This window comes from Rhinoraja longicauda, chromosome 16, assembly GCF_053455715.1.
Source record: "Rhinoraja longicauda isolate Sanriku21f chromosome 16, sRhiLon1.1, whole genome shotgun sequence".
In the NCBI taxonomy this organism is placed as follows: Eukaryota; Metazoa; Chordata; class Chondrichthyes; order Rajiformes; family Arhynchobatidae; genus Rhinoraja; species Rhinoraja longicauda.
In genome coordinates, this window is record NC_135968.1 from 5,938,577 (window position 1) to 5,999,862 (window position 61,286).

The 61,286-nt window shown below is 46.9% G+C and overlaps 3 protein-coding genes across 3 annotated transcripts; all 3 read right to left on the reverse strand.

Moving 5' to 3' along the window:
- Window positions 1-18,298: 18,298 nt before the first annotated feature.
- Window positions 18,299-21,335, reverse strand: LOC144600793 (uncharacterized). Its single transcript, XM_078412684.1, has 2 exons — window positions 21,249-21,335; window positions 18,299-20,642 (listed from the first exon to the last, which is right to left on the reverse strand). The coding sequence occupies exons 1-2, from the start codon at window positions 21,333-21,335 to the stop codon at window positions 19,416-19,418; spliced, it is 1,314 nt and encodes a 437-aa protein (XP_078268810.1). The 3' UTR covers window positions 18,299-19,415.
- Window positions 21,336-44,740: 23,405 nt separating this feature from the next.
- LOC144601141 (putative G-protein coupled receptor 139) lies at window positions 44,741-45,646 on the reverse strand (the record flags this gene model as incomplete). The annotated part of the gene is made up of 1 exon (XM_078413096.1): window positions 44,741-45,646. A coding segment is annotated over one exon (906 nt), but the record flags the coding sequence as incomplete, so codon positions are not given.
- Window positions 45,647-52,718: 7,072 nt separating this feature from the next.
- Window positions 52,719-53,642, reverse strand: LOC144600794 (putative G-protein coupled receptor 139; the record flags this gene model as incomplete). The annotated part of the gene is made up of 1 exon (XM_078412685.1): window positions 52,719-53,642. A coding segment is annotated over one exon (924 nt), but the record flags the coding sequence as incomplete, so codon positions are not given.
- Between the last annotated feature and the right edge of the window lie 7,644 nt (window positions 53,643-61,286).

Here is a 61,286-nt window from a genome sequence, read left to right on the forward strand (position 1 = left end):
AATATTCAATTTCCCAACTGATAAAGGCAAGTTTACCGCATGCCTGCTTCACCACCCCATCTACTTGTGTTGCCACTTTCAGGGAGCTGTGAACATGCACCTGAAGATCTCACTGGACATCAACGATGCCAGTGGTTCTACCATTTATAGTAACCGTTCCTGTAAATTTAATCTCCAAAGCTCAACACATCAAACGTGTCTAGATTAAACGCCTTTTGCCATATCTCTGTCCATATTTTCATCTAAGATAGACATAAAATGCTTGGGTAACTCAGCGGGACAGGTGGCATCACTGGAAAGAAGGAATGAGTGACGTTTCGGGTGGAGACCCTTTTTCGGACTGGGATTCAGGGGAGAGCGAGACACGGAAAGTTTTTCACCTAGAGATTTCATATTTTCATCTAGTTTACACACTACTGTACCCTTTGACAATATCCCACACTATCTGCATCTCTGCCATTTTCGGATCCTCTGCAAACCTACTCATCAGCCCGCCTGCAGTTTTGTAGTATATGTATATGTCGTACAAACTGTGGAGGCTCCAGAATTGATTCCCGTGGAACACCAGTGGTAACAGAACTCCGATCACAATACGCCCCCCCCACCCCCACCTTCCTCCCATCGCTAAACTCAGACTGGCAAGGCCAGGCCAATCTTGAATTCAATCTACCAAATCACAATGGATCCTACGTACTTCAATCATGTAGATCGGTCTACCGTGACAGATCTTGATTTACATTCCAGTAAAGTCCACGTAGAAAACATGCACTGGGTTCCCCTCATCAAACATTTTCGTCACCACCACAAATCCATTATCAAGCTTGTAGGACCCGATCTCCTCAACACAAAGCCTTTCAGGTAAAGTCAAATCCGACTTATTACCATATGCACAAGTACGGTGAGATGCAGGTACAATGAAACTATTGCTTGCCGTGGCATGATAGGCACATGGGCTCACACAACAACCAAAGCATAAATTATTATTTTATTACATATAAGTATCGACAGACAGTGAAGAGAAATCGACCCTGCAAAAAAAGCAAGAGATCAGTGCAAAGCACAATTAGAAAACCGGCGTATGTTAGTGCAAGGGATGGTCTCTTGTGCTGCGTTACCGATTGTGTTTGTGTAGGTCGACGCAAAAACTTGATGCTTGTAGGAAAATAACTGTTCATGAACCTGTTGGTGTGGAACTTCTGGTTTATGGGACTTCTGGTTTATGAGCCTTCTATCCAACGGTAGCAGCGAGAAGGCTGCATGGTCCAGATGATGGAACCATTGATGATGGAAAGCTCCTTCTTGAGGCAACCGATGGTGAGAAAGGATGTACCCGTGATGGACTGGGCCGCCTGATCACTCTCTGCGGCCTCTTGCTTTTACGTGCGTTGGAATTACATCCGAGGCCATGATGCCGTCAAATTACTTTCGAGAGTTCATTTGTAGAAGATTGTGAGAGGATTCGGTGTCATGTCAAATCTTTTAAAACTTCAGAAATAATGGATTATCGATTCCCGATTATGTCTATATGGTGGCCACGAATAACTCCATGCTGTTCAATATGTATGTTAATATAATGGCTAATCATTCTGCCTAATATTTGCCCTACAGCTAACGCAAGGCCCATCGGCTAATATTTTCCTGGCTTTCTTCTGTTACCTTTAAGAAAGGAACAACCTGGCTGTTCTCCGTTCCCCGTGGGTTCTTGCGTGTGGATAAAGAGAATACGAAGAATGACAGAAGGTTTTCTAATTTATATTAGGATCCACAATGAGACCTGGGCCACAATGTTAGCTCAACAGCTTCAGACCACGATTTGAAGGACGCCGTTTTGTCGTGTGTGTGCGTGTGTTTGTCTGTGTTGGGGGGGGGGGGGGGGGGGGGATAATAGTTTCTCTCAGGATCTAATGATATTGTTCACTGCCTTGTATTGGCTCCATCGGTCACTATCGCTAGGTAAACATCGTAGGATCCATGTATTGACTAACCGATCTCGATACGATACGATAGAACTTTGTTTACCCCACGTGGGAAATTGATCTGCCAACAGTTACAAAAAACACAGAATACATGAAGCCTGAAATTAAAGTGACGAGTGGAAAGGCTTGGGGGATGTTCAAAGATTGGAGAGGAGGGGAGGGGGAGGGCAGCCAGTCTCAGTCACCACGACAGAAAGGGGAGGAGTTGTAAAGTTTGATAGCCACAGGGAACTAGGGTCTCCGGTGGCGTTCTGTTCTGCATCGCTCTATTGCTTGCTGCAGCCGAGACATTTGCGGAGCTGACTTCAGCATCTAATGCTGAAACTCGCGAACCCCTTTCGTGTGCTCGGCCGCCCGAGATGCTGGTCAAAGATCGGGTTTCCTGAACACGCTTGTTGCTACCCAGCATGCATTTGGACAGAGAAGATTGCCTATCTGGGACAACTGAGGGGGCAGGGACGATGTCTGTCCGCAGCTCCTCGCCGCCGTTACGCAGGCGCAGAGCAGGGTGCCGACAGGGACCGCGGCGGTGACGGACAGGGGAGGAATGGGCGGCGCCAGCGCCGGTGGGAGACTGGTGGCACGGTTGGAGGAATTGAACATATGGGTGGGCCGGGAAGCTTAAAATTTCATCAGACCTTTGCAAAGAAAACGGTCCTAACCTCTCCAATCCGCACCGAGAATAATTCTCGATGGCATTTCCTGGACCTTTTTTTTATGACTTCGCATATTTTCTGTAATGCGACGACCAGAATTTAACACACTACTCCACGTGGCCATTTCAACATAACGTTCCTCATTTTATACTGTATCTCGGTCTTGATAAATGCTAGCCCATTACACAGAGGGCTAGCTTGTGAATACCTCATAAATTGCCTTCTCTACCTGTCCTGCTATTTTCAATGATTCGTGGGCACTTTCTGCCCCGTCGCCCCCGTTACGCTCTTTTCAGAACCTATATCCTTTATTCGATTTTGGCTCCTTTCTTCCTCTCAAAGTGCAGTACCTTGCATTTTTCCGTTAAAATACCAATTTGCCTACGTAGCAGATAAGAGAAGATCGCAATAAATAGTTGTTTTTATAGACTAGTGAGGTGAAAAGTAATGATCATCTGGGATTCGTGTGGAGCCATAACTTGATTCCGGTGTATATTAATGATCTAGATTTGAGGGTTCATTGAACAATTTCCGTTTGAAGATATAGGGTCATGCATGCAGAATTTAGGATTAAAATTAAGCAGTTGCATTGACTTTAGAGTTTCAATGCTGGATTTACTATCATTAATATGGAAATATTTCTGGAGAAAGCTTTTCCCCTTACCTGTTTAACTGTCAATCATTTTTTTACAGTTATTTTTTGCAAAAGTTCTGATCTTGGGGGGAGAGAGGGAGAGAGAGGGAGAGAGGGGGGAGGGGGGAGGGAGAGAGAGAGAGAGAGAGAGAGAGAGAGAGAGAGAGAGAGAGAGAGAGAGAGAGAGAGAGAGAGAGAGAGAGACAGAGAGAGAGAGAGAGAGAGAGAGAGAGAGAAAGAGACCATGTATATGTGGATATGTGCAAGGGATTCAATTATCCGTCTCAGCTGGAAAATAATCGGCGCAGTCACACTGGGGAGAAGCCGTTCACCTGCACAATGTGTGGGAAGGGATTCACAGTCGTTTTGCCTCCAGTCACACCGACGAGAGGCAGTTTAGTTGCTCTCACCGTGAGAAGAGGTTCAGGTGTTCATCCAACCTGGTCCGGCGAGTTCACACCGGGGAGAAGCCCTTCACCTGCTCTGTCTGTTCGAAGGGCTTCACTCTGCTGACGCACCAGCGGATCCACACTGGGGAGAGGCGCTTCTGTTCCATGTGTGGGAAGGGACTCATCAACACATCCCACCTACTGAAACACCTGCGGGTTCATACAGAAGAGAAGCCTCCAGTCATCAGTCATCAACCCTGCTGAGACACCGGCGAATTCATAAATAACTCAGATTTTGCTGCTGGTAATACTTTTAATCACATCCAGGACTAAATTATATTCATTCTACCAATCAGTTTTTTCCTCTGTGTAATGGGCTAGTTTTTAATACTGTGTGTATATTTAGCTGATTGACATGTTGAGACTACAGTATAGGCCAACCCTGGTTAATAAAAATATTCTATTTTACAGAACCACAATACACTCCATTAAACACCAAAATCCCTCAGTACAGTAACCGTACCTCCAGAGTATAGTAATGAATGATCTCATAAGTATTTAAAACTAATAAGAATTAACAAACACTAAAAATGGACAGAAAGGGGAAGCTAGTTTTGCAGTTAAATGGAACGAACTTATATATATACGTCAGGTTTTTGAATTTAATAATATTATTGGAGCTAGTTCAGGTGCCCATAAGTTGGCTGTTCGTAAGCAGTGGCTTGTGCCCTTCAGGGTCACTCTCGTGACATTTTTGTCTGAACTCATGGACTCCAAAGAGACCCTGAAGGATCCCAACCTGAAGCATCGTCTGGCCATTCTCTGCACAGATGCTGCCTGGCCCACTGAGTTACTCCAGCACTTTGGTTTTTGCTCAGGATTCCAGCATCTGTGATTTCTTGTGTCTCAATTCTCCAGATATTTAATTGTAATAAAATGGTGAATTTTTACTTTGATTGAAATGTAATCAATTTTAAATAAAAAATCTTACTCTGAAGATCAATCAGTGCACAGGAGCTGCTCTGAATCAATATTTGTCAGAAATGGTCTCTTAATCATTGACAGTTCTTCCCAATTACATTACGTATGATCATCCTTAGAATCCAACAGAATAAAGCGTGTGAATTGGTTAGCTAGAGGTCTCCAAATACAGTATAGTTTCTCTTGTGAGTTAAAGCATTCTTCCTTGCATGAGTTAAGGTTAATCTTTCTAGCCCTGTAGAATACATTTGTATCTGGAAGGAAGAGATTGTGTGTGCAAGTAGCGTAATGCTTCAGGAGGCTGACAGCAAAAAAAGAATGCATGTTTGCTGCAGATAGGGATGTTAAGGACAAAATGAAAGTGAGAAGCAATGTTCTACAGGGATTGGTTCCACAGAGACCACTTATCCTGACTAGCAATCACATATACAAATTCAAAATTTGGAAAGCTTCCAAATTGGGATATATTTAAAAGTGGGGAAGGCTGCAATTAGATTCAGTTGTTTTTTTTGTACTTGGAGTTATAATACATTACATTAGGAACTTTGTTGAATCTCTTGTACAACATCCATGGTGCTACCCTCATAAATTGTCTTCATTACCTCCTCAAAAAACTCAATCAAGTGTGTAAGACATGAACTCCTTCACACAGAGCCATGCTGACTATCCTTAATTTGCTTTTTCAGACATGAGTGGATCCAGTCCCAAAGGATTTTCTACAATAATTTCATACCATATCATTTAATATCATTTTCTGGTTTATCTCTATTGCCCTTCATAAACGGTGATGGAGCTAGTATACATCAAAGGTATCACAAAATACTGGAGTAACTCAGGCAGCATCTCAGGAGAGAAGGAATGGATGATATTTCAGGTAGAGACCCTTCTTCAGACTATATATTCAGACTATATATAGTGCTAGTATACATGGTGATTGCTGGTCGGCGGGGACTTGGTGGGCCGAAGGGCCTGTTTCCACACTGTATCTCTAAGTTCAAGTCTAAAGTAATGTACAACTGAGGATTGGACATTGCCAATGCTCCTCACCTGTGGCAAAAGAGAATGCAAAACTGTCAGGATCCAGTAATCTCCCTTCTTGCTATTCTTACCAATCTGAGATAGATCCAATCACATAAACAGCTTATCCAACAGTACAAATCAGTGGATACAGAGAATGTCAGGCCTAGCTATTTATAACTTTTGAAGGAGGCTTTCTTTTCCTTTTTGCTACATCTCTCGCCATCCAAGGCGAACCTTGCCATACTTGCTTTTCTCCTCGCATCAGCTTGTTGGTCCTGAATTTTGACCAGCTAATCGATAAACGATTCCCAAATGTCAAAATGTGGAATTGTCCATTAATTACTGCTCCCGATCTACTCTTTCCCCGACTCCCTGAATACTTCCCCAGTTTAGCACTTTCTCCTGAAGTTCAGTCTTAACTTCATCTATAACTGGCTGAAGACTTCTGCATTTTTGATTACTTTTCCCAAAATGCTCTCCCACTGATCTCGTGGCCAGGCTTAATATCCCAATACAAGGCCTAGTATTCCCTTGCCTTGAAAATTTATGTCAGAAAATCTTTATATACTGTAGCTTTAACAATATTTTTATTTTCAGTTCCTTTCTGAGATGTGCAAGTAGTTGATGAATGGAAGGAATATGATGTCTCTTTCATATCTATTTCTGAGAATAGGAAATTCACAAAACAGCTCACAATACCAGTGCTAAATATGATGCCATTAAACTAATTTCTGCCTGTACATTTCCTCCATTTCATGCATACACATGTGCCTATTGAAAATCCTGTTAAATGCCACTTTCGTATCCGCTTCCACCACCACCCCGGCAGTGCATTCTAATCACCCATCACCAATAAAGACTCAATAGACACAAAAAGCTGGAGATCAGGAATAGGTGACACTTCAGGTCAAGACCCTTCTTCAGACTGAAGAAGTCTGAAGAAGGGTCTCAACCCAAAACAACATCTATTACTTTTCTCCAGAGGTGCTGTCTGACCCGCTGAGTTACTCCAGCTTTTTGTGTCTATCTTAGGTTGAAACCAGCATCCGTATTTCCTTCCTACACAATAAAGACTCAGGATTGATTCAGAAGGATTAAAGAGGTAAAAATCAAGGGCAAAGGGAGAGTATAAAATAGATTGTCAGTTAACATAAGATGCCTATGTAGTGGCATGGTTAGAGTTGTCACCTCACAGCTGTGGCGAGCCTGGATCGATCTGCATCGCTTTGCATGTTCTTCCTATAACGGCAAGAGTTTCCCAAAGGTGCTTCATTTTCCTCCCACATTTGAAAAACATGCTTCTCGCTGAGTTAATTGAAAACTGTGCATTGGCCCCAGTCAGTGGCAGAATTAAGGAAGAATAAAATGGAGTAGTGTAAAGTGGTGCTTAAAGATTGGCACTGACTTAGAGGACTCAGCTGTGTGTTTATGAGCTATGAAATATCAAGTGCCACGATTGACATATGCTTGATAAAGACAACACAAAGTGAATTATGGGCCCAAAATGAGAAAGTACTCATGGCCACCACCTCAAAGGCAATTAGGAATGGACAATAATGCCAGTCTTGCCAGCAATGTCCACATCCGTGAAATGTAATAAATTTAAAATACACTTTTTAGAGTGGTGTGATCTAGTCTAGACTGACCATTCTTTCTGTCAAAGCATATCATATCTCACAGTCTCACTACAAAGGCAATGCATGCTGCGATTAAATTATTGAACCTATTTATTTATTTGTAAGCCAAATAATTTCCTGCATGCCTAATGAGGTTTAATTCAAATGAGTATGTGATGTTGCATTTTGGGAGGTAAAACCAAGGCTGAACCGACACAGATTAGGATCTAGGAGTATGTGCATAAGTTCTAAGACTAGCTAAAATTCTGTTCCCTGGAGCACTGGAGGCAGAGGGGTGGACTTATAGAGGTGTATGAAATCTTGACGGGAATATATAGGGTGAACGCATAGTCTTTTTCCCAGGGTAGGGTCAAGAACAAGAGGCATAGATTTAAGATGAGAAGGAAAAGATTTAATTGGAAACTGAGAGGCAACTATTTGCACAGCGGGTGATGGGTTTATGAAACGAGCTGCGCGAGGGCGCTGTCGAGGCGGATGCAATAACAATTCAAAAAGCATTTGGACAGGTACATGGATAGAAAAGATTCAGAGACACATTGACCAAATGCAAACAAATGCCCAGCTCAGGTGTGTAACATGGTCAGCATGGACATGTTGGGCCAATGGCCTATTTCTGTGCTCTACAACTCTATCTCATCTCCGTAGACTGCTTAGATTTGTGCAAGACCTATCATCGGATGGTAGGAACAACTGATGAGAGGGTGACAGCCATCACATGTCCCAAGTTGTGCAGGGTATTCAGGTTGTAAATACAAATAGAATATGAAGAAAACAAAAAACACAGGCAACCCCAGTCGAGAAAGTTTGTCCTTGCGGAACTCTCAAATCATTCGCCAATCAAGTTATAGGTAATAAAATTGTCTTCCTGACTTTGTAAAAAAAGTAAATAAATAAACTTTTCAACTCAAATTCCTTGACACAAGCACAGATAATGGAAAATTGCAATACAAGCCATGTTCTATCAATGCAACAGCACCATAATGTGTAGCTTGCCTGTATGGGACACATGCTCCCTAAAGTCAAAGAACAACGTGTATTGCAAATAGCAATATATATTTTATATCTATTATCCTTGTTCTGAAGGCAAGATAACAACATACTGTACATTCTGCATCACTGTGCACAGTCAGACGTCCGTTTTGAGTTTCCATTCATGCATAAGGTGGCAACACTGCTGTGGACCATTTGGATTGATCAAGGGCTGTAAAAGTCAGAGTGGTACAGTACAGAAGCTGGCTTTTCGGCCCAAAGTCCATACTAATCAGTCAGCACCCATTTCCATTCCTATCCAATTAATTCCTTTTGAGAAATCCTCTGCTCCATCCCTTTGTTCATGCCCCACCCCTAGTGTCATAAAGCGTGGAAACAGACTCTTCCGCCTAACTTGCCCCAACTACGCTAAATCCACATCCTGCATTTCACCCTTATCCCTCTGAATCAATCCTAGCCCTGTACTTGTCCAAATGTTTTTTTGAGTGTTGTGATAGTAAATACCCCAACTACCTCCTCCGGCAGCTCATTCCATATACCTACCACACTTTGCTTAAAAAATGTTACTCCTCAGGTTCCTATTAAATCTTTCCCCCCACCTCATGCTTAAACCTATGTCCTCTGGTTCCTCTTCCCCCTACGTTGGGTAAATGACTGTGCATTTACCCTATCTATCCCTCTCATCCGAGTTGTTCTATTGCGAATGTGACATATACTACTTAATTCCTTTTCCCATATTACTACCATTAGCACTTCATTGGTTCTGATTCTCACAAGTAGCTTTTATGTACAGAGGATACGCATTGGTATTTAATTTCTTTACAAACTGCTCAGGTTATATACTTTAAAAATATCACCAGAAGAAAGTTCAATTTTTACCAGAGTATGAAACAAAACAAATCCAGAACTGGTCTTTGTTCCAACAATATAAGTCTTACCCAATCTAGACCATTTCCCAACCTATATATGCGTAAGCTTATTTTAAAATACAACCATTAAAGCTTTGTGAAATTCTCGAGGTCCACATATAACTTCTACAAACATGAATAAAAACGTGTACTTGTTCTCCTTTATTGACAAGAATCCTATAACACCAAAACCTATGGCTCTCCCAGCAAAGCATTTGGATCCAATTGGAATCAGTGTTGTCGGAGTTAAGCCTCCTTCACACTGCTGCATGTGTTGACATGACGGAATTTAATTTCAGAAGGTCAACAATCAAACACAAGCTGTGATCAGATTTCATAATCTGCTAAATTGTAATACTTGTTGCAAATGCTTGCCTAAATTGATTGGGACATTAAGTATAAGAGTCCGGAAGTCATGATGAAGCTTTATAGGACTTTGGTTGGGCCATATTTAGAGTACTGCATGCAGTTCTCATTGCCCCAATACAGAATGGATGTGGAGGCTTTGGAAAGGGTGCAGGGAGGCTCCACGAGAATGACACCTGGATTAGTATAAAATTCTTAAGGGGTTGGAGAGGCTAGATGCGGGAAGATTGTTCCCGATGTTGGGGGAGTCCAGAACCAGGGGTCACAGCTTAAGGATAAGGGGGAAGTCTTTTAGGACCGAGATGAGAAAACATTTCTTCACACAGAGTGGTGAGTCTGTGGAATTCTCTGCCACAGAAGGTAGTTGAGGCCAGTTCATTGGTTATATTTAAGAGGGAGTTAGATGGGGCCCTTTTTGCTAAAGGGATCAGGGGGTATGGAGATAAGGTCGGTACAGGTTACTGAGCTGGATGATCAGCCATGATCATATTGAATGGTGGTGCAGGCTCAAAGGGCCGAATGGCCTACTCCTGCACCTATTTTCTATGTTTCTATTAGTTTGTATGTGTTGAACAGACTTGGATTGTTTTCGCTGAGACGCTGGAGGTTGATGGGAGACCTGATAAAAGTTTATAAAATTATGAGAGTCATAACCTTTTCAACCAGGATGGAAATATCAAATACTGGAGGGCATAGCTTTAAGGTGAGAGGGGCAGTTTACAGGAAATGTGCCAGGCAAGTTTGTTTATTACACAGAGTGCCTGAAATGTGGTGGCAGGGTTAGTGGCGATGGAGGCAAAATCGATAGTGACATTCAAGAGACAATTCGATATGCTGGGAATGGATATGCTCAGGTTTCAATCATGAGAAATGTATCATGAAAAATTGAGGTGTTATTGTCACTTTTAAAAACAAATAACACCTTTGAGAATTAGAATTTTAATTTAAAAATATTAATTTTATTAACCATGGGGATCAGGAAAGTATCTTGGCTGTAAGGCAGAGGGTTTTAGAAACCAATTTTACGGTTTCAAGAGATCAATCGTTTTTAAATCAAACCAGATGTGCCTGGGTTTTCTGATTTCTATTTTTAACTTTTATCAAGATTAATAGAGTTACAGTAGTTGATACTTAGGTCAGATTTGATCATAATTCAGGACCATTTGGCACTGTGTAATAATTGGAAAAACATAATAAATAGAGTTGTAAGAGATCATCAAGGATACATGTCAGGTTGCCCTAGTTAATTTCTTTGGGTTTATTATATACATCAAATGGACATGGTTCTCAGAAAACAAGACTGCCCTGGATTTTCTCTGCATTGCTAATTACAAGACTTTTATTGCATGAGTTACAAGAACAACTCTTTTAGATACTGTTAATATTAAGATCTTTTATGAATTCTTAAAATAATTTATTCACTATATTCATTGCATTCGTATTACTTTAGTTGTTATATTAGTATACTCGTAGTTTTAATTCTTTATGATGTTTTCATAATTGTAATTAATGTAGCTTTAATTATTTATTTGCCCAAAATATCAAAAGATAAAGGCAGTAATCAACTGACTGAACTGTCTAGTGGATGTCCTTCCTCCTTGGTGTCTGCCTTTTGCTGTTTTAGTTCTTCATTTTACTGCTCCCATTCCCAGTTTTATCATCACGCTGGAGTAGGTATAAATCTCATAACTGAACTACATTAAAACTCACTTTTGGTGCTGATTCAGTCACTAACCAAGTGCATCGTCATCTAAACAGCGACACTTATGAATGGGTGAACAAGATTTCCACGGTGCATACTTACTATCCAACAAAACCATTGCCAAGGGAACATGATTGACAGAATCAATGGAGGAAGGTAACCCCATTTTCAATCTGAAGAAGGGTCCTGACCCAAAATGTGACATCATGTTTTCCAGAGATGCTGGTTACTCCAGCATTGTATGTCTTTCGAAGACAACCCTGTTGATCTTAACTCTAGACGGGCTCTGCAAAGAAACACGAGAGGCATTGAATAATTGTAGCTACCAGTGAAATATTACTATTCTGACATTATTTCGTTTACTCAGGCACACCTCAAGGGGCTGGATGAGTTAAAAAGGGAGAGCTGTTAACATAGAAACATAGAAAATAGGTGCAGGAGTAGGCCATTCGGCCCTTCGAGCCTGCACCGCCATTCAATATGATCATGGCTGATCATCCAACTCAGTATCCCGTACCTGCCTTCTCTCCATACCCCCTGATTCCTTTAGCCACAAGGGCCACATCTAACTCCCTCTTAAATATAGCCAATGAACTGGCCTCAACTACCTTCTGTGGCAGAGAATTACACAGATTCACCACTCTCTGTGTGAAAAAAAACACTCTGTTGTTTTGCAAAGTTATAATTTCCACATGTGGATAAGCACAGCTTCCTGAACCACAGACTTTCAATTCCACAATTCAGCCAGAATCCTGTATTGACACATCACATCGTCATTCACCGTGCCCATCGTGGAAACACTCATTGTAGACTGCACCTCACACAGCACTGAGTCAATAACTAAACACGAGGAAGCTCTGCTATGCTGAGAGGACTTAAAAGATCCTGTTAAAGGCAATTCCCTCCCACCTTTCTTTGGCAATCAGAGACATTCTGCACAGAAACATGCCGTTCAGCCTAACTTGCCCATGCTGACCATGATGCCCCATCTATACTAACTACACCTGCCCGCATTTGGCCCATTTCCCTCCAAACCTTTCCCAGGAGGTTGGTCCCATCTGTTGTCACAAGCATGGTATGTCACTGTTCCTGCTGTTATCTATTAATTACAAGACGTCACAGATCAAGCATAGCCATCAGAATAGCTAGAATTATATTCAAATTAATTAGCACATGAGCTGATTTGGTTTTCACTTCAGTCAGAGGGTCACTGCCTGATTGGAGGGCAAAAGCAGAAAATCTCATCACATTTCAAATTAGACTCATACAGCAAGGAGCAAAGACATTAAGTGCTGGAGTAAGTCAGCATCTGTGGAAGAAATGGACGGAACAGATTCTGAGTCAGAACCCTTTTTTACAAATTGTAGTGTGGGGGGGGGGGGGAGGGGGGGGAGGGGAGGAGGAAGCTCGTGAAGAGAAGTGACTGGCTAGCGATAGGTGGATAGTGATGGTGGGGGGGATGGCCAGATGGATGGAGTACGTGACAAAGGCTAGAAATGAAAAGGAGGCAAAAGGATGTCAGATAATGAGAGGAGTGAAATGTAAAGCCAGAGAGAGGGAAATAGATGGAAGGGTTGAGGGGATGGGGGGGGGGGGGGAGATAAGGAAATTAGTAACTTGGGGACGGGAAATGAGTGTATGAAGGAGGGAGGAGGAGATGGATGACTTGGTGGGATAGTGGGAAAAATGGATACGCACTGGTGGGAGCAACAGAAAAGAGAGGTGAGGTAGGGGCAGGTTTCATCATACAGTGTACAAATAGGCCCTTTGAGAAAACTAATCCATGCCAACCTAGATGGGCATCCACGCTAGTCCCATTTGTCTCCTGTTGACCCACACTCTGCCAAACCATTACATGGGTATTTGAAGAGCGGTTACATACAGGAACATGGACCAAACTGGATTAGGGTGGCACAGTAATAGAATTACTACCTTACAGTGCCAGAGACCCGGGTTTGATCCAGACCATGGGTGCTGTCCCAACGCCCGCCCCAGCATGCCTCGCGTCTGCCTTCCTCTCATGGCGCAGCGCGACGCCCGCAAACCTGTGCACACAGATCGATGGGCCCGAGCCGGGGATCGCCAACAGGTCCGCCCCTCCGCAGTTGTTGAGAGGATGGAGTGTGTGAGTGGGGAGAACAATTTCCTTTTTTTTTTTTAAACGTTAAAACCCCGCTTACCCAGCTTACTTCATAGATTAGACTTTTTAAAAAAGCCATTAAAAAAAAAAAAGTTTACAAACCCGGGGGGGGGGGGGCTCGCCCAAGTGACTACAGTGGCCAATGGGTGGGAGGGGGGGCGTGAGGGGGTGACGAGAGCATCAGGGGAGGGGTGGAGGATGGGGGAGGAGGATGCGGGAGGAGGAGGGGAAGAAGGGGAGGATGGGGGAGAAGGGGATGGAGAGGATGAGGGGTGGATGAGGAAGGGTTGGAGGGGATGGGGATGGAGTGGGTGAGGGGGTGGGGGTGGGGAGGAGGAGGAGGGGGAGGATGGGGGAGGAAAAGGGGGGTGGAGAGGGTGAGGGGTGGATGAGGAGGGGTTGGAGGGGATGGGGATGGAGTGGGTGAGGGGGAGGAGGATGGGGGTCGAGTGGGTGAGGGGGATGGGGGCGGGGGAGGAGGAGGGTGGAATGGAGATGGTGGTGGGGGAGTGGGGAGGAGGGGTTGGGGGAGAGTGGGAGGTGGGGGGGGAGGGGTCGGGGAAGAGTGGGGGTGGGTAGGAGGGGGTGAGGGGGTTGGGGGAGAGTGGGGGTGGGGAGGAGGGTGAAGGGGGACAGTGGGGGTGGGGGGCCCGGGGGAGGGGGAGAGTGGGGGGATGGGTAAGAGAGTGTGGGGGGAGCAGGGGAGAGTGGGGGTGGGGAGGAGGGGAGAGTGGGGTTGGGGAGGAGGGAAGGTTGAGGTGGCGGGGAGAGCGGGGTGAGGGCAGGGAGAGTGGGGGTGGGGGGGATGGAGGTGGGGGAGAGAGGAGTGGGAGGGGGGTGAGGGGAGGGGGAGGATGGGGGAGGAAAAGGGGGTGGAGAGGGTGAGGGGTGGATGAGGAGGGGTTGGAGGGGATGGGGATGGAGTGGGTGAGGGGGAGGAGGATGGGGGTCGAGTGGGTGAGGGGGATGGGGGCGGGGGGAGGAGGAGGGTGGAATGGAGATGGTGGTGGGGGAGTGGGGAGGAGGGGTTGGGGGAGAGTGGGAGGTGGGGGGGGAGGGGTCGGGGAAGAGTGGGGGTGGGTAGGAGGGGGTGAGGGGGTTGGGGGAGAGTGGGGGTGGGGAGGAGGGTGAAGGGGGACAGTGGGGGTGGGGGGCCCGGGGGAGGGGGAGAGTGGGGGGATGGGTAAGAGAGTGTGGGGGGAGCAGGGGAGAGTGGGGGTGGGGAGGAGGGGAGAGTGGGGTTGGGGAGGAGGGAAGAGTGGGAGTGGGGGAGAGTGGGGGTGGGGAGGAGGGAAGGTTGAGGTGGCGGGGAGAGCGGGGTGAGGGCAGGGAGAGTGGGGGTGGGGGGGATGGAGGTGGGGGAGAGAGGAGTGGGAGGGGGGTGAGGGGAGGGGGAGGGGGGAATAGGGGTGGGGAGGGGGAATGGGGGTGGAGCAGGGCTGGTGGGAGTGGGGATGGGGATAGGGGCAGGGGAAACATAGAAACCGATAATGTTGCTTGTTTTAAAGGATAAATAATTAAACATTACATAATTAATTCACCGAGCAATTTTGGATAGAATAATGCTATATAGAAACATAGAAACATAGAAAATAGGTGCAGGAGTAGGCCATTCGGCCCGTCGAGCCTGCACCGCCATTCAATATGATCATGGCTGATCATCCAGCTCAGTAGCCTGTACCTGCCTTCTCTCCATACCCCCTGATCCCTTTAGCAAAAAGGGCCACATCTAACTCCCTCTTAAATATAGCCAATGAACTGGCGTCAACTACCTTCTGTGGCAGAGAATTCCACAGACTCACCACTCTCTGTGTGAAGAAATGTTTTCTCATCTCGGTCCTAAAAGACTTCCCCCTTATCCTTAAGCTGTGACCCCTGGTTCTGGACTCCCCCAACATCGGGAACAATCTTCCCGCATCTAGCCGCTCCAACATCCCCTTAAGAATTTTATATGTTTCTATAAGATCCCCCCTCAGTCTTCTGAATTCCAGCGAGTACAAGCCCAGTCTATCCAGTCTTTCCTCATATGAAAGTCCCGCCATCCCAGGGATCAATCTGGTGAACCTTCTCTGTCCTCCCTCTAAGGCAAGAACGTCTTTCCTCAGGTTAGGAGACCAAAACTGCACACAATACTCCAGGTGCTGTGTCACCAAGACCCTGTACAACTGCAGCAGAACCTCCCTGCTCCTAAACTTAAATCCTCTTGCTATGAATGCCAACATACCATTCGCTTTCTTCACTGCCTGCTGCATCTGCATGCTTGCTTTCAATGACTGGTGCACCATGACACCCAGGTCACGCTGCATCTCCCCTTCTCCCAATCGGTCACCATTTCCTGTTCTTGCCGCCAAAGTGGATAACCTCACATTTATCCACATTATATTGCATCTGCCATGCATTTGCCCACTCGCCTAATCTATCCAAGTCACTCTGCAGCCCCCTAGCATCCTCCTCGTAGCTAACACTGCCACCCAGCTTCGTGTCATCCGCAAACTTAGAGATGTTGCATTCAATTCCCTCGTCCAAATCATTAATATACATTCTGAAAAGGACCCGTTTATTCCTACTCTTTGCTTCCTGTCCGCCAACCAATTTTCTATCCACCTCAACACTGAACCCTCAATACCGTGTGCTTTACGTTTGTACACCAATCTCCTATGTGGGACCTTGTCCAAGGCCTTCTGAAAGTCCAGATATAACACATCGACTGGTTCTCCCTTATCCACTCTACTAGTTACATCCTCGAAAAATTATATAAGATTCGTCAGACATGATTTGCCTTTGGTAATCCATGCTGACTTTGTCCGATGATTTCACCACTTTCCAAATGTGATGCTATCACATCTTTAATAACTGACTCTAGCATTTTCCCCACTACCGATGTTAGGCTAACTGGTCTATAATTCCCCGTTTTCTCTCTCCCTCCCTTTTTAAAAAGTGGGGTTACATTAGCTACCCTCCAGTCCTCAGGAACTACTCCAGAATCTAAAGAGTTTTGAAAAATTATCACTAATGCATCCACTATTTCTGAGGCTACTTCCTTAAGCACTCTGGGATGCAGCCTATCTGGCCCTGGGGATTTATCTGCCTTTAATCCATTTAATTTACCTAACACCACTTCCCGACTAACCTGGATTTCCCTCAGTTCCTCCATCTCATTAGACCACCGGTCCCCCGCTATTTCCGGCAGACGGTTTATGTCTTCCTTAGTGAAGACAGAACCAAAGTATTTGTTCAATTGGTCTGCCATCTCCTTGTTCCCTATGATCAATTCACCTGTTTCCGACTGTAAGGGACCTACATTTGTCTTAACTAATCGTTTTCTCTTGACATATCTATAAAAGCTTTTGCAGTCAGTTTTTATGTTCCTTGCCAGTTTTCCCTCATAATCTATTTTCCCTTTCCTAATTAAGCCCTTTGTCCTCCTCTGCTGGACTCTGAATTCCTCCCAGTCCTCTGGTATGCTACTTTTTCTCGCAAATCTGTATGCTTCATCTTTTGTTTTAATACTATCCTTGATTTCCCTTGTTAGCCACGGATGCACTACCTTTCCTGGTTTGTTCTTTTGCCAAACTGGGATGAACACTTGTTGTAGTTCATCCATGCGACCTTTAAATGCCTTCCATTGCATGTCCACCGTCAACCCTTTCAGCATCAATCGCCAGTCTATCTTGGACAATTCACGCCTCATACCCTCAAAGTTACCTTTCTTTAAGTTCAGAACACTTGTTTCTGTATTGACTTTGTCACTCTCCATCCTAATGAAGAACTCTACCATATTATGATCACTCTTGCCCAAGGGGTCTCGCACAACAAGACTGCTAACTAACCCTTCCTCATTACTCAATACCCAGTCTAGAATGGCCTGTTCTCTCGTTGGTTCCTCGACATGTTGGTTTAGAAAACCGTCTCTCAAACATTCCAAGAAATCCTCTTCCTCAGCACCCCTGCCAGTTTGGTTCACCCAATCTATATGTAGATTGAAGTCACCCATTATAACTGCTGCACCTTTAGTGCACACATTTCTAATTTCCTGCTTGATGCCATCCCCAACCTCACTACTGCTGTTAGGTGGCCTGTACACAACTCCCACTAGCGTTTTCTGCCCCTTAGTGTTTCGTAGCTCTACCCATATCGATTCCACTTCCTCCAAGCTAATGTCCTTCCTTTCCACTGCTTTAATCTCCTCTCTAACCAGTAACGCTACCCCACCTCCTTTTCCTTTCTGTCTATCCTGCCTGAATATAGAATATCCCAGGATGTTGAGCTCCCAGCCTTGGTCACTATGGAGCCATATCTCCGTAATCCCAACTATATCATAATCATTAATAACTATCTCCACATTTAATTCATCCACCTTATTACGTATACTCCTTGCATTGAGACACAAAGCCTTCAGGCTTGTTTTTACAACTCTCTTACCCCTTATACAATTATGTTGAAAAGTGGCCCTTTTTGATTTTTGCCCTGGATTTGTCTGCCTGCCACTTTTACTTTTCACCTTGCTACCTGTTGCTTCTACCCTTATTTTACACCCCTCTGTCTATCTGCTCCTGCTCCCATCCCCCTGCCACAGGGGCAAGTGGGGGTGGGGGCAGGCGAGGGAGAAGTGGGGGTGCATGGGGGGGTGGCATGGGTCAATGGGGGGAGAAGGGGGGGATATGGGGGATTGAGTGGGAGGGGCTGAGGGTGCTACACCAACACAGGAGAGGCTTTGGGTCCAGGGCTCACTCAGTCACACCCTCTCCCCTTCCCTGTCCCCCCTCTACGAGGAATGGGCCCAATGGGTCCACTTGGTCTAGTCAGAATAAAAATTGCTATACGGTACAAGATAAATTACGATGCAGAGAAACATTGACTGGTGGGTGGAGAAACAACAAAAACGGAAATCAGGGGAGATTAACTTTTTTATCTGCCGTTCAAATGATTATATAATTGTATCAGCAGATAACAAGTCCTCTGACATTTTAAATGTTACAATACCTGTTTTTAAATATGCCAAGTTTAAATATTAAGATGGCTGATAAAATCATACACTGTTGCATAAATAACTTTTTCAGTTAATCCTGGACAGTAAATTTAAAGCTGCGATTTCACATTCAGTCATTTTTACATGAAAATCTGAATTTGACACATTTTCATCATTTCTCTTTGCATTCCCGATTCTCAACATGCTCAACTTTGCAAGCGCCCCTTATGGACAACTATTTGCATACCTTGGGTATGCAGCAAAGAATTACACCGTGACTTGTCACATGTGACAATAAAGTATTCAATTCAACATATTTGCAAATAAATCTGATGTTCAAGATCTTTCTTTCATGAGGTGCGAACTTGTTGACAAAGCCAGCATTTATTGCCCGGCCTTAGATGTCCTTCGATTGATGGCTTGCCCATCCACTTCGGAGGACCGGTTTAAAAATTAAGCACATTCCCATGGTCCGAGTCTAGTGCAGTCTGGATTACGTACATCTGGCATTTCCTTCCATAAAACGATTGCAAAATTAATTCATTTAATCACAATCCAAAGGTTTTATGATCAGGTACATTTCATTTCCTGAATTCAAATTCCCATCTGCTAAAGTCTCCAGATCATTTGTGCAGGTGTCTGGATTACCAATCCGGTAACATCACCACAAAGCTTCTATAATCTTGGAGCTCAGATCCACAGAACATTGTGAATGGGGGACATTTCTGACACCGCTCAACAATTAAAGTTTGGGTGACCTTCTGGCCATTGAAGAGAGATGAGAAAGACCAAGGAGATGCCTTGCCATTGGCCTGCTTTATATCCAGTGAAGCTTTCTATCCACCGTACAGTTTTCGCAGATAGTCTATTGAGCTCAAACCCAGTGGAAAAGACACAAAATCCACAATAATGCTGAATTATTAAATATTTATCCAGATCAGTTGTGGGAACTGTAGGAATATCAGCACAAAGCAGTACTCCCCAGACTGAAGTTTGGTCCACATTGTGATCAACAAAGGCAACAACAGCAAAGTTTAACGCCGGCCGTCACTTGTGCAGTTGCTGGTGTCTGAGCAAGTTGTTCGACTGAGTGAATCTCTTCCCACAATCACAGCAGGTAAATGGTCTCTCTCCAGTGTGAACCCGGCGGTGTGTGCGAACATCTTTCTTGCTTTTAAACCTCTTCTCACAGGTGGTGCATTTATAAGGTCGTTCGTCAGTGTGAACAAGCTGATGCTCGGTGAGATGCGACGATTGCGTGAACCCCTTCCCGCACGCGCCGCAGGTGAATGGACGCTCTCCGGTGTGAACTCGCTGGTGCGTCAAAAGGTCAGAAGAGTCAGTGAATCCCTTCCCACACTCGGTGCAGATGAAGGGCCTCTCCCCGGTGTGAACTCGATGGTGTCTCAGAAGGTGGGATGAACGAGTGAATCTCTTCCCACACATGGAGCAGATGAATGGCCTCTCCCCAGTGTGAACCCGCTGATGTTTACGGAGATGTTTTTTGCTTTTGAAGCTCTTTTCACAGTCGGAACATTTGAAAGGCCGGTCATCAGTGTGAACGTGTTGGTGTGTCAAAAGGTGAGACGAACAAGTGAATCGTTTTCCACACAAGGGGCAAATAAACGGCCTCTCTCCAGTGTGAGTGCGTACATGGGTCAGTAGATCCTTTTTGCTTTTAAAGCTCTTCTCGCAGTCCGTGCATTTAAATGGCCTCTCGTCAGTGTGAACAAGCTGATGCGTCAGAAGGTGGGATGACTGAGTGAATCCCTTCCCACAGATAGCGCAGGCGAATGGTCTCTCACCGGTGTGAGTGCGTTGGTGTATCAGCAGATCTTTGGTGCTTTTAAAGCTCTTCTCACAGATGGAACATTTGAAAGGTCTCTCGTCGGTGTGAACTCGCTGGTGTGTCACGAGGTTTGACAATGCGTTGAACCCCTTCCCACACTGGAAGCAGGTGAACGGCCTTTCTCCAGTGTGAACCCGCTGGTGCGTATGAAGGCTGGATGACTGGGTGAATCCCTTGCTGCACACGGAGCAGGTGAACGGCCTCTCCCCGGTGTGGCTGCGCCGATGGGTTTCCAGTTCAGATGGGTAACTGAATCCCTTCCCGCAGTCCCCACATTTCCACGGTCTCTCCGTGGCACGGGGGACCTTGTGCCTCTCCAGGTTGGACAATCGGTTGAAGCCCCAGCAAGCACTGACAAAATATCTAGCTTCTCTTAAGTGAATGCCGTGCCGTTTTCCCTGTACAGCTTGTACACCGCGTACAAGCTAGTCACCGCTAGCTACTGGCAAATGTGCATCTCATTGTCGTTGCTGAACCACTGATTTTTGAAATCTTTTCTCAGACTTTCTCTTTCCAATTCAAATCTAGATGAATCACGTGACCCAATCAGATCTTGAGGTGGTGCTTATTTCAGGTTTCCAATGGTCAAATCCTCCCCTTAAAGAAAATTACATAAGACAATTAATGTACAGGTTGGAAATTCATAATACAGAACAGAACATTATTTCTTCCTTTAATTCCCCAAACTCCTAAGCTCCCATTCAACATACTTTTCCTTCATCTCACCCTCAACAGGTTTCTCTTAATTTGATTATCTCCCTCCCTGAAGGAGCTGACTGTACCTGGGAGTTGCATACTCACTAGTACCTCACCCTCTCCTCCTCTGATGGCACTGACAGTCACCAGTTCCCCTCTTTCTCCAATCCTGAAGCCTCCCCAGTTTCCGCCGATGGTCTCTCCGTGACAAATCTGCATTTTTCGTTGATGCAGACTTTCCCTGACTCTCCCATCTTCATCAAACCATTCAGCATTAATTATAGGTCCTTCAGTTTAGTGTGCCTGTGAAGTTCAGTGGAAAAAGATCCAATTACCATCAGATCCTGGGAATCCCTCGCCCATGATCGCTCAACGTAGAAGAGACTGGCACTGAGAACCTCACGTCCAAGTGTCAGGAACATAGTGTAAATGATATGAAGGACGTGCCACCTCCAATACTACAAATCGTCACTCACCAAGCACCAATCTCTTCTTCTCACGAGTCCTGGCAGCATCCTCAGTAACATTTTTTCTGTACTTTCATCTAGCTCATCACATTCTTCCCACAGCATGGGAACAAGACCACACTTAATTTTCTGTGGCCACACAATAAAATATGACATCCCAACTCTTGTACTCAATGCCCTCACCAATGAAGGCAAGCATGTTGTATACCTTCACCACCACCTGTGTCACCATTTTCAGAGAACAACATCCTTGTACCTCTACAAGACACAGAGTGCTGGAGTAGTGCATTGGTCAAACAGCATTTCAGAAGTACATGGATTGGTGACGTTTCAGGTAGGGACCCTTCTCCAGTATTCCATATTCTTCTGCCCTTCCATGTTCTCCCGAGATGCTGCCTGACCCGCTGAGCTACTGCGGCAGTAAACCAGCATCAGCAATACCTTTTACTCCAAGATCTCTCCATTCCACAACACCGTGGCTCCGTCATTCACTGTCTACATCCTGTAATAGTATAACTTCCCAAATGCATCATTTTCACTAGTCTGAATTAAATTCCATGTCGAACTGATAAACCCTGATCAATCCTTCCCTCTTAGTGAACATTAATCCTATTTCTCAGAACTCCCCTATCCCCCCACATAATTTTTCTACCACTTCTGCCAGACTCTTTGGCCAATAATTACTTGGTTCATTCTGACTGCCGTTTTTGAATAAAGGCACCATGTTTGTTATCCTCTAGTCATCTGGCACCTCTTCAGTGGCCAAAGAAAATGTTAAATATTTTATCAAGGCCAATGCAATCACTTTCCCTTGTCTTCCATTGCAGCCATGCAGCATGGAAACAAGCCCTTCTGCCCAAGTGGTCCATGTTAACCAAGACGCATCAATGGGCCCAGAACTGACCCAATCGTACACCACTGATTACAGGCCCACATTCTGAAGAAACAACCTTCCACCACTCTCTGCTTCCTACCATTAAGCCAATGCTGCATCCAGCTTAAAAAAAAAACAAAGTGCTGGAGTAACTCAGTAGGTCAGACAGCATCTCTGGAGAACATAGATGTGATGTTTTTGGGTCGGGATTCTTCAGACTAGCACTCTGGTTTTTTTTTGGTACCAGCACCGTGTTTTCTTTGCTGTAATAACATCTGCAGTTTGCTGTGTCTCTGTATGCAATTTGTTGTGTTTCTGTCTCCAGTTAGCTAGCTCTCCCTGGATGTTTCGTGATCTATTTTCCAGAGCAGCTGATCATGTTGGAACTTTATCAAAGGCCTCGCTGAAGTCCTCGCTACGTCTGCAACCCTGCCCTCGTTAACTTTCTCGGTTACCTCTTCAAAACAAAAAATAATTGAGTTCACGAGGCACGATTTCCCATTCACAAACCATGCTGACTATCCCTAATCAACCCCTAACTTTTCAAATGCACACATATCTTAACTCAGAGTCCTCTCCAGTAACTTGGCTACTACAGGTGTTAGGCCTATTATTCTATCACCCCGCCGGTGATATATTCCATTAAGCATTTAATAGTCAAGCAAAGATGATGGTTTTACATTTAGGTCCAATGGGAGTGAATATTTTACATTTAGGTCCAATGGGAGTGACCATTCAATGTGATCATGGCTGATCATTCTCAATCAGAAGGCAGGAACGGAGTACTGATTGAGAATGATCAGCCATGATCACATTGAATGGTGGTGCTGGCTCGAAGGGCCTACTCCTGTACCTATTGTCTATTGTCTATAATGCTCCCGAACGGAGACGCGACCTTTGTTTCTGTGTCGTGTCTCCGTTCCCGCTGCGGCCTACCACCGGCCATGCACCTGGGACTACCTGGGGCTCTGGTTCGCAGAGCCCACGGCCCGGACTCACCACCTGCGGCGCTGGCTGCCTGCGGATGCTGCGGGAGCGGCTGCGACTCGTCTCCGGAGGCTCCGGCGCGGGCCGCGTGGACGTCGGAAGCCCGCAGGCCCCTGGGTGGGGGCCGACATCGGGAGCTCCGGCAGAGGCAGAGGCAGCGTGTTCGCCCGCCCCGAATCGCGGGGCTTGGGTCGGCCCGCCGCGGACCTTTCACCGTCCGGCGCGGCCTGGAATAGGCCGTGCACCTTTCACCGTCCGGCGCGGCGCTCCAATGTCGGGAGCCCCGACCGCCCCGACGTGGCAAGTTCAACAGCCTGACCTCGGGAGAAGACGGCAGGGAAGAGAAAAGACATTTTGGCCTCCCATCACAGTGAGAAGGGACTGGAGGAGACTCACTGTGATGGATGTTTCTTTTTGTTTGGTGTTAGTGTATGATTGTATGTGTTATTGCCTTTTTATTGATTATTCTTATTGGTCTTAGTGTTTCAACTGCGGGTAATGTTTCATTTCACTACACATTTATGTGTATGTGACAAATAAACGACTATTGACTATTGACTCCAAATCCTTAGCAAATGCACAGAGTCTACCAGCCGCTTCAATTCTGGATATCCCTCCTTTGGAAAGGCATACTGAACTTGTAAGGAGTAGAGCATGGATGGACACTGAATTACCAAGATTTAATCTACAATAGACTGGAGATAAGAATATATTCCACCATGTTTGTGTGATTTTAAATATTAGCAAAAATCGGTAAATTAAAGAGAAACTATTTTGACCATCTCTAGCAGGAGTGTCAAACTCAATTTCAGTCACGGGCCGGAATGGACAAAATATGACTTCATGCGGCCCGAATTAGTACTGCACACGCGAACGCACGCACACGTGCTCCCACAGCATTCGTTGCCTTTATGTTTTCAACCTGCTCTCATGTGTCTCAGTCTCCGCTATGTACAAAGTACAAGTGTTTCACTTTACAAATTTTGTTTCTTATGAAGAAGATTGCCTAGCAAGCATTCCTTTTATGATTGGTATCTAGGCACTAGATAGAGTGGATGTGGAAATAATGTCTCCAGTAATGGGAGAGTCTCGGACCAGAGGTCACATCATCAGAATAAAAGGTCATAGATTCAAAATGAAGATGAGGAGTAATGGGTGGTGAATCTGTGGAATTCATTCCTACAGACAGCGGTGGAGGCCAAGACATTGGGTATTTTTGAGGCAGAGATTGATAGGTCTTGAGTAGCTTACAAGGAGAAAGAATACAATAGAATATGGTTGAGAGAGAAAATAGATCAGCCATGGTTGAATGGCAAAGTAGACTTGATGGGCTAAATGGCCTAATTTTGTTCCCCACTGTCTCATAGTCTTCCTAGTGTTTATGTTTTGCCCACAATGGGTTGGCTGGGTGGTGAACAACCAAACAGCAGCTACCTAGCATTGTGAAAAATGGTCTGTCCATCATCTCACCTGAAGGCCCCACTCCCCATCCTTCTCTTTATGTCTTTCTTCCTTCTCCTCACAGCCACTCCCCTCACCTCTCATGCCCTTCTCTACCTTCACCTTCTCCCTCACCAGCCTTCTCCCTTTCCTCAACCTATCCCTTCTCTCATCCCCACTTCCTTCCTTCCAACTCCTCCCCCACTCCCCTCCCTTACTTCATCCTCTCTCTTTCCTTATTCATAAAATGCTGGAGTAACTCAGCAGGTCAGGCAGCATCTCAGGAGAGAAGGAATGCTTCTCTGACCTGCTGAGTTACTCCAGCATTTTGTGAATAATTACCTTCGATTTGTACCAGCATCTGCAGTTATTTTCTTATACTCTTTCCTTACCTCGTCCCTAAATCCCCTCCCCTCATCCCTAAACGCCATTCCTTCTCTCATCTGTTCCCTTCCTCACCCCCTCCTTCCCTACTTCCTTTTTGTTCCACCTACTCCCCCACTCCCCCCCCTCAACACCTTCACTTCCCTTCCTCATCCCTAAAAACCCTCCCTTCCCTCATATGATCCCCTACCCTTCCTTTACCATCACCTTCTCTCTTCTCTTCCCTTTTCCCGCATAACTACCAGCACGTCTTCATATCCCACCTAACCTTAACCCAAACCCAGAGCCCCCACCCTGGACAGCAACTCAGATTCTGGATCGCTGGCTGCGGCCCCATTCACAGTGCGGCGACTTCCCACCAGCCTCTATCCATGCACTCACCTGGGTCTCAGGTACACGGTGGCGGTCTCTGTGGCGGCAGCCCAGGCACTTCCCAACGCCGGCCCCTTCCTGCCCTCGTCACGGCATGGCCTGTCCCAGGAGAGAGAGCGGTGAGGGAGAGGGCGACAAGGGAGAATGGCAAGGGACAGAGAGCAGTGAGGGAGTGAGAGAGCGGCGAGGGAGAGTAGCTGCTGTACAGTTACATAATAAATGGTCGCAAATATACTTTTTTTCCTCCCAAATAGACAATAGACAATAGGTGCAGGAGGATGCCATTCAGCCCTTCGAGCCAGCACCGCCATTCCTGCCTTCTCCCCATACCCCCTGACTCCGCTATCCTTAAGAGCTCTATCGAGCTCTCTCTTGAATGCATTCAGAGAATTGGCCTCCACTGCCTTCTGAGGCAGAGAATTCCACCGATTTACAACTCTCTGACTGAAAACGTTTTTCCTCATCTCAGTTCTAAATGGCCTACCCCTTATTCTTAAACTGTGGCCCCTTGTTCTGGACTCCCCCAACATTGGGAACATGTTTCCTGCCTCTAACGTGTCCAACCCCTTAATAATCTTATATGTTTCGATAAGATCTCCTCTCATCCTTCTAAATTCCAGTGTATACACTAGTCGCTCCCGTCTTTCAACATATGATAGTCCCGCCATTCCGGGAATTGACCAAGTAAACCTACGCTGCACGCCCTCAATAGCAACAATATCCTTCCTCAAATTTGGAGACCAAAACTGCACACAGTACTCCAGGTGCGGTCTCACTAGGGCCCTGTACAACTGCAGAAGGACCTCTTTGCTCCTACACTCAACTCCTCTTGTTATGAAGGCCAACATTCCATTGGCTTTCTTCACTGCCTGCTGTACCTGCAGGCTTCCTTTCAGTGACTGATGCACTGGAGGATATAGGCCGCGGGTTTTTCTCCGCCCGGCGGGGGCTTCAATGTCGGGAGCCACGACCGCCCCGACGTGGCAAGTTCAACAGCCTGACCGCGGGAGAAGACGGCAGGGGAAGAGAAAAGACATTCTGGCCTTCCATCACAGTGAGGAGGGACTGGAGGAGACTCACTGTGATGGATGTTTCTTTTGTTTGGTGTTAGGTTATGATTGTATGTGTTATTGCATTTTTATTGATTATTCTTATTGGTCTTATTGTTGAACTGCGGGTAATGTTTCATTTCACTACACATTTATGTGAATGTTACAAATAAACGACTAGTGATATTGACTATTGACTAGGACACCCAGATCTCGTTGTATGTCCACTGTTCATAACTTGACACCATTCAGATAATACTCTGCCTTGGGCCGTGGGCCGGATAGGACCACTTTCATCCCGTGGGCTGGATTGGACCACTTTTCGGGCCGGATGCAGCCCAGTAGTTTGACACCCCTGATCTATAGAGTTAAGGCCGAGGACATATTCTAAAAAGAGCCAAGAAGCTAGGAAACATTTAAACAAAGTTGAAAGAAACTACAAATCATTTTTGCATTGTGCATTTGATGCAAATCTTAATTTTAAATTGGACACTGGGAAAGGTGCAGACCCAGGACTTTTAAAGGGATACTGGACCAAGTGGATCCGTTGGACCCAAACCTCTCCTGCTTTGGTGCAGCACCCTCTCCACCCCCACTCCCCCCTCCCCTCTCCCCTCTCTTTGTCCCACTCCCTCCCCTCTTCCCTCTCCTTCCACTCCCCCCTTCCTCCTTCCGCTCCCCCCTCCCTCGCCTCCCCTTTACCCTCCCCCCCACTCCATCTCCTTATCCCCCTCCTCCCTCCCCTCCCCTCTTCCCCTCCCTCCCTCCCCCTTCCTCTCCTCTCTTCCCCCCCCCATCCCCCTCATCCGTCATCCCCCTCCTCCATTCCCCCTTCCCTCCCTCACTCCTCTGTACACTGGATCGGCCTGTTGCAAAGGAACCATAAGGCATTGCAGGGCTGGATCTTTCGCACCTCAATTGGTGCATGATGTCTCTGTGCTCAAAAACCTCGTCAACATTAAATCCTGGCTGCTAAACACGTTAACGCTCCCTCCAATTTCTAGACTGACATTTCTGTCCTGGGCCTCCTCCACTGTCAGAGTGAAAATGAGAAGGAACAGCACCTCATATTTGACTTGGGGAGTTTACAGCCCAGCTGTACAAATATCGATTTTTCTATCTTCATGTATTCCTTGCTTTCCCTCCCCCACCCTAGTCCCCTGACTAGTTTCACAGTTCTCCTGATTAAATTTTACTGATGGTATCCCTCATTGTCACCTTCCCCTCAGATAACAATGAACCATTCCACATTTCCTTGATCATCATGAGTCTGAAGAAGGGCCTCGACCTGAAATGCCACCTATTCCTTTTCTTCACAGATGCTGCCTGACCCGCTGAGTTACTCCAGCTTTTTGCATCTATTGTCTGCTTTGATCTGTCTTGTCTCCCTCTCCCCGAATCTCAGTCTGAAGGGTTTCAACCCGAAACGTCACCCATTCCTTTTCTCCAGAGATGCTGCCTGACCCACTGAGTTACTCCAGCATTTTGTGTCGATCCATTTTGTGTCGATGCCTTGTGGTTCCTTTGCAACTGGACAATCCAGTGTACAGCTTGCTGCTTGAGCCTGGCAGTCTGGTGTAAATCAGTAACTGCATCCTACACTAAGGCACTGAGAGGGCAAGTGCAAGATGTTTTATTTTGGTACGTTTAACTGCAGAAAGACTTGCAGAGTAGAGTGTTGCAGAGCTGAGAGACTAGGGGCATGGGGAAATACTTCACTGAAATTGATGACATAGGTTGAGAGGGTGGTTAAGAAGTCATTTAGCACGCTTGCATTCAGTCAGGGCAAGAAACTGAGGTGTTATGTTGCAACTGTACAAGTTGTTGGTGAGACTATAGAATCAGATCAGAATAACCTTTATTGTCATCCAAAAAAACAAGTCTTTTGGACAAAATTCCGTTACCCACAGTCCCACAATAAGAGTATTGTGTGGAGTTCTGGTTGCACTGATATGAGGTGATCATTAAGCTGGAAAGGTTAAACAAAACGTTCATGATATCACCAGAACTGGAGGGTTTCAGAACTGGAATGATCAGCCATGATGAGAATGATCAGCCATGATCACATTGAATGGCGGTGCTGGCTCGAAGGGCCGAATGGCCTACTCCTGCACCTATTGTCTATTGTCTATTGCCGCGGGGACTCCCATCCCCTTGCGGGGACTGTGCGGGTCGGTCGGGGACGAGCTGTCTGTCCGTGGGCGTGGGGAAGAGAGTGGAAGTTTTGTTGCCTCCATCACAGTGAAGGGGTGTTTGGAGTCACTGTGATGGACGTTTGTGTTTGGGTCATGTGTCTTGTGTTCTTTTTTTTTGTGTGACTGCTATGTAATTTCGTTCGGTACCTTGGTACCGAATGACAAATAAAGCTCTGTATTCTGTTTGAGCAATAAGAGGCTGGACAGAGGGTTGGGGGCGAGGCCGCCCCTCCCTGGGGCCCCGCCCACTTTATGTCCGTCACCAGCGATGGCCGCGCATGCGTCCCACTTCCTCTCCCCCGCAAATGGCGGCCGCTCATCAGCTCGGCCGGTCGATCCGACCGACACCCTCCACCCACAAAGACGCAGGAACCGCTGGCTCTTATTCCGCGCCCGAATCCCACACCAGACGTGGGATTCTTAGCTCACCCGTAACGTCAAATCCCTTGCTTCAGCCCTCCATTTCCCGGCCAGTCGCCCATCCACCGTTCCGCCTCAGCCTGTCTTTTCAGCAGCCGCAGTGCGCATGCTCCCTGCGCCTGCGTACTGGGCTGCTGCAGTTCAATGGAGCAGTTTCAGCCTCGCCCGGAATTCTGGGTAAAAGCAACGCCATTGATAGCGATACGTCAAGTGCTGAAGGGACCCAGTGGGCCAGGTCGCATCCGTGGAGGGAATGGACAGACCACGTTCCGGGTCGGAACCTTTCTTCAGGACCCAGCCGAAACGTCGCCAGTACATTCCCTCCATAGAAGGTGCCCGGCCCGCTGAGTTCCTTGTTTTTTTGCTCAAAATTGTAGCATTTGCAGTTATTTCTGTCACTGTTGAGAACAAAAGCAGTTTACAAATTGAATATTATCTTAAAATTGGATCCTTACTGTATATAAGATGTCAGAAGACCGTTTATTAATTCACTGCCAAATTCTAATGAATAACAATAAATATAGCAAAAACAAATTACTGGAAATCTTATATATTGTGCGTTACAGTGGTGCTCTCCCACAACTCCGCGACTTGGGTTCAACCACAGTCCTGTTTGTGTGGAGCTGTTGAATCAGGGTTGTACAGCACCTGAACAGCACCTTCAGCACAACTCTTCTCCGCTGACCAAGATGTCTATCTGAGCAAGTCTCATTTGTCTGTTTGCCCATTTGTCTCAATCTTTCCTATCCATGTACTAGTCCAAATGTATTTTAAATATTGTAATTTTACCCTTCCTCTGACAACTCCTTCCATACACCTACCACCCTCTGTATTGGGAAAAAAGTCCTCCTCAGGTTCTTTTGAATCGTACCTCTCTCTCCTGAAATCTGTGTCCTCCTTTTATAAACTCCAGTATCCTGTGAAAAGTGCCGTGACCATTCACACAATCACTACCCTCATCCTCCTCCACCCCAAGCAATAAAGTCCCAGAAAGTGGGTGATAATGGAATTACGGATGGTTCTATGGTAAAACGGTGAAAGATTGATATGACTGAAGGATCCACAGAGTAAATTTGCAGATGATACGAACCCTGGTGGAGTTGCAAATAGTGTGGAAGGATTTAGACTGAAGGGAGATATCAATGTTTTTGTAAAATGGTCTAAACAATAGAAGTTGAAATTTAATCCACTCAAAAGTGAGATGCTGCATCAATGAGAGCACCAATGAGGATAGGACATTTTTCAATATTGGTAGGATGTTTGTGAGTATGAAGGAATAGAAGGACTTTGGAGTATGTCCACAGATCATTGATGATGGCTGCACAGCCTGATAAGGTCTATAATGGCATTCATTAGTCAGCGCATTGAATATAAGAGTGGCAAGGTTATGCATCAATCTTATAAAAGCAGGTCAGACCTCAGCAGGAGTACTGTGTACTGTCTGGTCATCAAGATATGGGATGCATGTGATAGTGCTGGGAAGGGCAGAGCAGAGATTCCACAGGATGTTATAACAAGTACCTGCACATGCTGGTTTGCCAAAGAAAGACACACATTTCTGGAGTAACTTAGCGGGTCATGCTCTGGAGTAAATAGATAGGTGACGTCTAGGGTTAGAATCTTTCTTCAGGCTGATTGTGGGGGGGGGGGGGGGGGGGGGTGGGTGGATGCCAGGAAAAGAAAAGCTGGAAGAGAGGAGGTAAGAATGAAAGCTGGAAAACCTTCTCTCTTCCAGCCCCCCTCCCCTGCAATTAGTTTGAAAAAAGTCCCAACTCAAAATGTGACCTGTGGCTGACCCGCTGAGTTACTTCAGCACTTTGTGTCTTTTTGTGTAAACCAGTATCTGCAGTTCCTTGTTTGTACTTCTATACTGTCCCCACTACCCCTTTGCATTCTCTCACTAGGTGCAGTTTATTTTGGCTAATTAATGTCACAATGCTATGAGAAATCTGCTCACAAAGATCGAGCAAGGCCAACAGAGAATAACAAATGAACCTGGCTACAGAGGAAAAATTAATGGACAGCAAGGAAGAAAGTCAAAATAATTCCAACCAAAATCAATCATTTTCCAGAGCAAACAATTATTGTGATAGGAGATTATGGTAGATGTATTGCCATCAACTTGAAAAAGGAAAAATTTCAAAAAAGCATTTCTAAATTATTTATCGAATTAGACAATGCAACGATCTTCCGAAGCTCTTGCATGCAACCGATTGCTTGGCAGCTTGCCATTGGGAGCATATTGTTGCTATTAGTGTGCTGCCGGCAATGTTGTCTGATGGGAGGCTGTTAGCAGTGATGTGGAAGAACCTTGCACAGAGTGTCAAAGTTACTCCATCTGTTCACTGTGAATTTGTTAACGAAGTGTGTCAGAAAGTTTTGGAAATTGTACAGGTTGCCATGGCTGCAATCTAATTAAAGAGCTAAAGGAGAATAGATTTAGGAATAGAGTGTTCAGGCCTGTACATCGTGTTCTAGATTAGGAAAGGCCAGTAAAATGGCTGGTGATCCATGTGTGAGAAGATTGACTCAACTAGTTCAGCTCTATAATTTTAGACAATAGGTGCAGGAGTAGGCCATTCGGCCCTTTGAGCCATTCACCGTAATCACGGCTGATCATGCAAATCAGTACCCCGTTCTCCTCATATCCCCTGACTCTGCTATCTTTAAGAGATCTATCTAACTCTCTCTTGAACGCATCCAGAGGATTGGCCTCCACTGCCTTCTGAGGCAGAGAATTCCACAGCTTCACAACTCTCTGATTTTTCCCGGAGACTTCATAGAAGGATGTAAAACTATGACAGGTATTATGGGGTAAGCAATCATAACTCCTTTTCCAGATGGAAATATCAAATACTTGGAGTCATCGCTATATGGTGAAAGCGACAACCTTTAATGGAGATGCGCATAGCAAGTTTCTTTTACAAAATCATGATGAGTATACAGAACACCCTGCTGGGGTGGTGATAGAAGCAGGTACGATAGTGGCATTTAATAGACTTTTAGATAGGCACATGAATATGCAGGGTGTGAAAGTGCTATGGATTATGTGCACATAAGAGTTGGTCTTGGCATCTTGTTCAGCACAGACAATGTGGGCCGACTGGCCTGTCCTCTGCCGTACTGTTTTACCTTCTATGACTGAGGTGGTATTTGAACTCATTTTCCTCAGTCCAGGCCGCTGTTTATCAGTGAACTGAACCACAATGTAATTATTCTATTCTTCACACTAATCTTCCCAACTTGGCCAAAATCACATCTACACACCTGAGCCATATTCCAAAAGGCATCCTCTATGGAGAACTGACATCTGGGAGGGGAACCATCACCCGCCCCCAGCTACGTTACAAGGCTGTCTGCAAGAGAGATTTGAAGGGCGCTCGACATCGGTGTGCAGTCCTGGGAGAGCGTTGCAGCTGACCGTACGAGGTGGAGAGGTACCCTGAACCAAAATCTCAAAACAGGGGAAGAGAAACTGATGAACGCAGTGACAGACAAGCGGGCACGCAGAAAGGAGCGCGGCAACTTCAACAGACCAGAGACCTCACACAAATGTGACCTTTGCGACAGAGACTGCCACTCCCGCATTGGTCTCTTCAGCCACAAGCAACGCTGCTCTAGCCGAGGTGTGGAGCAAGCAGCCAACTAGGATGCATCACCCATGACTGAGGGGGCCTAAGAGAAGACACCAGAGTAGTCCATTTCATCCACTCAACAGTAAATAAACTTGATAGTACGAGTATCCCAATGTGTTTAATAACTTAAGCAAGAAACATAACAGGCACCTAATCAGTCTTTTTCCTCTCCCTTGTCTCTCGGTCTGAAGAAAGGTCTCAATCCGAAATGTCACTTCTTCCTTTGCTCCAGAGATGCTCCCTGACCCGATGAGTTACTCCAGCACTTTGTGTCTATCTTCAGTGTAAACCAGCATCTGCAAATATTTCCTACATACCAAATCAGTCTCATTGACCAAAAGTGCTTGGTTAATTATTTTTCTGAGTCCAAGTTCAGATTCAATAAACCAAGTCCTTCCACGCTTAAACACTTTATATAAGTTTGTTCTTTCTTGATTTTCCAAACTCCCCAAACCAGCTCACATTTCTCTTGGTCCCATTTTCTGTCCAATCTGCTTATCAGCACTCAGTCAATCAAAGGGAAGGGCCAGTCATTGCCTCTGTGTCAGAAGGAACTGCAGATCGTGGTTTAAACCGAAGATAGACACAAAAACTGAAGTAACCCAACGGGTCAGACAGGCTCCCTGGTGAAAAGGAATAGTTGATGTTTCGGGACGAGACTTCTTCAGACTGAAGAAGAAGACTTGGTGCTTGGTTCTTGATTCTTGGTCCTCCAAAATATTGCAAATGGAATTTAAACTGGAGATGGCGGAGTATGGACTTAAGCAAGAAGGGCTTCTTGCAGAAGAAGAGCTACCTTAAATTTAGTTGCATCTGGTTGAGTAATCCATGATTTAATTGTGCAAAGGAAGAATGAATTGCGATACACATCTGTTGTCTTGGTAGCTTGTATCTTGAATTGAATCGAATGTCCTCGTCTGCTCCTGATAGGTTTGGGTTGGGTGTAGATTTGGTAATCTATGTCGAGCTGACCGTTTAACATTTTGTCAAAACACGTCAAACGGTGGGCTTTGCAGCAGTCTGTTTTGGAGCGGTTCCACCCCAATGAATGTAGAATTTGGTGACACTCGCTTCTCTCTCATAGGTATTTGTAACAAATCGAGCTGCCTGTCTTTGGACACGTTCGATGGAGGCAGACTGAAGGGTCTCGACCCATTTTTTCCCCAAAAATGCTGTCTGACCTGCTGGGTTACTCCCAGCTTTTTGTGTCCATCTTCAGTGATAGCATCTCCTGGCCGAGCGGGGGCATTAGGTCCCGCCCACGCACTGTTGCGCCACCAATAACAGCGCGTACGCTCCCCCTCCCCCCCCCCCCCCCCCCCCCAACCACCACCTTCCCAGATGCTCACTGACCCGACACGAATGTCGCTGCTGCATAAGTGCAACGTTTGCAATCACTTATTTGTGTCTCGGGCATGAACCCGCGATCTGCAATTCCTCCTTGGCCTCCCACAGCATCAGCGCTTCCCTTCCTCTCCTACCAGATCTTCACCCCTCCGCTTTGATGGCCGCCATTCCGCCCTCTGCGGAAACCAAAGATACTTTGGCGCAAACCGAAGTCTCAATGCACGCCTGCGTGCTGCATTCCTATGGTCAATGATAGGGCACAATCAACCGCGCGCGGCATTCCGGGAATGGCGGAGGCCATTGAATACTTTAATTCAGAATTTCCAATTGGGATTTCAGTACAATTGACATGGATACATCAATAATTTAATGATAGATCGTGACTTCTGGTGCCATGACCTTTTGAATTTAATATCACGACTTTAACGTGGTACAGCGGTAGAATTGTTGCCTTACAGTGCCAGAGACCCAGGTCCATTCCTGACTACTGGTACTGTCTATGCTGAGCTTGTACGTCCTCCCTATGAATGGGTGGATTTTCACCGGGTGCTCCGGTTTCCTGCCACACTCGAAAGAGGCGCAGGTTTGCAGGTTAATCGGCGTCCGTAAATTGTCCACAGCGTGTAGGATAGAGGTGATCGCTGGTCGGCGCGGGCTCGGTGAGCCGAAGGGACATTTTCCACCCTGCACCTCGAAAGTAGTGGTGGTAGCAGATAAAGTCGACTTTGGAATTTGTAATTTACCAATGTCGTGGATAGGGATAAGGCAGTGTAATAGTGTTCTACGAGGTTGCTACGAGGATCACCGATACTTTCGTTTAGTTTAGAGAAAGAGCGCGGAAACCGGCACTTCGGCCAGCCGAGTCCGCACCGACCAGCGATCCCCGCACAATAGCACTATCCTACACGCACTGGGGACAATTTATACATACACCAAGCCAATTGTACGTCTTTGGAGTGTGGGAGGAAACCGAAAATCTCAGAGATAATACACGCGGTCAAGGGGAGAACGTACAAATACATACAGACAGCATCCGTAGTCGGGATCGAACCCGGGTCTCCGGCGCAATAAGGCTGGAACTATACCGCAGCGCCACCGTACTCGCAATTAAGAGTTAGCCCTGTTATACATGCAATTACATTCTTAAAGGAGTGCTGAAACTCAGATTTGTGTGGTGAACATGTTCCTCTATCATGCAAATTTTATTTTTTAGCCAAAAGCAAAAGATAGGTTTGAATCACTACCACAATTACATACAATCACCCTTTTTTATATTCTTGCTATTCTTGTCGATTAGGCAAAACAAATAATTTGATTACGTGGAACATTCGCGTACAATGCACAATGCTCTTGCTTAATTGCAACTAGTCAGAGTACATTATCCTTCTTTGCTGAGATTCTTGTTTCTGGATCTCTAACATGCTTTGTTCGAGTTTCTACAAGGGTAGGAATACCAAAAGGCTAGTGTTCTTTTCAGAGAGATACTGCAATCCTGATGATTAACTGGTTAATACTTTAAAATAACTTCGTCGATGACTTGTTATTGCAAGTTATCCTAATTATCCGATTATCCTAATTGTCCTATATTAATAAATTATATATATATATATATATATATATATATAATATATATATAATATATCCTAGGTATTTATTCACAAAGTGCTGGAGTAACTCAGCAGGTCGGGCAGCATCTCGGGAGAGAAGGAATGGGTGGCGTTTCGGGTCGAGACCCTTCTTCAGACTGATGTCAGGGGGGGGGCGGGACAAAGGAAGGATGTAGGTGGAGACAGGAAGATAGAGGGCGATCTGGGAAGGAGGAGGGGAAGAGAGGGACAGAGGAACTATCTAAAGTTGGAGAAGTCGATGTTCGTACCAAGGGGCTGCAAACTGCCCAGGCGAAATATGAGATGCTGTTCCTTCAATTTCCGGTGGGCCTCACTATGGCACTGGAGGAGGCCCATGAAAGAAAGGTCAGACTGGGAATGGGAGGGGGATTTGAAGCCACCGGGAGAACAGTTTGGTAAAAGCGGACCGAGCGCAGGTGTTCAGCGAAGCGATCGCCGTGCCTGCGCTTGGTTTCGCCGATGTAAATAAGTTGGCATCTAGAGCAGCAGATGCAATAGATGAGGTTGGATGAGGTGCAGGTGAACCTTTGTCTCACCTGGAAAGACTGTTTGGGTCCTTCGATGGAGTTGAGGGGGGAGGTAAAGGGACAGGTGTTGCATCTCGTGCGGTTGCAGGGGAAAGTGCCCGGGGTTGGGGTGGTTTGGGTAGGAAGGGACGAGTGGACCAGGGAGTTGCGGAGGGAATGGTCTCTGCAGAACGCAGAGATACACAATAGACAATAGACAATAGGTGCAGGAGTAGGCCATTCAGCCATTCGAGCCAGCACCGCCATTCAACGCGATCATGGCTGATCACTCTCAATCAGTACCCCGTTCCTGCCTTCTCCCCATACCCCCTCACTCCGCTATCCTTAAGAGCTCTATCCAGCTCTCTCTTGAAAGCATCCAACGAACTGGCCTCCACTGCCTTCTGAGGCAGAGAATTCCACACCTTTACCACTCTCTGACTGAAAAAGTTCTTCCTCATCTCTGTTCTAAATGGCCTACCCCTTATTCTTAAACTGTGGCCCCTTGTTCTGGACTCCCCAACATTGGGAACATGTTTACTGCCTCTAATGTGTCCAATCCCCTAATTATCTTATATGTTTCAATAAGATCCCCCCTCATCCATCTAAATTCCAGCGTATACAAGCCTAATTGCTCCAGCCTTTCAACATACGACTGTCCCGCCATTACGGGAATTAACCTAGTGAACCTACGCTGCACGCCCTCAATAGCAAGAATATCCTTCCTCAAATTTGGAGACCAAAACTGCACACAGTACTCCAGGTGCGGTCTCACCAGGGCCCGGTACAACTGTAGAAGGACCTCTTTGCTCCTATACTCAACTCCTCTTGTTATGAAGGCCAACATTCCATTGGCTTTCTTCACTGCCTGCTGTACCTGCATGCTTCCTTTCAGTGACTGATGCACTAGGACACCCAGATCTCGTTGAACATCCCCTCTTCCTAACTTGACACCATTCAGATAATAATCTGCCTTTCTATTCTTACTTCCAAAGTGAATAACCTCACACTTATTTACATTAAACTGCATCTGCCATGTATCCGCCCACTCACCCAACCTGTCCAAGTCACCCTGCAGCCTTATTGCATCTTCCTCACAATTCACACTACCCCCAGCTTAGTATCATCTGCAAATTTGCTAATGGTACTTTTAATCCCTTCATCTAAGTCATTAATGTATATCGTAAATAGCTGGGGTCCCAGCACCGAACCTTGCGGTACCCCACTGGTCACTGCCTGCCATTCCGAAAGGGACCCATTTATCCCCACTCTTTGCTTTCTGTCTGTCAACCAATTTTCTATCCATGTCAGTACCCTACCCCCAATACCATGTGCTCTAATTTTGCCCACTAATCTCCTATGTGGGACCTTGTCAAAGGCTCTCTGAAAGTCGAGGTACACCACATCCACTGACTCTCCCCTGTCAATTTTCCTAGTTACATCCTCAAAAAATTCCAGTAGATTTGTCAAGCATGATTTCCCCTTCGTAAATCCATGCTGACTTGGAATGATCCTGTTACTGCTATCCAAATGCTCAGCAATTTCGTCTTTTATAATTGACTCCAGCATCTTCCCCACCACTGATGTCAGACTAACTGGTCTATAATTACCCGTTTTCTCTCTCCCACCTTTCTTAAAAAGTGGGATAACATTTGCTGTCCTCCAATCCACAGGAACTGATCCTGAATCTATAGAACATTGAAAAATGATCTCCAATGCTTCCACTATTTCTAGAGCCACCTCCTTAAGTACCCTGGGATGCAGACCATCAGGCCCTGGGGATTTATCAGCCTTCAGTCCCATCAGTCTACCCAAAACCATTTCCTGCCTAATGTGGATTTCCTTCAGTTCCTCCATCACCCTAGGTTCTCCGGCCCCTAGAACATTTGGGAGATTGTGTGTATCTTCCTCAGTGAAGACAGATCCAAAGTAACGGTTTAACTCGTCTGCCATTTCTTTGTTCCCCATAATAAATTCCCCTGCTTCTGTCTTCAAGGGACCCACATTTGCCTTGACTATTTTTTTCCTCTTCACGTACCTAAAAAAACTTTTGCTATCCTCCTTTATATTATTGGCTAGTTTACCCTCGTACCTCATCTTTTCTCCCCGTATTGCCTTTTTAATTAACTTTTGTTGCTCTTTAAAAGAGTCCCAATCCTCTGTCTTCCCACTCTTCTTTGCTATGTTATACTTCCTCTCCTTAATTTTTATGCTGTCCTTGACTTCCCTTGTCAGCCACAGGTGTCTCTTACTCCCCTTAGAGTCTTTCCGCCTCTTTGGGATAAATTGATCCTGCAACCTCTGCATTATTCCCAGGAATACCTGCCATTGCTGTTCTACCGTGTTCCCTGCTAGGGCCTCCTTCCAGTCAATTTTGGCCAGCTCCTGCCTCATGCCTCTGTAATCCCCTTTGCTATTCTGTAATACTGACACTTCCGATTTTCCCTTCTGCCTTTCCATTTGTAGAGTAAAACTTATCATGTTGTGATCACTGCCTCCTAATGGCTCTTTTACCTCTAGTCCCCTTATCAGATCAGGATCATTACACAACACTAAATCCAGAATTGCCTTCTCCCTGGTAGGCTCCAGTACAAGCTGTTCTAAGAATCCATCTCGAAGGCACTCTACAAACTCTCTTTCCTGGGGTCCATTTCCAACCTGATTTTCCCAGTCTACCTGCATGTTGAAATCTCCCATAACCACCGTAGCATTACATTTGTGACACGCCAATTTTATCTCCTGATTCAACTTGCACCCTATGTCGAGGCTACTGTTTGGGGGCCGATAGATAACTCCCATTAGGGTCTTTTTACCCTTACAATTCCTCATTTCTATCCATACTGATTCAACATCTCCAGATTCTATGTCACCCCTTGCAAGGGAATGAATATCATTCCTTACCAGCAGAGCAACCCCACCCCCTCTGCCCACCTGTCTGTCTTTTCTATACGTTGTGTACCCCTGAATATTCAGTTCCCAGCCCTGGTCCTCTTGTAGCCATGTCTCAGTGATCCCTACAACATCATACTTGCCCATGACTAACTGAGCCTCAAGCTCATCCACTTTATTTTTTATACTACGCGCATTTAAGTACAGCACTTTAACTTCTGTATTTACCTCCCCTCTCACATCGGTCACAAATGGCCCTGCCCTTAAGCTCTTTTCCCTTCTAGAACTTCTGTTCCCATTCTTCCGAGAGTCTTCTGCAATATCTCCTGTATTCCCTTTAACCTCATCTTCATATTCACAATTTGTTAACCCCTCCTCCCCACTACTTAGTTTAAAGCCACAGGTGTCGCACTAGCAAACCTGCCTGCCAGAATGTTTGTCCCCCTGCTGTTAAGATGTAACCCGTCCCTTTTGTGCAAGTCACCCCTAGCCCAGAAGAGATCCCAGTGGTCCAGAAATCTAAATCCCTGCTCTCTGCACCAGCCCCTCAGCCATAAATTCATACCCTCTATCTCTCTGTTCCTGGCCTCACCAGCACGAGGTACCGGTAGCAGTCCAGAGATAACCACCTTCGACGTCCTACTTCTCAGTCTTTTTCCTAACTCTCTAAACTCCCGCTGTAGCACCTCCTTCCTCTTCCGCCCGACGTCATTCGTGCCCACGTGCACAACGACTTCAGGTTGATCGCCTTCCCTCACTAGGATTTTCTGAAGCCGGTCCGTGATGTGTTGAACCCTGGCACCAGGGAGGCAACAGACCATCCTCAAGTCCCTCCTGCTGCCACAGAATCTTCTGTCCGTCCCTCGGACGATGGAGTCACCCACCACTACGGCTCTTCCTGACTTCGGTCTCCCCTGTCGAGTATCCTTGCCAACAGGTCCGCCACTCGGACTGGAAACGTCTTCTGCCCCGACAGTTCCCAAGAGGGTATACTTATTTGCAATAGGCACAGCCACTGGGGTCTCCTGTAGTCCACGTCCACTCCCTCCTGAAACAGTCTCCCACCTTCGCTCGACCTGGACCCTTGGCGTGACAGCCTCACAATAGGTCCTGTCGAGGAAACTCTCGCATTCCCGGATGGCCCTGAGGTCATCCAACTGCCTCTCCAACTCCACCACACGTCCATTCAGGAGCTGCACCTGGACACAGTTCTTGCAGGTGTAGCTCCCAGAAGCTCCAGCGACGTCCCTATCTTCCCACATCCTGCAGGAAACACACTGCACCAACTTTTCCGCCATTACTTTGTGTCTATAAACAGTTCAGGCTTAAAACAATTGTAACCTCCTCACCTCAGCCTCCTCGCCGAAGACTCGCAGCTAAAGACTCGCACTCGCAGCCAAAGACTCGCACTCGCAGCCAAAGACTCGCACTCGCAGCCAAAGACTCGCACTCGCAGCCAAAGACTCGCACTCGCAGCCAAAGACGGGCACTTTTCTCACTGGGCACTTTTCTCACTGGGCGCTGCACCCGAACAGGGCTGCACCCTTTTGCAAGTCTTGCTTATATCACCAATTAAATTGCATGATTGTCCAATTTACCAGACTTCTCACTTAAATAATCAACCAATCTACGTATTATCTTCTAACTGACTTATTACACTGTAATTGCCACTCACTTACTTTCAGCCAACGGTGGTCCTCTCTCCAACTTCCCGACATTTACAGACTGATTAACAGTGCCCTATTGGCGCTCTTTTTAAACTGCCGTTCCTACGACTATTAGCAGGTACTTACTTTCAGCCAACGGTCGTCCTCTCTCCAACTTCCCGACCTTTACAGACTGATTAACAGTGCCCTATTGGCGCTCTTTTTAAACTGCCGTTCCTACCACCATTAGCAGGTGGGAGGGGATGGGAAGATATGGCCAGTGGTGGGGTCCCGTTGTAGGTGACGGAAATGTTGGCGGATAATTTGTTGGATCCGCTGGCTGGTGGGGTGGAAGGTGAGAACGAGGGGGATTCTGTCCTTGTTGCGAGTGGGGGGAGGGGGAGCAAGAGCGGAGTTTCGGGATGTAGAAGAGACCCTAGTGAGAGCCTCATCTATAATGGAGGAGGGGAAGCCTCGTTTCCTGAAGAACGAGGACATCTCCGAAGCCCTAGTGTGAAACACCTCATCCCGGGTGCAGATGCAGCGTAGACGGAGGAAATTGGAGGGGGCCTCCTCCAGTGCCATAGTGAGGCCCACCGGAAATTGGAGGAACAGCACCTCATATTTCGCCTGGGCAGTTTGCAGCCCCTTGGTATGAACATCGACTTCTCCAACTTTAGATAGTTCCTCTGTCCCTCCCTTCCCCTCCTCCTTCCCAGATCTCCCTCTATCTTCCTGTCTCCACCTATATCCTTCCTTTGTCCCGCCACCCCAGACATCAGTCTGAAGAAGGGTCTTGACCCGAAACGTCACCCATTCCTTCTCTCCCGAGATGCTGCCCGACCTGCTGAGTTCCTCCAGCACTTTGTGAATAAATACCTTCGATTTGTACCAGCATCTGCAGTTATTTTCTTATAATATATCCTATATTATCCTAAAAATCCTATATCCTAATTGCAATAAGCATAGCTTGAAACTACATTAGAAATAAAAATCAGAAACATTGTTAAGAGTCAGGAAAGACCCTCCCCTCGCTCCCTCCCCCTCACTCCCTCCATCCTCTCTCCACCCTCCCCCCCCCCCTCTATCATTCCCTCTCATTAACATTGTTAAGAGACGTGGCATGGGCTTAGTAATGAAATAGACAGTATTAAACATAAATTTAACAAACACGTGTGAGTGGATGGACACAAAAAGCTCGAGTAACTCAGCGAGTCACAGAGCTTCCAGGGAGGAAAGGAATAGGTGAAGTTTCGGATCGAGACTCTTCTTCAGACTCGACCCGAAACGTCACCTATCCCTTTTCTCCAGAGGGGGGAGGAGGGGGAGAGAAGAGGATGAGGGGAGGGGGGAGAGGGGAGAGGGGAGGAAGGAGGGGGAAGCGAGGGGGAGGTGGACGAGGGGCAGGAGAGGGAGTAGAGGAGGGGAGAGGGTGCGGGGGAGGAGGGGGAGGGTAGGGAAGTGGATGGGGAGGGGAGGGGAAGGGGAGGGGGAGGGGGAGGGAGGGGGAGGTGGGGAGGGGCGGAGGGGCAGGGAAGGAGGAGAGGAGGGGAGGGGAGGGGAGTTGGGTGGGGGGAGGAGGGGAAGGGGATGGGAGGGGGAGGGAGGGGAAGGGGGATGGGAGGGGAGTGGGAGTGGGGGAGGAGAGGGTGAGGCACCAATGCAGGAGACATAACTCTATGGGGCAGGGGGGAGGACGACAGAGGGGGAGGGGAGAGAGGGAGAGGGATGGGAGAGAGGGGCAGGGGGAGGGAGGTGGGTGGAGGGCAAGAAGGGGTGGATGAAGGGGAAGGGGAGGGGGAGAGGTGAGGGGGAGGGGTTGGGGGGGAGGGGAGTGATGGGGGGGGGAGTGGGGGAGAAGAGGGTGCTGCACCAATGCAGGAGAAGCAACCATAAGGGGAGGGGGCAGAGGGGGAGGGGGGAGCGAGGGGAGGGCGAGCAGATCTCGCGGTATTTGGAAGAGAAGCCAGTTGTCCCTAGGTCACCAGGTTAATTCCCGGGATGCCGGGACTGGTACATGATTAAATAATGCGTTGTCTGGGCTTGAGAAGGATGAGAGGGGATCTTCTAGAAACAAAACAAAAATCTTAAAGATTTCGACAGACTAGATGCAGGAAAAATGTTCCCGATGTTGGGGGAGTCCAGAACCAGGCGTCACAGTTTTAAAAAAGGGGTAGGCCATTTTGGACTGAGACGAGGAAACAAAATGCCCCAGCGTGTTTTGAATCCACAGAAGGCAGTGGAGGCCAAATCACTGGATGTTTTCAAGAGAGAGATAGATTAAGCTCTTAGGGTTAAAGGAATCAAGAGATACGGGGCGCGGGGGGGGGGGGGGGGGGGGGAGGGCAGGAACGGGGTACTGATTTTACGTGATCAGCCATGGTATTGAATGGCTGGATCGAAGGGCCGAAAGGCCAACTCCTGCACCTATTTTTCTATGTTTCCATATCCGTCTCAACTCTAACCCGAACAATATGCTAATATAAGAAAAATTAAACAAGAGATGAGGGCTGCATAGGGTTGTTGCCTTACAACGACAGATACCTGAGTTCGATCCTGACGACGGGTTATGCCTAAACGGAGTTTGTACATTCTGCATGCGGCCGTGCGAGTTTTGTCCCCGTACACTCGCATGATCCTACGCAGTAGGGACAATTTCCAATTTCCAGAAGCCAATTATTCTACAAACCTGCACGTCTTTGGAGTGTGGATGGAAACTGGAGCACCCGGAGAAAACCCACGCGGTCACAGGGAGAATGTACAAATGCCGCACAGACAGCACCCACGGTCAGGATCGAACCGTGGTCTCAGGTGCTGTGAGGCAACAACTCCACCGTTGCGCCATTATGCCGCCCCAATATATTTACATATATTTTCGTATTTCAACAGCACTCCCGTGGCTCAGGATAAGACGCCCTACGAATGCCTGTGTGTGTGCGCGCGTGCCCGTGTTTCTGCATGTGTGTGTGTGTGTGTGTGTGTGTGTGTGTGTGTGTGTGTGTGTGTGTGTGTGTGTGTGTGTGTCTTTGTGTGTGTGTGTGTGTGTGTGTGTGTGTCTTTGTGTGTGTGTGTGTGCGCGCGTGCCGGTGTTTCTGCATGTGTGTGTGTGTGTGCGTGTGGTTGTGTGTGTGTGTGTGCGTATGCGTGTGTGTGCGTGTGCGTGCGTGTTTATGTGTGCGCGGAGATTGAAGACTGTGCGATTCCTAAAGCTGAGGAGCAAGGGGACGACGCTGGAAAGAGCGGAGACAGAGGTTGAATGTCCGATGGAAGGAGGAGCAAAGGGTCAAGTGAACGAGAGAGTAGAGAAGGAAGCCGTAGTGCAAAGGAGGAGAGCCGAAGGAGTTAATGTGCAAGAGAAAGGTGGATGAACACACTAGACAGGGTCATCTGCAGACTTGCCCAACCATGTGTGTAAGTGCATTCATGTGACGAATCATCTCCCACTCTGACATTTCTATCTGCCGCCTCCTGCTTTATTGTTGCGACGCCCAACAAGCTTGAGCAGCAATGCTTTAATTTGGGTCTGCGCTTGTTGCAGCCTCCGAGACTCGATTTCGAATTCTCCCGCTCTCTCTCTCTATTTCCGCCTAAACCGGAACCCGCTTTTTCTGCCTGTCGCCAATTTGGACCCATTTTTCGCAGTTAATATATCTCCCCCATTAACCCATTGGGACTCACCCCATCCGGGATATTACCGATGTTTCACCCACCCACTTCTCACATTCCCCACTATTGAAAACCAATATGCGATTCTCTCTCAGTTCCGACAAAGGGTCTCCAACAGAAACCGATTTCTCATTCCTAACCTACTGAGCGTTACCAGGATCTTTTGTTTGCATTTCGTCGTGCCAAATTTATTTGATTCAGCCGGGAATACACATTAATTTGAAATTATGTGTTAATGCAGTACAGTAACAATTACTCTGACGTCAGAATAAATCCACGAAAACGTATCGTGAAACAACCGAGGTTTAGATTTAGACTGTAATTATTTGTTTATTTTACTCAGCACAATAAACGGACATTTCAACGCATCCTTTAACTCCTTTCTGAAGCTACTCTGAGTTACCGCATAAATAAACGTATTAGTACAGGAATTCAATAACTGAAGCATGTTGGCACTTTCTTGCAGTATAAATTTGGGGTCACTGAATCCGGCAATTGTAACGTTATTCGTAATCCGTTCGTAACAAAATTGTACAACATATGTCATCCACAAGAGGATGAAACTACCCGATATAGCAAAAAGTAAAACAATGGACTTCCTCCGGTTCTCCATCTCTGGGTCACTTTGTTTTTCTCCGTTGCCCTGCACCCAAAGCCTCCTGCGCGCTTTACTCGCCGCTAGAATGAACCTGACAGTCAGAACATTGAGCAGAATTATCAGAATAAACGGGGCGCACGGGGTCAAAATACGATCAAACCAGTCAAAAGCTCCCCACAATGGTGAAGTGTAGCGGATTTCCTTAATTCTGCAATACCAGGGAACTTCATTGATTACAAATATTGGTTCATGTATGAAGTACCAGGGCACGCAGTTCAAACTTCCCAGTGCACACACCGTTCCTATAACCACAACCGCCGTCCTCTCGGTGCAATATTTTCTTTTCAGCTTCTGGCAACAAATGGCCACAAATCGATCAAAAGTGAAGGCGACTGTCAACCAGACAGAGCTGTCCTTGGATGCATAACTCAAAGCAATGGAGAGACTACACACAGGTGTAATGGACAGGAAGCTTCCTGGGAAATAAATCGCTGGAATCCGGTTTAATAAAACAGCGGTAATAATGACTAAGAGATCAGTCGCCACCATCGATATCAGGTACTTAGTTATACATCTGGAGAGACCGCACCTTCCTCTGGAAAGGATCGCAATGGCCATTAAGTTAACTATAAGAAGAAAGAGGGAAAAAGTAGATCAAGTAGATTTTGCAAGTCTGGTATGTGGAGCGACAAAAATTGCTCTAAGATCTAAGTATCAAGTTAATAGATGAGAACCCGGGATTACATTTATAATGGATATCGCTTCGGATTTCAAATAAATACATGTAATCGTGTTCCTATGTTGAATAACGAATACTTGCAGGGGGGATTTTAAAAAAAAAGTACCGTGGGAATTTGCAAATTTGAGAAGCCCCCATTTGCACGGCTGGAAGCAAGGTACGAGCATTGGGATAATGGATGGACACCTCAGTGCAGGAGTTCCACAGATCTCCAAAGTAGTTTCGATAAATGTAGAAGGGCGGGTAACGTCAGTTGGAATCGTTCATTGTTGTGGGAGAATTATGGAATGACAGGCTCCGCTGCGGATTGAAATTGAACAATATTATGGAGGTGAAATATAGATAGTGATATTCACGGTCGCTGCTGACACCTCATCTTCGTGTCAAATGTGAGAGTTCAAGGATTTGGCGGAAAACTAAAGCAGTATAGTGGTACCGTTGATAGATTAGCTACCTCACAATGTTGGAAACACAGACGCGTTCCAAACCAATGGTGTTATCGATGTGGAGTTTGGTTTCATATATGTGCAAAAGGGGACTGCGTATGCTAGTATATACCTAAGATAGACACAAGGTGCTGGAGTAACTCAGTGGGTCAGGCAGCATCTCTGGAGAAAACAGATGGGTGACGTTTCTAGTCGGGACCCTTCTTCAGACACATCGTTTGATAATGAAAATGGGGAAACTGTGATGGCAAGAAGAGTGTTTCTCATGCTTGCCTTGCCTCGTATTTCCATGCCATTAACACTTTACGGACGGTTTGAAAATATTCGCAAATTTTCTGCATTACATTGTTTGATGTCGGTTTGATACTCATAGCAAAAATGCAAGGCTTGGCGTACAAGTTGATGTGTCGCTCACGTGGAACGCATTGCTGGAAAATTGACACGTTATATTTAGCTTTACCCATCCGATTATCCCACTCAATTTACGCAACGAAAATATTATTAAACAGTGCTTCAACGCCTTAAACGAGGGGCGAAATGTCACTAGCGTTGTTTCAGAGCTATGAATAAAATTAGAGGCATTTCAATACAGCTTAAAGCACGTTTTTGGAGTGAACAGTGTACCAGCTACTCCAACCGGCTGACCCGTGAAAGAGGGGTTACATTTTAAAGCTTTTCTCGATGCTTATGAACCAGTCGCCTTCTTCCGTTCAGCGCCATTGTCAGGACTCCGCGTGAAACTAAACCAAGGCAATTTATACTAAAGTACTAAAGCACAAATAACAATTCCTGTTATCCATTAACTAGTGCGCCCAACAACAAACTCTCGAGGAAACACACGGCAGTGAATAACAACGTCTCGGGTTTCACCTAGAATTGCACAAGCTGCAAGGGCCGTGTAGTAAACGGCGTACACCGGACCTCGAGGCGGAGCGTGCATTTTTGAGAGAGCGAATTCTACCCTTGATCGTACATTCAATCTACTAGACATTCGCATCACCCTCATTATATCTCGTCCAAATTTACAACTCCCCCCAAACCCCAATTCCTGAGAGATGCAATTAGATAAATAACTTTATTTCTCCACTGGCTTCAGAGAATGCTCTGCGTACGTTACATCACAGATTATTATATTCATGAGGAAAACATTATATAGCGATCAATTTGATTCTCAACTTTGATGCCGCGAAATCGCACGGAAAGGACATATGCAACATAAATGGTCCACAGAACGAGAGAACGTCTCGAGATGGTGAAGAGTCAAACGAGTGACTATTTTCTGCTCTCCATGGCCATCTCCAGTGTTTTGGACCCAAAGACTCTTGCGGGCTCTGGACGCCAACGAATGCATCTGATTGTCAGCGCGTTCAGCAGTGATATCAGGAGAAACGGTGCACATAGGCTCAATATGTGGTTAATTCAATCAAACGTTTTCCATAACAGTTCAGAATAAAAGCTTAATTTAATGTTACAGTGTTACGAAGCCCCGTCAATTATATACAAAGCCCCACAAACAAAATGCCACGGAATGTTTTTAATACAGCTCAAAACGTAGATTGGTCCTCTAGCCACTCGTGCACTCCTCTCAGTGCAATATTTTGGTTTACCGATTCAGACAACAAATAGCAGCAAATCGATCGACGGTGAAAACAAAAGTTAACCACAATGTGCTGTATTTGGACACATTGAACTGTCTCAACATTACTGACAGTCTTTTCAAAGGTTTAAGTTAAAGAACCATCAACACTTCGGTGGTTCTGGATAAGCGGCTTTTATGTACTACTAGACCAAGTGGACCCGTTGGGCCCAAACCTCCCCTGTATTGGTGCAGCACCCTCCCCCCTCCCCCTCTCCCATCCCCTTCAACCCCCCCCCCCCCCTTATCCTCCCTCCTCTCCCATCCAGGAGATAGATCTAAACTTTGAAGTGTGAATAACTTTTAAAAGATAACACCGATTTCAATCAAACGACTTGCATTATCACTAAAGTGACAATGGCGAGTAAGGTGGGCCTAAAATTGTCGCGCTATCGTGTACCGTTTTGGCTGAAATTCAATTACAAACAAGATAACAAACGAGAGTTTTAGTATATGGATGTTAGGTAACTTTATTAATACTCCAGCAGACTATCCGTTCAGTGTTTATTTTTAATGACATCGCAACATTCATGTGAATCCGCTCTTTAAAAAAAGCTACAATATTAAGGTATATTATATAAGGTAATATTGGCGTGTTATTGAAACGAGCTGATCAATGGTAGATGCAGTTTAATCCTGACAAATCGCGGTTTTGTATTTGAATACCAACGTGGCTAGAACATAAAACATGAATGTTACTGCCGTATTGCCGAACTGTCGAACCCTGAGGGTAAAAGCGGAAGTAGATTATGTTGTTAATAATGGCCCATTCTTACCCCATAAGAAGCGATAATGGTCTTCATTAGTCGGGGCCCTGCATACAAGAAACGGAAGGTTCTGCTCCAATTTTATGGAACATAGCTCAGGACTTCCGATGTAGTCCTGCATGCGGTTCAGGCAGGATGGAAAGCGTGGGAGGGAGTTCAGTGGAGATTCGCCAGGATGTGGCCTGGACGGGAGCGTTTCAATTATGGGCGGACACCGCAGATTATAGGTATGTTCATATCATATCATATCATATATATACAGCCGGAAACAGGCCTTTTCGGCCCTCCAAGTCCGTGCCGCCCAGCGATCCCCGTACATTAACACTATCCTACACCCACTAGGGACAATTTTTACATTTACCCAGCCAATTAACCTACATACCTGTACGTCTTTGGAGTGTGGGAGGAAACCGAAGATCTCGGAGAAAACCCACGCAGGTCACGGGGAGAACGTACAAACTCCTTACAGTGGAGCACCCGTAGTCAGGATCGAACCTGAGTCTCCGGCGCTGCATTCGCTGTAAAGCAGCAACTCTACCGCTGCGCTACCGTTAACCCGAGAGTCTGTAAGAACCTATCGCATCGGCAGTTTTGTTCTCCTGACCTAAAAACGAATGCCGTATGGTAGGAGGCAGTTAAAGAAAATGCATTGAGAGAAATGCAGGAAAGGTGGATTGAAGAAGTGTTTAGAGGAGCAGTAAAGGCACAGGGGCTTTGGGCAACGTGCTGATCCACGACATTAACATAAAAAACAAAACCTACTGGTGCCCTGAAGTGCATTGGGCCGAATGGCCTGTACTCATGTTGTACGATTCTGTCATTCTACGATTCCAGATATGTATGAGAAAAAGGAGCCGTGTGATAAGAGCAGGTCAGTTTCGCCGGCAGCGATGGAGCAGAGAGCAGCGCTGGACTACAATGTCCTGGAGTGACTGCTCCAACCAGTATATTAAAGGTAAAAGCTAATTAGCGGTAGAATTGTTGCCTTACAGTGCCAGAGACCCAGGTCCATTCCTGACTACTGGTACTGTCTATGCTGACCTTGTACGTTCTCCCTGTGAATGGATAGAGTTTCACCGGGTGCTCCGGTTTCCTCCCACACTCCAATGAGGCGAAGGTTTACAGGTTAATTGGCGTCCGTAAATTGTTCCCAGCGTGTAGGGTAGAACGAGTGTGTAGAGGTGATCGCTGGTCGGCGCGGGCTCGGTGAGCCGAAGGGGGGAAGAGAGGGAGGGAAGACGTCGAGGGGAGGGGAGGGGAGGGGGGAAAGGGGACGGAGGAGGGGAAGCGAGGTGGGAGGTGGAGCAGGGGCGGAGGGGCAGGAGAAGGAGGAGAGGAGGGGAGAGGGTTTGGGGGAGGAGGGGGAGGGGAGGGAAGCGGATGGGGAGGGGAGGGAGGGGAGGTGGGGAAGCGCGGAGGGGCAGGGAAGGGAGGAGAGGTGGGGAAGGGAGTGGGGTGGGGAGCGGGAGGGTGAGGCACCAATGCAGGAGACGTAACCCTATGGGGCAGGGGGGAGGGGGACAGAGGGGGAGGGAGAGAGGGAGAGGGATGGGGAGAGAGGGGAGAGGGGGCGGGAGGTGGGTGGAGGGCGAGAAGGGGTGGATGAAGGGGAGGGGAAGGGGAGGTTGTGGAGAGGTGAAAGGGAGGGGTGGGGGGTGGGGGAGGGTAGGTGGAGTGACTGGGAGGGGAGGGGGAGCGGGGGAGAAGAGGGTGCTCCACCAATGCAGGAGAAGCAACCATAAGGGGGAGGTGGCAGGGGGGAGGGAGGGGAGGGAGATGGGGAGAGGGTGGGGGGGGAGGGAGATAGGCGAAGGAGAGGGAATGATAGAGGGAGTGGGAGGGGAGGGTGGGGAGAGCATGGAGGGAGTGAGGGGAGGGAGCGAGGGGAGAGCGAGGAGATCTAGCGGTATTTGGAAGAGAAGCCAGTTGTCCCTACGTCACCAGGTTAATTCCCGTGATGCCGGGACTAGCATATGATTAAATAATGCATTGTCTGGGCTTGAGAAGGATGAGAGGGGATCTTCTAGAAACAAAACAAAAATCTTAAAGGTTTGGACAGACTAGATGCAGGAAAAATGTTCCGGATGTTGGGGGAGTCCAGAACCAGGCGTCACAGTTTAAAAAACGGGGTAGGCCATTTAGGACTGAGACGAGGGAAAAAAAATCCCCCAGAGTGTTTTGAATCTGTGGAATTCTCTGCCACAGAAGGCAGTGGAGGCCAAATCACTATATGTTTTCAAGAGAGAGATAGATTAAGCTCTTAAGGTTAAAGGAATCAAGGGATACGGGGCGGGGGGGGGGGGGGGGCAGGAACGGGGTACTGATTTTACGTGATCAGCCATGATATTGAATGGCTAACTCGAAGGGCCGAAAGGCCCACTCCTGCACCTATTTTTCTATGTTTCTCTGTTTCCATATCAGTCTCAATTCCAACCCGAACAATATGCTAATATAAGAAAAATTAAACAAGAGATGAGGGCTGCATAGGGTTGCTGCCTAACAACGACAGAGACCTGGGGTCGATCCTGACGACGGGAGATGCCTAAACGGAGTTTGTACATTCTCCATGTGGCCGTGCGAGTTTTGTCCCCGGACACTAGCATGATCCTACGCAGTAGGACAATTTCCAATTTCCAGACGCGAATTATTCTACAAACCTGCACGTCTTTGGAGTGTGGATGGAAACTGGAGCACCCGGAGAAAATCCACGCGGTCACAGGGAGAATGTACAAATGCCGCACAAACAGCACCCACGGTCAGGAACGAACCGTGGTCTCAGGTGCTTTGAGGCAACAACTCCACCGTTGCGCCATTATGCCGCCCCAATATATTTACATATATTTCCGTATTCCAACAGCACTCCCGTGCCTCAGGAAATGGCACTCTACGAATGCATGTGTGTGTGTGCGCGTGCCCGTGTTTCTGCATGTGTGTGTGTGTGTGTATGTTTGTGTGTGTGTGTGTGTGTGTGTGCGCGCGTGCCCGTGTTTCTGCATGTGTGTGTGCGTGTGTGTGTGTGTTTGTGTGTGTGTGTGCGTATGCGTATGCGTGTGTGTGCGTGCGTCTTTTTGTGTGCGCGGAGATTGAAGACTGTGCGATTCCTAAAGCTGAGGAGCAAGGGGATGACGATATATTTACATATATTTTCGTATTCGAACAGCACTCCTGTGGCTCAGGAAATGGCACTCTACGAATGCCTGTGTGTGTGCGCGCGTGCGCGTGCCCGTGTTTCTGCATGTGTGTGTGTGTGTGTGATTTGTGTGTGTGCGTGTGCGTGTGTGTGCGTACGTGTTTGTGTGTGCGCGGAGATTGAAGACTGTGCGGTTCCTAAAGTTGAGGAGCAAAGGGACGACCCGGGAAAGAGTGGAGACAGGGATTGAATGTCCGATGAAAGGGGGAGCAAATGGTCAAGTGAACGAGAGAGTAGAGAAGGAAGCCGTGGTGCAAAGGAGGAGAGCCGAGGGAGTTAATGTGCAAGAGAAAGGTCGGTGGGCACACTAGACAGGGTCATCTGGAAACTTGCCCAAACATGTGTGTGAGTGCATTTATGTGACGAATCACCTCCCACTCTGACATTTCTATCTGCCGCCTCCTGCATTGTTGTTGCGACGCCCAACAAGCTTGAGCAGCAACGCTTCAATTTGGGTCTGCGCATGTTGCAGCCTCCGAGACTCGATTTCGAATTCTCCAGCTCTCTCTCTCTCTCTTTCAGCCTAAACTGGAACCCGCTTTTTCCGCCTGTCGCCAATTTGGATCCATTTTTCTCAGTCGATATATCGCCCCCACTAACCCATTGGGACTCACCCCAACCGGGATATTACATATGTTTCACCCACCCACTTCTCACATTCCCCACTATTGAAAACCAACATGCGATTCTCTCTCAGTTCCGACAAAGGGTCTCCAACAGAAACCGATTTCTCATTCCGAACATACTGAGCGTTACCAGGATCTTTTGTTTGCATTTCTTCGTGCCAAATTTATTTGATTCAGCCGGGAATACATATTAATTTGAAATTATGTGTTAATACAGTACAGTAACAATTACTCTGACCTCAGAATGAATCCACGAAAACGTATCATGAAACAAGCGAGGTTTAGATTTGGACTGCAATTATTTGTTTATTTTACCCAGCACAATAAGCCGGCATTTCAACGCATCCTTCAGCTCCTTTCTGAAGCTACTCTGAGTTACCGCATAAATAAACGTATTAGTACAGGAATTCAATAACTGAAGCATGTTGCCACTTTCTTGCAGTATAAATTTGGGATCACTGAATCCGGCAATTGTAAAGTTATTCGTAATCCGTTCGTAACAAAATTGTACAACATATGTCATCCACAAGAGGATGAAAATACCCGATATAGCAAAAAGTAAAACAATGGACTTCCTCCGGTTCTCCATCTCTGGGTCACTTTGTTTTTCTCCGTTGCCCTGCACCAGAAGCCTCCTGCGCGCTTTACTCGCCGCTAGAATGAACCTGACAGTCAGAACATTGAGCAGAATTATCAGAATAAACGGGGCGCACGGGGTCAAAATACGATCAAACCAGTCAAACGCTCCCCACAATGGTGAAGTGTAGTGGATTTCCTTAAGTCTGCAATACCAGGGAACTTCATTGATTACAAACATGGGCTCATGTATGAAGTACCAGGGCACGCTCTTCAAACTTCCCAGTGCACACACCGTTCCTATAACCACAACAGCCGTCCTCTCGGTGCAATATTTTCTTTTCAGCTTCTGGCAACAAATGGCCACAAATCGATCAAAAGTGAAGGCGACTGTCAACCAGACAGAGCTGTCCCTGGATGCATAAATCAAAGCAATGGAGAGACTACACACAGGTGTAATGGACAGGAAGCTTCCTGGGAAATAAATCGCTGGAATACGGTTTAATAAAACAGCGGTAATAATGACTAAGAGATCAGTCGCCGCCATCGATATCAGGTACTTAGTTATACATCCGGAGAGACCGCACCTTCCTCTGGAAAGGATCGCAATGGCCATTAAGTTAACTATAAGAAGAAAGATTGATAAAGTAAATCAAGTAGATTATGCAAGTCTGGTATGTGGAGCGACAAAAATTGCTCTAAGATCTAAGTTTCAAGGGAATAGATGAGAACCCGGGATTACATTTATTATGGATATCGCTGCGGATTTCAAATAAATACATGTAATCGAGTTCCTATGTTGAATAACGAATACTTGCAGGGGGGATTTTAAAAAAAAAGTACCGTGGGAATTTGCAAATTTGAGAAGCCCCCATTTGCACGGCTGGAAGCAAGGTACGAGCATTTGGATAATCGATGGACATCTTGGTACGTGCTCAATGCAGGAGTTCCTAAGGTATCCAAAGTAGTTTCGATAAATGTAGAAGGGCGGCTAACGTCAGTTGGAATCGTTCATTCTTGTGGGAGAATTATGGATTGACAGGCGCTGCTGCGGATTGAAATTGAACAATATTATGGAGGTGAAATATAGATAGTGATATTCACGGTCGCTGCTAACACCTCATCTTCGTGTCAAATGTGAGAGTTCAAGGATTTGGCGGAAAACTAAGGCGGAGGAGTTGGCTGCGCCTAACGGCTGCGGCTCTCTGGCAGTCTGTTTGTCTTTTTTTCTTTTTTTTGTTTGTGTCGGTGTTGGGATGGTTTTTGTTTCTGTTTTTGGCTGTGTATGTGTGGGGGGGGGGGGGGGTGGGGATGGGTGGGGCGGGGGAAACCTTTCTTTTATTAGGTCTCTTCCCCGGGGCGCAGCTCGCCCGCGGGGCCTTCCATCGCCCGGCGCGGCTCGGCAGCTGGACTTAACATCGCCGGCGCGGCTCGGCCGCGGGACGTTTCAGTGCCCGGTGCGGCTCGGCCGCGGGACGTTTCAGTGCCCGGTGCGGCTCGGCTGCGGGACGTTTCAGTGCCCGGTGCGGCTCGGCTGCGGGACGTTTCAGTGCCTGGCGCGGCTGGCTGCGGGACTTAACATCGCCGGCGCGGCTCGGCCGCGGGACGTTTCAGTGCCTGGTGCGGCTCGGCCGTGGGACGTTTCGGTGCCCGGTGCGGCTCGGCCGCGGGACGTTTCGGTGCCCGGTGCGGCTCGGCCGCTGGACTTAACATCGCCCGGTGCGGCCGCGGGACGTTTCGGTGCCCGGGGCGGCTCGGCCGCGGGGCCTTCCATCCCCTTGCGGAGGCTGTGCGTGTCGGTTGCCTCGGTAGGGGTCGAGCTGTCTATCCGTGGGTGCGGGGGGAGGAGAGGGGAAGTTTTGTTGCCTCCATCACAGTGAGGGGGTGTTTGGAGTCACTGTGATGGATGTTTGTGTTGGGGTCGTATGTCCTGTGTTTTTTTCTTTTTTGCTGTGTCTTGTGACTGCTGAAATTTGGTTCGGTGTTGTGCCGAATGACAATAAAGTTTTGTTATGTTATGTTATGTTATAGTGGTACCGTTGATAGATTAGCGACCTCACAATGTTGGAAACACAGACGCGTTCCAAACCAATCGTGTTATCGTGTGGAGTTTGCGCCTTCTCCCCGTGACCGCATGGGTTTCAGTCGGTACTTCAATTTTCTCCCAAAACTGGATAGAATAACAGGCTGGCGGGTTAACCGAGCACTCTAAATTGTCCCTGTGTGTTTAGAAGGACTTGGAGGGAATATTAAATGAGATTCATAAAAATAGGTGGACGATGGTCGACATGGAATCGATGACCGAGGGAACTGTTCCGTTATGTATCTCTGTAAAACATCGGTGGCTAAATAATCCATTTTGCAATGTAGTCCTAAGAAAAGAGGTGCAAGGTTTATTTAGAACAATGCAATTTGTTTTAAGATAAAACAATTTGGTTTCATATATGTTCAAAAAGGGACTGCGTATGCTAGTACATACCTAAGATAGACACAAGGTGCTGGAGTAACTCAGTGGGTCAGGCAGCATCTGTGGAGAAAACAGATGGGTGACCTTTCTAGTCGGGACTCTTCTTCAGACACATCGTTTGATAATGAAAATGGGGAAACTGTGATGGCAAGAAGAGTGTTCCTCATGCTTGCCTTGCCTCATATTTCCATGCCATTAACACTTTACGGACGGTTTGAAAATATTCGGAAATTTTCTGTATTACATTGTTTGAGGTCGGGTTGATACTCATACCAAAAACGCAAGGCTTGGAGTACATGCCTATGTGTTGCTCACGTGGAACGCATTGCTGAAAAATTGACACGTTGCATTTAGCTTTAACCATCCGATTATCCGACTCACATTAAGCAACAAAAATATTATTAAACACAGTGCTGCAACGCATTTAAACGAGGGGCGAAATGTCATTAACATTGTTTTAGAACTATGAATAAAATTAGAGGCATTTCAATACAGCGTAAACCACGTTTTTGGAGTGAACAGTAAACCAGCTACTCCAACCGGCTGACCCGTGAAAGAGGGGGTACATTTTAAAGCTTTTCTCGATGCTTATGAACCAGTCGCCATTGTCAGGACTCCGCGTGAAACAAAACCAAGGCAATTTATACTAAAGTACTAAAGCACAAATAACAATTCCTGTTATCCATTAACTAGAGCGCCCAACAACAAATTCTCGAGGAAACACACGGCAGTGAATAACAACGTCTCGGGTTTCACCTGGAATTGCACAAGCTGCAAGGGCCGTGTAGTAAACGGCGTACACCGGACCTCGTGGCGGAGCGTGCATTTTTGAGAGAGCGAAGTCTACCCTTGATCGTACATTCAATCTACTAGACATTCGCATCACCCTCATTATATCTCGTCCAAATTTACAACTCTCCCCAATCACCAATTCCAAAGAGATGCAATTAGATAAATAACTTTATTTCTCCACTGGATTCAGAGAATTCTCTGCGTACGTTACATCACAGATTATTATATTCATGAGACAAACATTATATTGCGATCAATTTGAATCTCAACTTTGATGTCGCGAAATCGCACGGAAAGGACATATGCAACATAAATGGTCCACAGAACGAGAGAACGTCTCGAGATGGTGAAGAGTCAAACGAGTGACTATTTCCCGTTCTACATGGCCGTCTCCAGTGTTTTGGACCTAAAGACTCTTGCGGGATCTGGTCGCCAACGAATGCATCTGATTGTCAGCGCGTTCAGCAGTGACATCAGGAGAAAGGGTGCACATAGGCTCAATATGTGGTCAATTCAATCAAACGTTTCCCACAACAGTTCAGAATAAAAGCTTAATTTAATTTTACAGTGTTACGAAGCCCCGTCAATTATATACAAAGCCCCACGAACAAAATGCCACGGTATGTTTTTAATACAGCTCACAACGTAGATTGGTCCTCGAGCCACTCGTGCACTCCTCTCAGTGCAATAATTTGGTTTACCGCTTCTGACAACAAATAGCTGCAAATCGATCGACGGTGAAAACAAAAGTTAACCACAGTGTGCTGTATTTGGACACATTGAACTGTCTCAACATTACTGACAGTCTTTTCAAAGGTTTAAGTTAAAGAACCATCAACACTTCGGTGGTTCCGGATCAGCGGCTTTTATGTACTACTAGACCAAGTGGATCCGTTGGGCCCAAACCTGTCCTGCATTGGTGCAGCACCCTCCCCCCTCCCCTTCTCCCATCCCCTTCAATCCCCCTTATCCTCCCTCCTTCCCCCTCCAGGAGATAGATCTAAACTTTAAAGTGTGAATAACTTTTAAAATGTAACACCGATTTCAATAAAACGACTTGCATTATCACTAAAGTGACAATGGTGAGTAAGGTTTGCCTAAAATTGTCGCGCTATCGTGTACCGTTTTGGCTGAAGTTCAATCAAAACAAGATAACAAACGAGAGTTTTAGTATATGGATGTTATGTTACTATATTAATACTCCAGCAGACTACCCGTTCAGTGTTTATTTTTAATGACATCGCAACATTCACGTGATTCCGCTGTTTAAAATAAGCTACAATACAGGTATGTAGGTTAATTGGCTGGGTAAATGTAAAAATTGTCCCAGTGGGTGTAGGATAGTGTTAATGTACGGGGATCGCTGGGCGGCACAGACATGGTGGGCCGAAAAGGCCTGTTTCCGGCTGTATATATATGATATGATATGATGATTAAGGTATATTATATAAGGTAATATTGGCGTGTTATTGAAACGAGCTGATCAATAGTAGATGCAGTTTAATCCTGACAAATCGCGGTTTTGTATTTGAATACCAACGTGGCTAGAACATAAAACATGAATGTTACGGCCTTATTGCCGAACTGTCGAACCTTGAGGGTAAAAGCGGAAGTAGATGATGTTGTTAATAATGGTCCATTCTTACCCCATAAGAAGCGATAATGGTCTTCATTAGTCGGGGCCCTGCATACACGAAACGGAAGGTTCTGCTCCAATTTTATGGAACATAGTTCAGGACTTCAGCTGTAGTCCTGCATGCGGTTCAGGCAGGATGGAAGGCGTGGGAGGGAGTTCAGCAGAGATTCGCAAGGATGTGGCCTGGACTGGAGCGTTTCAATTATGGGCGGACACCGCAGATTACAGAACCCGAGAGTCTGTAAGAACCTATCGCATCGGCAATGGAGAATGCAGTTAGGCGACATAGATTTGGGGTAAAGAAAACAGATTTAGATGGAATCTGAAGGATACCTTTTCACCCGGAGATTGGTACTATTCGAGTGCAGTGCCGAAAAGAGTGGCGATAACAGCGTCGTTAACAGCTCTTCAGAAGTGTCCAGCCGAGCACTTTCTTCGCAGTGTGTGTGGGGCCCAAGCACGGGAAAATGAAAGCGACAAGAACGGGTTCCCTACGAGTCAGCGTGGATGTGGTTGGAACATCCAAGCATGTACAGTTATGAGAGCCATAGATCAGGGTAGTGAATGAGAGCCTTTCATCCAGTGGGGAAATGTCAACCATCAGAGGAGGAAAGTGCAAAGGACAATTCCAAAGCAAGTTCTTTTCGCGGGAAGTGGTGGGTGGCTGGAAGATGCTGCCAGGGGAAGGTGGTAGAAGCAGATACGACGACAACGTTTAAGAAGCGGGCAGGCGGACGCATAAACTGGCAGGAATAGAGGAACGCTGATCGTGTGTACGGAGTTAGAAATAGTTACATTGGGGCTTCATCTTCAGTGCAGGCACGGGAGGCGAAAATGCCTGTTCCTTTACTATGCTGATCTATGTTATAGAGTCATAGAGCGATACAGTTTAAAAACAGGCCCTTCGGTTCAACTTGCCTACATCGGGCAACATGTCCCAACTACACTAGTCCCACCAGCCCGCGTTTGGTCCATGGTCTACAGCAGGATTTAACAGTTCCATAGAACGAATCATAGAAAGCTGGCAGGCAAATCCAACAAGTAGGTAAGTAGACAATCTGCTTTTTACTCGATGTTGCGAAGGGATGTAAAAATAGGGAGCTTTTTCCAATTGTACAGAGTGTTGGCCAGGCCTCGTCCAAACAGTGCGGACAGTTTTGTTCTCCGGACCTAAAAACGAATGCCGTAACATTAGAGGCAGTTAAAGAAAATGCATTGGGAGAAATTCAGGAAAGGTGGATTGAAGAAGTGTTTCGAGGAGCATTAAAGGCACAGGGGCTTTGGGCAACGTGCTGATCCACGAAATCAACATAAAAAATAACCTACTTGTGCGCTGAAGTGCATTGGGCCGAATGGCCTGTACTCATGTTGTACGATTCTACGATTCTAGATATGTATGAGAAACAGGAGCCGTGTGATAAGAGCAGGTCAGTTTCGCCAGCAGCGATGGAGCAGAGAGCAGCGCTGGACTACAGTGTCCTGGAGTGACTGCTGCAACCAGCATATTGAAGGTAAAAGCTAATTAGCGGTAGAATTGTTGCCTTACCGTGCCAGAGACCCGGGAGGAGAGGAGGGGAGAATGTGTGGGGGAGGGGGGGGGAGGGGAGGGATGGGGAGGGGAGGGGAGGGAGAGGTGGGGAGGGGCGGAGGGCCAGGGAAGGGAGGAGAAATGGGGAGGGGAGGGGGTGGGGGGAAGGAGGGGAAGGGTTGGGGAGGGGGGATGGAGGAGAAGGGGGAGGGGAGGGGAGTGGGGGAGGAGAGGGTGCGGCACCAATGCAGGAGACGTACCCCTATGAGGCAGGGGAGAGGGGGACAGAGTGGGAGGGAGAGAGGGAGAGGGATGGGGAGAGAGAGGAGAGGGGGAGGGAGGTGGGTGGAGGGCGAGAAGGGTGGATGAAGGGGAGGGGGAGGAGAAGGGGGGTGGTGGAGAGGTGAGAGGGAGGTGTGGGAGGTGGGGAGGGTAGGTGGAGTGACTGGGAGGGGAGGGGAAGCGGGGGAGAAGAGGGTGCTCCACCAATGCAGGAGAATCAACCATAAGGTGGAGGGGGCAGAGGGGGAGGGAGGGGAGGGAGATGGGGAGAGGGGGAGGGGGAGGGTGATAGGCGAGGGAGAGGGAATGATAGAGGGAGGGGGAGGGGAGGGTGGAGAGAGCATGGAGGGAGTGAGTGGGAGGGAGCGAGGGGAGGGCGAGGAGATCTAGCGGTATTTGGGAGAGAAGCCAGTTGTCCCTACGTCACCAGGTTCATTCCCGGGATGCCGGGACTTGCATATGATTAAATAATGCGTTGTCTGGGCTTGAGAAGGATGAGAGGTGATCTTCTAGAAACATAAAATAAATCTTAACGGTTTGGACAGACTAGATGAAGGAAAAATGTTCCCGATGTTCGGGCAATCCAGAACCAGGGGTCACAGTTTAAGAAAAAGGGGTAGGCCATTTAGGACTGAGACGAGGAAAAAAAATCCCCCAGAGTGTTTTGAATCTGTGGAATTATCTGCCAAGGTAGGCAGTGGAGGCCAAGTCACTGGATGTTTTCAAGAGAGGGATAGATTAAGCTCTTAGGGTTAAAGGAATCAAGGGATACGGGGTGGGGGGCAGGAAAGAGGTACTGATTTTACGTGATCAGCCATGGTATTGAATGGCTGGATCGAAGGGCCAAATGGCCCACTCCTGCACCTATTGTTCTATGTTTCTATGTTTCCATATCAGTTTCAACTCTAACCCGAACAATATGCTAATATAAGAAAGATTAAACAAGAGATGAGGGCTGCATAGGGTTGCTGTCTTACAACGACAGAGACCTGGGTTCGATCGTGACTACGGGTGATGCCTAAACGGAGTTTGTACATTCTCCATTTGGCCGTGCGAGTTTTCTCCCCGTACACTAGCATGATCCTACGCAGTAGGGACAATTTCCAATTTCCAGAAGCCAATTATTCTACAAACCTGCACGTCTTTGGAGTGTGGATGGAAACTGGAGCACCTGGAGAAAATCCCCGTGCTCACAGGGAGAATGTACAAATGCCGCACAGACAGCATCCACGGTCAGGATCGAACTGTGGTCTCAGGTGCCGTGAGGCAACAACTCCACCGTTGGGCCATTATGCCGCCCCAATATATTTACATATATTTTCGTATTCCAACAGCACTCCCGTGGCTCAGGAAATGGCACTCTACGAATGCCTGTGTGTGTGTGTGTGCGCGTGCCCGTGTTTCTGCATGTGTGTGTGTGTGTCTTTGTGTGTGTGTGTGTGTTTGTCTTTGTGTGTGTGTGTGTGTGTGTTTGTGTGTGTGTGTGTGTGTGTGCGCGCGTCCCCGTGTTTCTGCATGTGTGTGTGTGTGCGTGTGGTTGTGTGTGTGTGTGTGTGTGTGCGTATGCGTGTGTGTGCGTGTGCGT

Coding starts and splice junctions, on each gene's coding strand:
- LOC144600793 (XM_078412684.1), bottom strand. CDS start 21,335: ATGTTCCTGACACTTGGACGTGAGGTTCTCAGTGCCAGTCTCTTCTAC. Junction 20,643..21,248: donor GGGATTCCCAGGATCTGATG/GTAATTGGATCT, acceptor AGCGGTGACTAG/CTTGTACGCGGTGTACAAGC.